Source organism: Lactuca sativa, chromosome 7 (genome assembly GCF_002870075.4).
Source record: "Lactuca sativa cultivar Salinas chromosome 7, Lsat_Salinas_v11, whole genome shotgun sequence".
NCBI classification, from domain to species: Eukaryota; Viridiplantae; Streptophyta; class Magnoliopsida; order Asterales; family Asteraceae; genus Lactuca; species Lactuca sativa.
Genome location: NC_056629.2, coordinates 198,491,252 through 198,563,340, shown reverse-complemented (window position 1 = coordinate 198,563,340; position 72,089 = coordinate 198,491,252). Strand labels below are relative to the sequence as shown.

General features: G+C 35.1%; 5 protein-coding genes across 6 annotated transcripts; 2 read left to right on the top strand and 3 right to left on the bottom strand.

Moving 5' to 3' along the window:
* Positions 1–10,773: 10,773 nt before the first annotated feature.
* On the top strand, positions 10,774–15,403 carry LOC111884961 (succinate-semialdehyde dehydrogenase, mitochondrial). Its single transcript, XM_023881268.3, has 19 exons — positions 10,774–11,146; positions 11,239–11,352; positions 11,450–11,549; positions 11,653–11,701; positions 11,786–11,873; positions 12,171–12,281; positions 12,361–12,534; positions 12,927–12,992; positions 13,074–13,151; positions 13,232–13,309; positions 13,602–13,668; positions 13,792–13,877; positions 14,059–14,091; positions 14,170–14,202; positions 14,336–14,436; positions 14,512–14,597; positions 14,704–14,810; positions 14,919–14,996; positions 15,091–15,403. The coding sequence occupies exons 1-19, from the start codon at positions 11,015–11,017 to the stop codon at positions 15,121–15,123; spliced, it is 1,614 nt and encodes a 537-aa protein (XP_023737036.1). The 5' UTR covers positions 10,774–11,014; the 3' UTR covers positions 15,124–15,403.
* Positions 15,404–15,444: 41 nt separating this feature from the next.
* LOC111884962 (peroxynitrite isomerase Rv2717c) lies at positions 15,445–16,609 on the bottom strand. The gene is made up of 4 exons (XM_023881269.3): positions 16,367–16,609; positions 15,921–16,061; positions 15,767–15,835; positions 15,445–15,664 (listed from the first exon to the last, which is right to left on the bottom strand). The coding sequence occupies exons 1-4, from the start codon at positions 16,526–16,528 to the stop codon at positions 15,545–15,547; spliced, it is 492 nt and encodes a 163-aa protein (XP_023737037.1). The 5' UTR covers positions 16,529–16,609; the 3' UTR covers positions 15,445–15,544.
* Positions 16,610–17,714: 1,105 nt separating this feature from the next.
* On the top strand, positions 17,715–19,584 carry LOC111884968 (uncharacterized). Its single transcript, XM_023881276.3, has 5 exons — positions 17,715–18,095; positions 18,419–18,553; positions 18,649–18,686; positions 18,799–18,865; positions 19,110–19,584. Exons 1-5 carry the CDS (start codon positions 17,910–17,912, stop codon positions 19,416–19,418), a joined length of 735 nt encoding a protein of 244 aa, XP_023737044.1. The 5' UTR covers positions 17,715–17,909; the 3' UTR covers positions 19,419–19,584.
* A 21,811-nt stretch (positions 19,585–41,395) lies between these two features.
* LOC111884945 (ABC transporter D family member 2, chloroplastic) lies at positions 41,396–44,708 on the bottom strand. Its single transcript, XM_023881242.3, has 9 exons — positions 44,242–44,708; positions 43,942–44,137; positions 43,766–43,833; positions 43,200–43,526; positions 42,947–43,111; positions 42,612–42,840; positions 42,020–42,538; positions 41,705–41,946; positions 41,396–41,609 (listed from the first exon to the last, which is right to left on the bottom strand). Exons 1-9 carry the CDS (start codon positions 44,533–44,535, stop codon positions 41,457–41,459), a joined length of 2,193 nt encoding a protein of 730 aa, XP_023737010.1. The 5' UTR covers positions 44,536–44,708; the 3' UTR covers positions 41,396–41,456.
* Positions 44,709–50,314: 5,606 nt separating this feature from the next.
* LOC111884957 (zinc finger CCCH domain-containing protein 37) lies at positions 50,315–62,961 on the bottom strand. Of its 2 annotated transcripts, XM_023881262.3 has the most exons (13): positions 62,806–62,961; positions 62,528–62,721; positions 60,719–60,954; positions 59,788–59,841; positions 53,153–53,230; positions 53,014–53,076; positions 52,704–52,916; positions 52,569–52,606; positions 52,429–52,475; positions 52,232–52,347; positions 51,791–51,844; positions 51,559–51,699; positions 50,315–50,612 (listed from the first exon to the last, which is right to left on the bottom strand). In XM_023881262.3, exons 1-13 carry the CDS (start codon positions 62,895–62,897, stop codon positions 50,472–50,474), a joined length of 1,467 nt encoding a protein of 488 aa, XP_023737030.1. In that variant the 5' UTR covers positions 62,898–62,961; the 3' UTR covers positions 50,315–50,471. The 2 variants fall into 2 exon arrangements, with proteins under 2 accessions (XP_023737030.1, XP_023737029.1); XM_023881261.3 differs by having other exon boundaries at positions 62,528–62,960.
* Positions 62,962–72,089: the final 9,128 nt, after the last annotated feature.

Sequence of the window (72,089 nt, the reverse complement as noted above, 5' to 3'; positions counted from 1 at the left end):
TGTTTTGCTATAATTAAGGTAGAGGAAATTATACTTCATCTCAAATCTATAAGCTTAGATCATGAGGTTTTAATCATTTAGTCAAGGATATATATATGAATTTTATGTTGGAATGGCTCAACATAAGGAAATTCTCTATATGGGTCCATTAATCGTGTCCCATATGCTTCGGATATATGATCGATTACATGTGGTATATTCATCCTTTCAAAAAATTTCCAAATGCCTGGGGCATTAAGAAGGGAAAAGGTCTAAAATTGGATATGACTAAAATGATTAAGCAATTGTCGAGGACAATCTAAGGTTTACCAAAGATTGGTTACTCAAGGACAGCTGGAAATATAGTGTTAATTCTGGAAGGACCATATTGACATAATCTGTAAGGAGGCAACTCCTGTTCAGAAGTGATAGTCAAAATGGAATATGGAAATGTTTCAAAGTTAGAAAGTATTCAATCTGTAAGATTAGGAAACTTAATGCAAGAAGGATGTTTCCAAGGAGTTTATCTCCTTTGGAATACTCTGTAATGATTGTTGCCAAGTCTTTGTGAATTTGTGCATAATCATTACAAGAGGAACAATGCATAGAAGTTTAGAATCTAACAGATTTCAGTAAATGGCATGAAGTTGGAATTCTTGCATTTGCAGTAAGGAATTGGGACTGTGAAATGAGAATCATTGGAGTTATGTTCAATTGATCGAGTTCACAAAGTAAGGATCATAGACAAACATAGAGTGCATACTTGGTGTATGGCAAAGCTATTGTTTAAGAAAAACATAGTGTACATGCTTGGAGCATGGGACAACTAGTGTTTTTAATTCAAGTATAAAGTTGATAAAACCAAAACAATGAATAAAGAGTAATCAGTATGGTGATAAATAAAAGTGTTTATTTATATTCATAGGGTTTGATACCATATTAGATTCAATTATTCTTGTGTTTCATTTTGCATGTTTTGACTTCCAGAATAAACTAGGTTATTCTTCTGAAATGACTAAGTTATTCAAACCATCCACAGTCGGTCATATGTTGGAAGTAGATATGAATTAAGACTGTCATGGGTTGGCTTGTAGAGGTCTAAGATGTTGGACAAAGGGCTACAACACTCATGAGTGCTCATAAGTTCTGAGTATTGGATTCAACCCGCGCTCATTGGAATCACTTCATGGATTTTATCACGAGTGATCATGAGACGATAATATCTTATATTCTTCAAACCTAGAGATATGAGTTGTTACTATGAGTTGGTTGTACATTGATTGCACGAAAACGCATTCGGTAACTCGGTGTTATAAAACGTGCCTTTGTGTATGATTCAACAAGTAGCAGAACAAGCCATATGAGTCGAAGTTTATCCATTCCTTTTACCTTCGGGATAAAAGCGATATCTATGGGCCCCTAGATGATTTAATGATGACACATGTGAGTGCTTGGCCAAGCCAGGACTGATTTGATTTGTTCAATCAGTCAGTCTTCATGAATCGGAAATCGGGAAACAACAAATGGACAGAGAGAATGATTATAATCTATGTCTCAGTCCATATGATATCTAGAATGGAGGAATACATGATCCCTTATCTAATGGACAAGTTCGTTGACAAGATCAGAGTTCGACAGCGGCTTTAAGAGCTACGATTTCCAGTTAGGTTTTGAAGTCATACTCAATAATAGTTTTAGACTTATCCAAGTGGGAGACTGTTGGATTAATGTATAAGTCCATAACTATATTTGGTATGTACTTGACCCGACCCGGCATGGTCCATTTGGGTTGCACTTCACCGACACAATTTATATGGATAGTCTTTTGAGAATTGTATATTTATGATTTATATTAATATATTATAAGTTCTAATATATTAATATGGAATCATATTATTTAATTAGTATTGATCAAGACTTAAACTTAATTTAGAATTAATTAAGTGATCAAAATGAACTAATTAAATATGGACTCTTATATATATGGAATGGGCCAAGTTCATTTAGGTTGGGCTAAGCTTTCATGGATAGTCCATGGAGTGTTTAACCCATGGATCATATGAAATGAAAGGTCATGGGTTTAACCCTAGTCTCCATACTATATAAAGATGTCCTTGGTTGGTGAAATTGGCACTAGTGTGGTACACTAAGAAGGGCTAGCTGATTTCACTAGAGAGAACCAAGTATCCATATTCTCTAAAGTCTTCCAAGGTGTTATGGTGATTTGTGATTCCATTTGATTCTTCCACACTATTGGGGATAAGCTCTTAAAGCTTGAAGATATCAAGCTACATCAAAAGGTATGTCATCTAACTAGTACTTTGTAGTATAAGAACTCATAATATGCTAGTTAGGATTAAAGCCTTGGAAAGTTCTTATTTGCATGTATAATAGAGAAAACATAGATCCAAGGTTTACAGGGTTGCATGTACACCATAGGAGTGTTAGAATGCTCAAAACCCAACATAAACTCCCCAAGAACACCTTCATAGACCGTAAACACCTTTCCAAGGTGTTTAAGTGCCTTTTACACTTTCCTATGCTCTTATAAGTGACTAGAACCTTGCATGCATGAGTTAGAACCACCAAACAACAAAAGGAATGGGCTAACATGAGTTTATGACCGTAAACTCATGTGTTTACGGCCGTAAACTCCTCAAGGAGTGGTCATGAACCGTAAACTCCTCAAGGAGTGGTCATGAACCGTAAACTCCCTAAAATGGTCCATATGAGGCCTTAAGCCCTTCCTATGACCTAGAATTGAACCTAGCCTAGTTCCACAAGTGTTATAAGACCTTAATGCATCAAAGAACACACCACCCATGAGTTTACGGCTGTAAACTCATGGGGATATGGTCTTAAAACCGTAAACTCTATAAAGAGTTTACTCTTGAAGAGTAAACTCCCTAACTAGGTGTTTTCCGCATTTTAGGATGCGTATACGTGTTTAATTAGTATTATAATTACTAATTCTATGTAAACATATGTCATCATATGTTATTAGGTCACTAAGTGTGTTCAAGTCTTTACTTGACACCGAGCACCCAACCGGCACCTCCATTCGATCCACTTACAACAGGTGAGTTCATACCCCTGAATTAACCTTTTAAATGTTTTTACATGCTTTTATAGGGGGAATACAAGTTAAAACATGCCAGTTATCATATCAATCATATGTGATTAATAACCCGCATGCACAAGGATTTATCACATTTTCAACTGTTTTACAAAGTATAATACTATAAATGGTTTTCCAAAACGTCTTTACTTGTTTGAATCTTTTCTCAAATTGTCTCTCGCGCTGTATGTTTTACTTCAAAACCAGTTACAGTAGTATTTTAAACAAAGGTTTTTCTTTACTTATATTGTTTTATCAAAGTTATATTCAAAACTTGTTTATGAAAGATTTTCAAGGATTTCCAAAGGTCTTCAAACTTATTTTACAAAAGGATATCAAGTCACGATTTTCTTAAGTGTAAAGGTTTTCCAAAGTTTTCGTCAAAGTTTTCTTCCATGCTTAAATGCTTCTACTTCGTTAAATGCATGCCTGTACTTGTATAATTATATAAATAATGTTTAAAGGACCTAGGAAGGCTAGTTCTCCCTATTTCCTTTTCCTCGTTTGGATGTGGTCTGGTGGGTATCGGATATCCGTCCGAAGGTCGTTTAAACATTAATTATATATCATGTATACATGTATAGACATAAAGGTTTACATCGCCAGTTCATTTCCCTTGGGTAGCAAGGGCATCCTTCCATTCATCATTCATAGATCAGAGACACTAGTAACTATTATAGGAATAGTTAGGAGCCTCTATTTACTCTTTCTAGTACGAGAATTCCACAAGGGTCAGTTCATATGCGAGTCTATATCATCTCTCCAGCGCCTCTAACAGAATTCAGAATACGAGATGCATCTTCAAGACACGGATCTCCCCGTTGTCGAGTTGGTAACCAGAGTCTACTGTAGGGAGAGCAGGCATTGTGTGTATAGATCTATATGGGACTGACACTCCCGCACCCTGAATGCTAACTACAGTCCACGGCCTACCAAGCCAAGGGGTGACAAATGTCACATTTATTCTGACGCTTGCAGGGCGTCAAGTACTCTAGTGTCAATCACTATGGTTACGAGTATCTCCATGTTTACCTTATAATTCATGGCCTTAAGGTAACGAGAATCTAACATTGTATTCTTGAAACAACTCACTTAGGATTTTCCCTTTGTTTTAGACCTTGCTAGCTATATCTTTCATTTGATATTGTCTGGGGTATGTGTTTCTTTGTTTTAGACCTTGCTAGCCGTATCATACATTTGATACCGTCTGGGGTCTGTGTTTCCTTTTGTTAGACTGAGCCAGGCGTATCATTCATTCGATACTCTCCTGGAGTCTATGATTTCTTTTGCCTTAGTCAACAGTATTTCTGCTGAGGCATATGTTATTTTCCCCTAGTATTCTACTAGTGATATTCTCCTACTCTCTTTAAAGTCAAATACCGTATTTTGGTAATGATAGTGTTTAAGGGAAAATTACTTTTTACAACATAACTCTGTCGATTCTTGGTAGAAGACTGTTTTTATTTAGAAAATATAGGATTTTCTGGAAAGGACGCTAATACACTGTAGATTCTAAACTACTACTTTTCACAAAGTTATTTTAAATAAAATACTTACTTATACAAATGACACTAAATGTTTATGAACTCACCAGCATTTATAAAAATGCTGATACTCGCTTTCAAAATAACTTGTATTCTCAGGTCAGCAGTAGATAGGTACACCTGGGAGCTTTTGTGAAGCCAACCTAGAACCAAGCTGCAACTATATTAGTCTCTGTATTACTTTGATGTCTCCATTAAATGTAACTTACGTAAAACTATTACTATTAATGCAATAGTTGTTGTACTTTGATTACTGTACTGCATATGTTGTGATACTTGACATGACGTCATCCACCCCAGAACATTTCTGCCGTTCCGGTTTTAGGGTGTGATAATTGAGGATTGCAGATGGGAGGCTAATTAAGGCAGAGCCTCCGAAGGCTCAGGGGCGTGCCTTCCAGCTTACGGCTGAGGAGGCCAGGGCAGCACCGGATGTGGTTGCTGGTATGTTTCTATCTTTTATCTCATTTATTATATATGTTATATGCTTATCTGTTGTACCTGTGATTATATATGTTTTTAGTGAACTCCTTGTCTGCATTCGTTTTATTTGACTCGGGGGCGAGTCGGTTGTTTGTATCTCAGACTTTCAGTAGGGAGTTCAGTGTGCCAGTAGGTGAGCTAGAGTGTCCGTTGCGAGTCTCCATCGCCAACGAACACAGGGTTTCTGCTTCTTCGGTCTACCGAGGATGTGAGTTGGAGATTTTCGGAGTATCCTTTCCGATAGACTTGATACCGATTCCCATGGGGGAGATGTTTGTGATTGTAGGGATGGATTGGATTAGTCAGTTCGGTGCCATGATAGATTGTGAGGGTCAATGGGTGGTAGTTCGAACCCCAAGTAGGGGAGAGCTGGTTGTATATGGCGAGGGCCCCAGAGTGGGATCATGTTTTTGTTCAGCTGCCAGGGGTCGGCAGTATATTCAGCACGGGTTTGCAGGTTATCTAGCGTATGTGGTGAATACACATGTCGGAGATCAGACGTCAGTTTTCAGAGGTTCCGGTGGTTAGGGAGTTTGTCGACGTGTTCCCGGAGGAGTTGCCAGGAATACCTCCAGAGAGGCAGGTCGAGCTTCGGATCGACCTGGTGTCGGGTGCGGCTCCTATCGCTAAGGCGCCGTACCGGTTGGCGGCACCTGAGATGCAGGAGTTGTCTTCATAGCAGTAGGAACTGTTGGGCAAGCAGGTCATTCGACCTAGCAGCTCTCCATGGGGAGCACCGATCCTTTTCGTTAGGAAGAAGGACGGTTCGCACCGGATGTGCATTGATTATAGGGAGTTGAACAAGTTGACAGTGAAGAACCGTTATCCACTCCACAGGATAGATGATCTATTCGATCAATTGCAGGGTGCATCTTGGTTCTCCAAGATCGATTTGAGGTCGGGGTATCATCAGGTCCGGGTCAAAGAGGAGGATGTGGTGAAGACCGTGTTTTGAACACGATATCGTCATTATGAGTTCGTGGTGATGTCGTTTGGGATCACCAACGCACCAACAATATTCATGGACATGATGAATCGGGTCTACAGACCGATGCTTGATCGCTCGGTCATAATGTTTATTGATGATATATTGGTGTATTCCAAGACCTGAGAGCAGCATGAGGAGCACTTCAGGGAGTTGTTGGGAGTTCTGAGATGAGAACGGTTGTATGCCAAGTTCTCGAAGTGTGAGTTTTGGTTGCGAGAGGTCCAATTCCTCGAACATCTCGTTAACCAGGAGGGAATTTTGGTCGACCCGACCAAAATCGAGGCAGTCATGCAGTGGGAGGTGCAGAGGTCTCCTTCGGACATCATGAGTTTTCTGGGATTAGCATGGTACTACCAGAGATTCATTCGGGATTTCTCTAAGAATGCAGTACCCCTTACTCGTCTGACGATGAAGGGGGTGGATTTCCAGTGGGGCTCGGAGCAGCAGAGGGCGTTTGGGACTCTCCGTCAGCGTTTGTGCGAGGCTCCAGTATTGACACTCCCGGAGGGAGTAGAGGATTTTGTGGTGTTCTGTGATGCATCCATCACAGGTTTGGGGCACGGTCCTCATGCAGAGAGGACAAGTGATAGCTTACGCGTCGCGGCAGCTGAAGCCGCACGAGACGAGGTATGCTACTCGTGATTTAGAGTTGGGAGTAGTGGTTTTCGCTCTCAAGATATGGAGACATTACCTTTATGGGGTCCATTGTACCATATGCACGGATCACAAGAGCTTGAGACACATCATGGATCAACCAAACCTGAACATAAGGCAGTACAAGTGGCTCGATGTAGTCAAGGACTACGAATGCGAGATCCTTTACCACCCCGGTAAAGTGAATATGGTGGCGGACGCTTTGAGCCGCAAGTCAGCTGGGTCTTCCACCCCAGTGGTATGTATGAGGATAGCGGTGGATCCTCCACTTGTGAGCTTGATTATGGATGCTCGGGTTGAGAGCATGTGACTGGAGAACTGGAAGTTGGAGAGGATCAAGGGTGAGAACACCCGGGTTATGCAGGATATCTGGGGATTATTGACCCGATGCGGTCGGGTATGGGTTCCGATGTCTGGTGGGGTCAGACAGACAGTCATGGAGGAGGCTCATAAGTCTCATTTATCTATTCAACCGAGGGACACCAAGATGTATCGAGACATGAGTTTGAGTTAATGATGGCCATGTATGAAGCGAGAAATCGCTTGGTATGTCGAGAGGTGCTTGACCTGCAGGATGGTCAAGGCCGAGCATCAGAGGCCGCATGGTATGCTGCATCCTTTAGAGGTTCCCATGTGGAAATGGGAACATGTCACGATGAACTTCATTACCAAGTTTTCGAGGACGACGAAAGGATTTGATGCTATATGGGTCATCGCAGATCGATTGACCAAGATTGCCTATTTTTTGGCAATACGGGAGAGTTCGTTGGACGAGAAGATGGCCGACATGTACGTTCGCGAGATCGTTGCTCGCCATGGGGTTCTAGCCTCCACTGTCTCCGATCGGGATTTCAAATTCACCTCCCATTTCTGGAAGAAGTTCCACAAGGAACTAGGCACGCGGTTGCACTTTAGCACAACATTTCATCCGCAGACCGACGGTCAGAGCGAGCGGACCATTCAAACCCTCGAGGATATGTTGAGGGCGTGTGTCATTGACTTCGGTGGGATATGGGATTCCCACCTACCCCTTGCAGAGTTTGCCTACAACAACAACTATCATTCCAACATTGGCGCCCCACATTTCGAGCTGTTGTATGGGCGGAGATGTCGCACCCTAGTTTGTTAGGGGTGAGGTCGGACACAGGGTGATGGGACGAACAGAGGTAGTCTTGCAGACTGCTAAGAAGATTCAACAGATTAGGCAGCGACTGCAGACTGCTCAGGGTCGGCAGAAGAGTTACGCCGACAGACGCCGATCTGAGTTAGAGTTTCAGGTGGGTGATATGGTACTCCTGAAGGTCTCACCCTGGAAGGGTGTGATCGACTTCAGGAAGAGGGGAAAATTGGGTCTCCGTTACATTGGGCCGTTCAGGGTCATTGCCAGTGTTGGCAAGGTTGCATACAGGCTAGAGCTACCGGAGGAGCTTAGTCAGATCCACATCACTTTCCACATTTCGCAATTGCGAAAGTGCATTATGGATCAGGAGGCAGTGGTGTCGTTGGATGATATTCAGGTAGATGAGCGCCTGAATTACGTGGAGAGGCCTGTGGCCATACTGGTGAGGAAGATGAAAGTTCTGCAGAACAAGGAGATACCTTTGGTAAAGGTACAGTGGGAGCATCGGAGGGGATCCGAGTGGACGTAGGAGCTAGAGGCAGAGATGTGGGAGCACTATCCGGAGTTGTTCACCGCAGCAGACTTTGAGGACGAAGTATAGTTCAAGTGGGGGAGAATTGTAACGCCCCGATTCCCAGGTATTGATTTTGATATAAGTTTTTTCTTGATTTCAAGGTCTACTCGACAAGTTGGTTGCCCTACTCGTCGAGTAGCAGCGGGTTGGTCCACGTGTTTAAGTGACCTACTCGCCGAGTCCGAAAAGGGACTCGCCGAGTAGGAGTTGGCGGATGAAACCCTAATTTCCGGGGTTTTGCACCCTATTTAAAGGATCATTGGCCTCTCCAGCCTCCCCTTTACAACCTCTTGTCATTCTAAAACCCTAATTCGTGTGTGTGTATGCTACATTGGTTTGTTAAGCCTTGAATAAGGATTTTAGTGAGAAAAGCTTGGGGAACAAGGGATTAGAAGCAAGGAACTCGTGAGAATCAGAGATCTACTTCAGTGGGCACCCTTTTGAAGGTATTAAGCTGTCATCTTGGCCTCATTTAATCTTAGATCTCATTTGGGTGGATTTTTGGAAGCTTTTCTTATGTTTGAGCTAAGATCTGAAGTTCCAACTTCAGATTTGAGCTCTTTTTGGTCTCTAAGTCCATAAAGTTGTTAGCTTTGTCAAGCATGAACCTTCCCTCAAGTGTGAGACTTCTTTACAAGCTTAGTTTTGTCATTTTTAGACTTTAGAGCTTTGCATGCACGTAAAGTTTGCAACCTTACGTGATAAACATGCCTTGGGAAACTTGATCTACAATTTGGAGCCTTAGCATGGCTTAAAAAGCATATGTATGGATGAAGGACTGAATGGACTCGACGAGTCGCATGGTCGACTCAGCGAGTCCGATGAAGACTGTCGTGGACTCGACGAGTCGGCTAGGGTTTTCCCAACCTTTGGACACGTATGGACTTGGCAAGTTGCAAGGGAACTTGACGAGTTGGCCAAGGAGTTTGCGGCCGCAAATCTTTGGAACTCGACGAGTCACTCCAGTGACTCGACGAGTTGACGATGTATGCAAGGAACTCGACGAGTAACTGAGGGTACTCGACGCGTTGAGGTCAACATGGACTGTTGACCTTGATAGTTGACTTTGACTTTGACCAAGGGTTGACTATTGGACTTCTAGGGTATTTTGGGAATTTATGAGCATGGTGGAGACATTTAGTCAAGAAGTTCATGATGGGTATTAACTTAGCATTTATTGTGTGATAGTTTGGGATTCCCGGTGAGACAACAGTCAGAGATTTGCAGTACTTCAACAGTATTTGCGAGGTGAGTTTTCCTCACTATACTCAAGGTCTAAGGCACCAAGACCGACCCTTTGGATTGTTATCTGGTTATGTGATGCTAGTATGACATGTTAGATCGGTATCCTAGAGGGCAGGATAATATTAGGTAGTATGTGGTATGATCTATTATATCGGTATCCTGATAGATGGGATGATATTATGTGTTATGTGGTATGATCTGTTAGATCAGTTGTTGTCTATAGACTGTTATGTGACTATCTGTTATATATATATATATATATATATATATATATATATATATATATATATATATATATATATATATATATATATGTACACATGTATGTTTGGCGGTTAAGACTTATCTGCTTTGTGCGGAGACCAATAGACTTGGGCATTCCAACCTAATTGTTGTGGGCATGAGGCATTCTATCCCGAGGATGATTGGACCCATAATATGTTGGAATTTGAACCTGTTGGTTGTGGAAGTATGAGTATTTTGGGGGAAACTCAGTAAGCTATTGGGCTTACAGTGTCAGTTTATTGTTTCAGGTACATCCGGGGATCGTGACAAGGCGAAAACATGATCGTACAACTCCTCATGTTTTGTTTATAGTTCTGGGAAAAACTCTGAAATAGAGTATTTTGAAAACAAATCTGTAATAACCGTTGGTTTTAAATGTTTTCAAAAGTTTTAAATTGACTTGAAATTTTTTGGTGTTATAGTTTTTATTTCTTTTCTGTCTTTCATAATACAAGTTCCTTAAATCGAAAGAAGGTGTAATGCCATACTTCATAGCCATTAAAATTTTATAAACGTTGGTTGAAATAGTTTCTGAATTAAAAGCTTTTTGTTTAAATTTAGAACTTTAAGCATATATTTCAAGTAACTTTTTTTTTTTTTTTTTTTTTTTTTTTAAATTCAAGTTTAAAAGTTTAAAAAATTGGCACGAATGACATAAGTTCGCAGAATCATATTAAATATCTCCTTTTTATAAAAGTTTTTATAACTTTTATATATATTCAATATCACATCGTCATCCACAATATATAATAAAAAATAGATTTATTTATGTTTAAATGTTGTTGTATGAATCTCATGTCGACTGATAGTTTAAAATTTAAATAGCCATCGACTAGATCTAAGCTTCATTATCCGTAGAAATTTGATCCTCGAATAGCCTTTTGTGACGAAAGGGATTTCAATCAAACTGGTGTTGAGAGAAACAACAAGTGGTGTGCTGGAAGTTGAATCTTTTGCCATTTGTACAAAGGTGCTAAATACGTGGAGGTAGAAGAGGGGGTTTCGTTTTTAGAAGGCAGACACCATGATAACGACGATGTTTGCACGAACAATTCATCGTAGCTGCAGCGGGATCAAATTTTACCACTCTTCAATCTCACTCTCACACTCATCACTTTGCAACAGCTACTCCCCCACGCATCTTCATCGTCGCCAGGTGCATTACCGATTACTCTTATCGTTATTAATTTTTATTAGGGTTTTGGATAGTTTCATGAATTCACTAAATGGAGTTTTCGGATGGGTCAGATGAGCACGGAAACAGAAAGTATTGTTGATCGGCTCAAGAGTTCTGGATTATGGCGAACCAAAGGTCTAATCGGAGGAAAATGGATTGATGCTTATGATGGGAAGACAATCGAGGTATTGAACTTTTACACATCATGGTTGCCGAAGATCACTCCAATCCATATGAACTTCCTAACAGAAATCACAATTTAATTTTCATTAATTGTGGCAGGTTAACAACCCTGCTAGTGGTGATGTTATAGCTTCTGTTGCATGTATGGGCGAAAGGGAAACCAAAGATGCGATATCTTCAGCCTACGATGCTTTTAGCCGTATGAAATCAAATTCTCACTAAATTATCAAAATAACGATAAGAATTATCGATTTGTTTCATGAGAGTGTTCATAGATTATTAAATGATCATTTGTTGTGTAGATTGGAGCAAACTTACTGCTAATGACAGAAGCAATCGCCTGCGTAACTGGTACTAAATTTCAATATCAAAGTTAAATCATATTCTTCATGATATATAATATTCATATTTTTTTTCTGTATGACATAATTCAAGGTATAACCTGTTGCATGAACATAAAGAAGCGCTAGCACAACTTATAACTTTAGAGCAAGGAAAGCCTCTAAAAGAAGCCATTGGGGAGGTAAGGGGATGTTGTATACTTAAGGTCTGTCTGTTTCTTTTCTAGACCGAATATAAACCAACCGAACCTAAATGACCATTTTGCCCTTTACATTCCAATTCTTTTTCTTCATAATATTCATCAATGAGTTGAGAGGAAAAAAGAAGGTTAGATAGGATCCATTTAGGCATTCTGTTCAGATCAAGTAAAAAGAAACAGCTATCTATAGCTGTCTAGATTAAGTGCTTAACTATTAAGTCCATCAAGTCAAAAAGAAACAACCCCTAAGACACTTTTTTTTTTTTTTTTTTTTTGTAGGTTGGTTATGGAGCTAGTTTCATTGAGTTCTTTGCAGAGGAGGCGAAACGTATTTATGGTGATGTAATTCCAGCAACACTTTCTGATCGCCGTCTGTTTGTTATAAAGCAGGTGATTATATTAAAAGACCAAAATATCCTTGTTATTAATATATGTATAGAAACATGATGATTCCTGTAATAATTTGCAGCCTGTTGGTGTGGTTGCTGCAATTACTCCATGGAATTTCCCTTTGGCAATGATTGCAAGGAAGGTGGGCCCCGCTCTTGCCTGTGGTTGTACTGTGGTCATTAAGCCCTCTGAGCTCACACCATTGACTGCTTTAGCAGCAGCTGAACTTGCCCTTCAATCAGGAATCCCACCCGTATGTTTTTACTTTATAAACTCTTTCTACTTTCTATTTTCTTTTTATCAAGATGTGTTATGAATATCTGACCAATAATAGCATTGGACTTTAAACCTTTTTTTTTTCTTGTTAGCACATTATACTTTAAAAAAGAATCTATCCAACTATAACAGTGAAAATTGGATGACATTGTTATAATTTGGTAGATTTTTCAGAGTCTGTAATGTAGAAATGAAAGTAGGATACTATTATGCAAAAAGTCTATTTATTGCATTTGCCTTTAAAATGTTAATGATGTTGAGTTTCATGATCAGATAGCATGTTGTGTCTTACTTCACTTTTTATTTTTCTATTTTTTTAATCATTTGTCATATAAAATTAAATATATTTCGTTTCTCTAATCATCACAGGGGGTCTTGAATGTAGTTATGGGAGATGCTCCTAAAATTGGAAATACGTTAGTTGCGAGCCCACAGGTTTTTTACATTTTATCAGACAAAACTCCTGATTTGTTTTATTTTCAAAGATATATAATTTTTTTTTTGAAATTAATTTAGGTAAGGAAAATAACATTTACTGGTTCAACAGCTGTTGGAAAGAAATTAATGGCTGGTGCAGCTGAAACTGTCAAAAAGGTAATTGTACTACATTTCATGTTTTTACAAATTATTATTATTTTTTAATACTTTTCTTGAAAAAATTGTGACTTTTGTAGGTATCTCTTGAACTTGGTGGTAATGCACCTTGCATAGTCTTTGATGATGCTGACCTGGAAGTGGCGATTAAAGGGAGCGTAAGTGACTCACATTTTTAAGAGTTTATATTTTATAATTGTTATAACCACATTATAAATATCAATAATAAGTGTAAAGGTAAGGGTAAAATGGTTATTTTACATAGGGAATCAAATGGGATCAACTTGAACTTCATTTTGGGGATGAAAATTGTTAAAAGTTCTTTCTGAGGACAACATTTGTAATTTTTAAAAAAGCATGGAGACAAAAACTGTAATTTAGACGAAAAAATATTATTATTTCTTAAAATTAGTGTTAAATGCTAATTGCTTATTGATTTTGTATTTTCAGTTGGCAACCAAATTCCGTAACAGTGGACAAACATGTGTATGTGCAAATAGAATACTTGTGCAAGAAGGTATAAATATAATAATAAATCATTATCCATGTCACACTTTTTTTTTTTTACTTTGTAATTTGAATTTATGTATAAAATTCTTTTATATGTAATTGGTGTTATGAATATTTATGGTTCTTGTAGGCATATATGAGAAATTCACAAAAGCATTCTCAAATGCTGTTCAAGACCTTAAAGTTGGCAATGGTTTATCAGAAGGTGTTGCCCAGGTAATGAATTATTTAGATAAATGTAAAAATTACCTAATTACCCCTAACTTAGAGCAGCTTGACCGATTCTAATTCTTATTTTAGTTCTTGAAGTTGCAATAACTACCATAACAACACACATCCAAACACCCTCTTTCTTTAATTTAAAGATTTTAATTAGTGTCTGAATATTGTTTTGCAGGGCCCACTAATTAATGAGGCTGCTGTACAAAAGGTTAATTTTTCTTAAACTATTTGATTAATTAATTTAATCACTTGTGATTATGTTTCCTAAATGAATGTTAACTTGCAGGTTGATTCATTCGTGCAAGATGCTGTCTCAAAGGTTTGATCACCATTCACAACACCAACTGTTGTCAATATTATACATTTTTGACTTTATGTATTAAGTCGTTTTTTCTGCATTAAGTCAATCACTAATGTATATGCAAATATTGTTTGATTTGATTTATTTATAGGGAGCTAAAGTTCTACTAGGTGGTAAAAGGCATAGCCTTGGGATGACCTTTTATGAGCCTACAGTTATAGGAGATGTCAAGAACGAGATGCTCATAGCAAGGTAATCTATCTCAAACCTTTTTTTTTTTTTTTGATGTGGGTTTGAGTAGTATTTGAATCTTTTTTATTGTTACAGTCAGGAAGTATTTGGACCTGTTGCACCTGTTTTAAAGTTTAAAACGGAAGAAGAAGCTATACAGATTGCTAATGATACAAATGCAGGTTTTTATCATAAAAAACTCTATATAATGCTACTACTGCTTTAATCATGCAATTTCATCATTTAGTCAATAAGTGAATGTATTTTATATATAAATTTGCATTGCAGGATTAGCTGCTTACATATTCACAAACAGTATCAAGCGATCGTGGCGTGTGTCTGAGGCTCTTGAATATGGTATTGTTGGAGTTAACGAAGGATTGGTGTCTACAGAGGTATGACTGAATGGAATGAATAGATTCATTTGTCTTGAATTGGTAGAGAAAAAGATTGTTATTCAGATGTTTCTTTTTGTGTCTGGATGAATTTCATTTCATTTTCAGGTGGCTCCATTTGGAGGTTTTAAGCAGTCGGGTCTAGGGCGCGAAGGTTCCAAATATGGAATGGACGATTATCTTGAAGTAAGCCTGATTTTTTTTTCTTTTTTAAATCTCCAACAGATCAAACCGATATATTTTTTTTGGAAAGGTAACTAAAAATAATTTTTTTTTGCAGATAAAATACATCTGTATGGGAAACATGGGCTGATTCAGGCTGCCTACATGTCTTGTAAATTAGCGACTTTGATGTCGTTTTGCTTAATGTGTTAACTTATGAAGAAGAGAAAATAGACAAATGAAAAAGAGTAAGTAATGATAGGAGAAACAGTCAAAGTAAGGTCAAATGTCATTTTTTTTTGAATAAATCGTGTGCCATGGTCTGACATGGACAGTTGTATTTAGGTGTTGTTAGAAGTGTAAAATTTATGTTTGTCTTTCCTTCTGTTGATATGATTATCTAATAAAAGAAGGGAGTGGTTTATTTGGTGTGTTGGCTTGTGCATGGTGATTTTAGTGTCACATGGTCGAGTTATTATGACATAATGCAAGTTAAAAAACTGGTTTGATCCGGACATGACTGAATGATTGTGATCTTGTACATATAAATAGAATTGAAGTGGAAAACAAGATTAGATCTTCTTGAGTGATGCTTTGAGATGTGGCTGATGAGTGGTTAAACTGGTGGCCATTCCAACCACATATGATAACTCTTCATCAACCATAGTAAAAACCCGAGATATCTCTTTCACCTGTCCACATTCATATTTTTGTTAAATAATTATATATATAACAAAAAAAAAAAAAAAAAAAAAAACACTAAAAAGTTGCTATATATGCTACTGAGATTATACCTTAGAAGCATTTCCTACAAGCTCACTTTGAAGCTTCACAACTTTCTTTTCTGCATCATATGTTCCTTTCTGCAAAACAAACAATCAAGTTTATATATAATGCATCTAAAGAGAAATAAGGATTGATTATTGACAGATAATATGAAGAAACAACCTGAAGTTCAACGAGACCAGTACTCTGAGCAATAACAACTTCAATGGTTCCATCAGGCTTTGGCCTCCAGTACCCACTCTCAGCATGCATAGGCTCTCCAGAACTCAATTTCCATGTCTTTTGAGAATAAGCTATTACAGGCTTCTCCCACATTATGTCCACAAACTCAACAAAATTAGATAAACAAACTACTAATATAAGATCCAAACTACATACAGTATCTATTGCCAAATTAAGGTTCTGCTTATTTATATACTTCATATCTTCTGAAATTACGTAATGAGGATTATAGCAACAAGCAATCACGATATCGACAGTTTGCTAAAACGTGTAAACGCATCGGAGTATGTTGAAATCGATTATCAATTTGGAACAATGAATGTCTGATTTCAGTAAAAAATAATTTTATTGAGCGATAAGCCTAGAGAACAGATAGAGGTACGTACTTTGTTTCCAGGATGAGTGAAGTTGAGCTCTTCGCCATAAGCGAAGGAGGATATGGTGGGGAAACCGCCTTCTCCTTCACCTCTCCAAGTTCCGAGAAGATACGACAGAGGCTCGATTGCCGGATGCACCACCCTCTCCCTCTTCCCCGCTCCGCCGTCCATCTTCCAAATTTTGACGCGCTCCTCCGTCCAGTCGTCTATCCGTTTGGCCGTCCTTCTCAAGAAATGCCTTCTTTCCTTTTCTTTTCTTCGGGTTAATCAACAAATGTGAAATGATCTTTTAAAAAAAATAATAAAAAATAATCCTAGTAGCTATTTTTTTTTAAACAAAATTACCATGATATAATAGCCATAAAATAGTAAAAATAATCAAAACAGTAATAATTTTTGCAAGTGGGCGAAAAATATAGATTTCGGTAGTTAACTGTAAACTTTATTTATTTATTTATTTATTTATTTTTCACACTTCAAACCTTCGTAGTTCTTTAGTACGAGTTGTATTTGAGATGAGTTTTTTTTTTATTGTGTTCTTTGTTAATTTCATATGAGTTCTATTTGAGGTGGTGTTAATTTCATATGAGTTCTATTTGAGGTGGGTTTTTCCAATTGTGTTTTTTGTAACAATGATTTTGTATAAATATATTACACTTCAAATTTGGATATGAGCTAATCCAATTTTTTTAACTTTAAAATAAGGTAGCCAGTGAAAAATATATAAAAAAACTCAAATTTGATCATTCATAAATATCACATACAAACTTGAAGTGATTTTTTTTTTTTTTTATCATTGTATTCTTTGTAACAATGTATTTCTATTGACATATTACACTCCCAATTTGGACGATATATTTTTAGCTCTAAAGTAGGTTATTCAGTAGAAATTATAAAATGAAATTCCATAACTTTCACGTACAAACTTCATAATAATTATCATACCATTTTGGTTCTCCCAATCACAATGGTGTCCTATAAAAATCTCAAAAACGAAGATTGAAAAAAAAACATTTTTACGTACGAACTTGTTAACAGTATTCATATTATTTGTGTTATCCTAAATTCCTAATCATAATAAGAACAACCGACAAAAATCTGAAAAACAAAATGTCATAGTCAACCTAAATTTTCACACGTGTTGACTTACAAAAATCATAAAAGTAAAATAAAATAAAATTTGAAGTCCACTCAAATTTTCGCACATGGCTTTGCAAAAATTATGGAATTTTTGTAGATGAACATGAAAGCTTTGAGAAAATTATGACTAATTTGGGATATGGGCCCAATAAAAGTAACTAAAAAGAAAAACCAATTGTGGCCCAAGAAAGTAACAATGGACAAATTAGTTAGTTGTTAGCATTTGGAATCGCCACACCAATAATATCCTCTTCTTCCCCAATTCCGCGAACTGTCTACTAATAAATATCAAATGCGCCGGCCGGACTTTCTGGAGCAACGACACTGCTAGAGATCAACATACAGAATTGTTATTAGTTTCACCGAAAACTGGTGAGATAAACGAATTACAGATACATACAGAGAATCGATCATGTTGCTTCACAATTGGAACTTTTCTTCCACTTCTTCCCTATTATTACACTCCATAAGTCAAAGCAACAGAATCGATTGCGAAACTAATTGTATCTACTCGAGAAGGAGAAAACTCAAAGTTTCTTCAACACTTTCGTCTCTCAAAATTGGAACGGATGTAATCGCTGAAATAGCTCACAATAAGGTTTTTATCCGTTTTGATTCTTATCTGAATTTATCACCATACATTTTTATTCCTAATTGATTCATAAATGATTCGGAAGGTAATCAACAATGCAACTGTTATATTTCCAAGCTGTTTAGAGTATGCAAACATAGGTATTGGTAGGAAGGAAATCATATTTGGAAAGATCACAAGTTCAGTTGCGAAATATAAAACCTGATTCAACTGTTATAGGCTTTTCATTCAGACTCATACCATAAGATATCACCATTCCCCATAGTTTATCTCAGGATCGTTTTTTTTTTCATCATTAATTTAGCTTCCTTCTGATTGTGTGTCTATAGGTGCTGATAGCAGCAGCTGCATGTGCTGCAGTTGGACAGTTGACAAAACCTTTCACTGCTTCCATTTTATATCGAAGAGATTTTGACCCAAAAGTTGCACTTCAGGCTGGAGGGTTTCCTTCAACCCATTCTTCTGTAACATCTCTTTCAAAACCATGTTTTTGCTTTATTACATATATATTGCTTATGCTGCTTCATCACTTACTTTTCTAATATTCTATAATGGGCAGGCAGCTGTGGCTTCTGCAATGTCCCTTGGTCTAGAAAGGTTGAAAAAACACCATATAGCATTTTCAATTATGTATAAACAGTGTTAAACTTTAATATGGGAAAACAGTATCTAGAATTTGATACACTGGTATATATTTGTTAAATTTCAGGGGCTTCTCGGATTCAATTTTTGGAATAGCAGTTGTGTATGCTTGTCTTACCATGTATGATGCTCAGGTATGTTTCTACCTATTCCATATGAATGATGCTTCCATGTCCACAAAACAAATCAGCTACTTTAAAGATTGCGTCATGATGTTTTCAAACAAATAGTAAAATGTCATCGAGGCTAAATCCTATTTATAAAAAGTAAAATTGTTCAAAATAATTCCATGATGAAATGAAAAAAAACACCCCAAACACTCTCTAAAGATTGAAGATGAAGAAAGCAATCTTAACATAGAAATTTATGATTTTGTAGGGCGTTAGAAGGGAAGTTGGAGTTCATGCAAGAACATTAAACAAAGTATTAAACAGAAACCAATTTGAACCTTCATCTATAAAACCATTGTCAAATCCAGAATCTAGTAAATCTCCAAAGTTTGAGGAAACAAACAGTTGTAAATCGCCAGAGTGGCATAAAGAGACAACACTTGTTGTAACACCTGATAAAATAGAAAATGGTGCTATTTCTGGTTTACTCAAAGAAGCAATCGGTCACACTGAAATTGAAGTGGCTGCTGGTGCTTTGTTGGGTTTACTTGGGAGCTTAATTGTCTACTCCTTATGAATTAATGAATTATGATACACTTTGCTGAGTATTTGAGGTACACATGAGTTTTTTCTTGGATTATTTCATACGATTTATTGGAACATTTAAAATATACTAAAGTTGTAGTTACCACTTTTAGTGATAGTAATTGAAATTATGAGCTATAATTGGGTTTCGTTTGTTACATGGGTCAAAACTGGACTGGATTGGTATTCATTGTACATCATACATAGTTTACTTTAAGCTTTAACATTAATAAAAAAAACAAATTGATCATGTATTCTTACATAGGTGGAAGTTGAACACTAACAAGAAAACACAACACCAGGATGCAATTGAAAACAAAATTTTAATGTCAATAAATACTAGCATTGACTTTGATTGAGCCCCAAATTAAGACATTCGACTTGAAACAAAAGCTTTAATGGAGATTAAGCTTCCGTGAAGGCACTATATGTATTTGAATGAGTGACACCCAATTGATGTTATTTGTCACAGTGAAAGGAAAATTTCCAATTTGGTGAAAGATTGTTGGAAATTATAAAGGAACTAGCAAGTTGGCTAGTTTCCTTTGTCCCACATTGGGGGTGGGGGTATAAATAGGACCTCTCTTGTCTGATTTATTCCGCATCAAAAATCAAGATTTAATCTTGTCTCCTATCTCTCTTTCTCTTATTTGCGAATTCAACAAGAAGACTATTTCAAATTCTGGTTTTTTAAGTATTCTCTTTGCGTTTATCGATTTTTCTATAATCGTTAGAAATAACAATAATCCACAATAAGCCATGGGTTTTATAAGGAAGCTTACAACTGTTTGATTGACTGACGTAAAAAACTTTACGGACATGAGTTCTCATATGCGTTTTACAAGTCAAGAATATGTGATCTTCATGTTGGTTTCAATTTTTTATGTTCTATCTTTTAATTTTTCTGGAAATAGGACGGTCTCATTCTACCTTTCTTATAATTAGATCTTATCGTGAATGGTCGATCTAATTGGATGAAACTTGGTAATTAAATAATAATAATAATAACATAATTTATTATCAGACGATGAATTGACATTTAATTCTCAATATTATTTGTCTGACTGTTTTCTTTTGATATGTTAATGATTCGATATTAGTTCACAATACTAATCATCAGACTATTTATTCGTCAAGCTTGAAATACAATAGTAGCAACAACAGTAGTCTTTCAAAAAATATATGATAATTCTTAAGGTTTAGAGGGACACTAGAACTTTTAGATCAAATGATACTTCAGTAGAATGAAACCCAAATCTTCTTGCTATTGTGGATTATCTCGTGGGTTGTGTTGTATAACTTGCCTAAAAAGAAGAGAGTAAAATTGATTTCAGTTGTAAACAATTTCAAAAAAATGAAAAGTTGAAGATGAGTGAACTATTTATCAAATTTGAATTTTTTTTTCTTTAGATACAATCTAGACATTTTCAAAATTGCGGGTATAGGTATTTTGGCATACTTTGTTTGTGGATATGGTTACCGTCAAACTTGAAATTATTGTTTTACCTTTTTAATTTATATTATACATTTATTTTAACATTTATAAAATTTAGAGTAAAAATGGGTCCACAAAACAAACCCACGCACCATCCAACCCTGCTCATACCCCTCTTGATTCCTTCGTCTCACCCTCGCCATACTTTCACAACCGCATCCCCACCCCAGGAAACAACATCACCACCTCTCACCACCAACAACACCCTCTTATATGTGGCTACACATCTTCACCGAAACACGGTGAGTAACACACATATACATTAAAAACACACGTACATAGGCAGTTGACAAAACAATCTCAACTTGCAAAAAAATCTCCTAAAGATCTTAATAAGCAATAATCTCGACTTGCAGACAAGAGTACATAATGTTACATGACACATGTTGAGGCACATGCCTTTCATCGATTTTCCTTTTCTACCAAATTAATGTCACTGATTAATTAATAGTTTCAATAGTGACACTAAATAGAAAAGCAACCAAGGATAGTGTTTTGGTCAAAAATCTACTAAGTGGATATCAATCAAGGTGTATGAGAGGCTGCAGTGTTGTGAATAATGTGAGTATTGAATTAAGATAAAAATAACACGAGTGCTTTACAAGGAAAGTCATTGATCCTTGCTAGGATCTCCAACATAAAACCTTGAGAGGTGATAATGATCGCCCCTCTTGTATGATCTTATTGATTTGAATGTAAATTACAAAGATGATGATAGAAATATGATTACAAGTGTTTGCCTAGCTCTAGGTCCGTAAGGTATCAAAAGATTGTTCCTGTTGTGTGTCATTGAGGATCTTGGCCCTAACAATTTCCCCCAAATTATACCTACAAAATATTTGAATTAATTTCAAGTATTTAAAGTGTATAATTTAATTAATTAGAAATAACTGATTTGAAATTCAAACTCTAATTGATAGAATTGTATTCGTTCAAAAGATATGATTATGTTGTCAAATCTCATCTTTATCCTCTACGATCCACATAAATAGGGGTTAATGGTTATTAATATTCTATTACTTCTTTTAGCTCTCTTTCAAGTGTTAATGGTTATTTTGAAAGTAAATTTCTTGTTCCTTTCTTCTCATGTTTCTTGTTTGATGATCATGGGTAAAAAGGCACTCCATTTTTGCTCGAGCATCCTTGCTTTTCCTGACAAGGATTTCCTCGATCAAAAGATCTTGTCTTACGAGGGGACTTGCTCTTTTGATGATAACGACATTGAGTCCTTGAAATCGATCAGATCTCTTCTTACCGACGTCATTTTCAAGCCTTTTGATGCTAAGGCCCAACCTGAATTTGTCTCTCCTACTTGGGTTTTCTTCAATCCAAAATATGCCCGTGATCTGGAGGATCTTGTTTTAGGTTGATCAATTGAATCAATCTAAGGATCTACGCATGGGATTAGTTGATTTGGCCTATGTTTATAATCTCCAAACTTTTGGGTCTTCTCATTTCCTGCTCAAAGTTAAAATAAATAAATCACATCTTATTTTGAAATTGAAACAAAATGATGATTCTTGGAAAGAGAATTATTTCATTGTGAAACGTGAATCCATCCCCTACGGTGATCTCTGCCATGAAATTGGGTTAGAAAGGGTAGGATTTTATTTTATTTCATCGAGGATCTGAAATTCAAACTTCCTTGTTTTATTTGTTTTGATGCATCTTTCAAGTTTGAGGATCCTGTCCCTGCTAAAGATATCGAGGAGAAGATTGGGAGTTTCCTTGCTTTGCCTGAGACTAAAAGATCCTTCAGGTTCGAACAACCTACCTTTCAAGAGAGTACATTTGCTACTTCCCCATGTCGACATGTAAAGATCCTTTGCGTGTCTATTTTTTATTTTTCATTAAGGATCCTAAAATTATTGAGTTCCTTTGTTATGTTTAGAATCCAAGGATACACACTCTAGTGCTTGGTTCACCTTTGTTGATATCGACTCCCCCATGTCCGACGGCCAACTTGTGGTCAAGAAATAGAAGACCTCATCTTCTCTTCCACCGAAGAGAACCTCGATAGATCTGACCGTTAAGACTCCAAAATCCAGAAATAGGAAGTCGGCTGAGACCTTGTATTTGCAGAGCCTTGGGGTGGACGAGGTGCTAAGGAAGATGATCTCTTTTTCGCAAGCTATAAGGATCTTTGTGTTTTTTTCTGTTTGATTTAAATTCACTTATCGAGGTCCTTTATAGGTTGTTGATCATGTGTTCTTGAGTCACTGAATATATGAAGGTTAATCTTGACCGGGCGGAGCATATCTTGAAGGAGCAAGAGGGGATCAACAAGGAGATTCTGAAGAGGGTGGAGAAACTAAGTACAAAGGAAGATGATAAAGAGGAGGAGCATGTGTTGGAGATTGAGGAGGTGATTACGGAGGTTAAGAGCAGTGTTGTTAAGGCAATCTGGGATGCAAAGATCAAGCTGGCGAAGGATGTGGAGAATGCAGAATCCTAGAATGTGGCCGGTTGGCGTGAAACCATGGCTAAGTTGACTGGCAAGCTTGTAAATGATGGCCAGGATCCTGTAGATAAGAAGAGAAGAAAGAGACAGAGTATATCCTAGTCGGGGTGATCAAACCTTGAATAATGTTTGATAAAATTTACAAACAATTTTAATTTTTGTTCTGTAAAACAATATTTTCTTTTTTGTTGGGTTGGAGGGTAACCCCTTTTAATACTGATGCTTTGGTTTATCTCTTATCTTGCATGGTTGATTTAGTTGTAGAAATAAGGTTAAAACAGGTTTTTCTAAGGGTTCTTAAATGATCAGGATCCTAATGAGTTTAGAATTTACAAAAACTTTTTAGGATCCTTAGAGATAAAAAGTTACTTGATCAGGATTTTGAAATAGTCAGGATCCCGAGGTTTTAGAAGAGGTAAGATTTGGTTTGAAAAGTAGGAAAACCTTTAGAAGAAATATATATATATATATATATATATATATATATATATATATATATATATATATATATATATATATATATATATGTTAAAAATTACACAAGTGAAGCTCAACCAAATTGTATGAAAGACTGTGATGTTCAGAATAAATAGGTACAAAATGATGATCAAAGTGACACAAGTGTTTTACAAGGAAAGCCCTTGATCCTTGCTAGGATCTCCGACATAAAACTTTGGGAGGTGATAATGATCACCTGCCTTGATGATTTTATTGATCTAAAATGTTGATTACAGAGATGAATGTGGGAAATGTAAGTACAAGTATCGTAGATGAGCTAATCGTGTCCGTTGTGTGATGAATACAGGTGTTATTTATAGTCTAATACTAATAACAAGAAGTCCGATAATTCCAGGATCCTCTGAGCTTATAGACGTTATTTGACTTGGTATTCCGGGTCTTTTGCATGGTCAAGATGATTATTCGTTGAGAATAAGTCTTTAGCTGACTATTCTGCACATGTGAGAAAAATAAAGAAGTGTATACCTGTTATAAATGTTAGGAAAATAAATGCTAATAATCAAGATCCTGAAGTATGTTTAAGGATCCTGAATGTAATTTCGGGATCCTGGCCCTAAAAATTGCCCCTAAATTATTCCTGCAAAATATTGAGGTTAGTTACCCAATATTTAAAGGTATAATTTTAAAAAATAAAGGAGATAAAGGATTTGAATTTTAAACCCTAACAAATAGAATTTATCCGTTCAATGTCCATCATTAACCGATCAAATCAACCTTTCTCTCTCCTCTGTTACCAACTTAAATAGAGGCAATCGATTAGAGATATTCTTCCCCGCATCTTTTAGCTTTCATCCAAGGGTTTATCGGTCATCTTTGAAGGTATACCTTTCACTTTTCTCCTTAGTTTTCTTTTCTCTGACCATGGGCAAGAAAATAACCCTTTCTCATAAGAACATTCTCGCTCCTTCTAAGGATGACTTTGTTAATCAAAAGATCATGTCTTATGAAGAGATCTGTTTTTTTTTTGATGAGGATGATATCGATCAGCTAGCGCTTTTTCCAATGCTGCTGTTTTCAAACCTTTCAACTCGAAGTATCAACCCGATTTCGTTTCTTCCTCTTGGGTCTGCTTCCCCGAATACCCCTTTTCTTTGGGTTTGAGGTGCCCCTTTTCTAGAATCATCTCTAAGTTCTTTGAGGTTACTAAAATCTCCTACTTCCAAGCCATGCCTATTGTTTGGAAGATCTTGTGTTGGATTGACAGATTGAACCATTCCAAAGACCTAAACATAGGCTTAGCTAAGTTGGCTCATGTGTATGATCTTACTACCTTTGAAAGCTCTCGTTTTCTTCTCAGATTCAAATCCCATAAATCCCCTCTCATTCTGAAAACAAAACACAATGACGGAGCTTGGAAGGAAAAATACTTTTTTGTGAGACGTGATTTTATCCTTGGTGGGGATTCCCTGTTGAAGACCTAGGTTATTTATCCTTGTATCGAGGATCCTAGAATTCACATTTCATTATTTTGTTTGATATTTTGCAGCTTTCAAGTTTGAAGAGCTCATTCCCGTTGCCAAGGATACCGAAGAGAAGAAAGAGAAGTTCCTCGCTCTTTCTATAACTGATAGGTCTTCCAAATTTGATTGCTCTAGTCCCCAACAAGGTTCTTCCACCACTACTTTAATGGCTACCGGTAAGAGTTCTTATTTTGCATGTAAAAATTTTGAATCGACAACGATCCTAAACTAATGAGGATCCTCTGTGATGCGTATGATCCAAGGTTACTCGCTCCAATGCCCGATTCGGTTTGTCTAATCTCGAAGATGATATTGATGGGTTTTACACAAAAGAACTTTCCTATGTGCACATGCAAACCCTAATACTTGGATCTAGGTTTCTCTATTGTACATGCAATTCATCCAAGATTTATAACCCTAGATCTAGCATACATATTACAAAACTAATGTAACAAATGAGAACTAGATGATTACCTCTTCAAGAACTCTTGATCTTTCTTCTTCCTTGAGCTTAGAGTCACAAGTGTAACTCCTCTAATGACTTACAAACACCAACAAGCAAGAGGGTAGTATTTGAGATTGGGAGGAGGCACACAAAATCGGCTCTAGGGTTCTCAGAAAACTAGTGGCCGAAAATTTCATACATAGGGTCCAATTTATACTGTGAGCAGCTAGAGTTTCAGTCAAAACCCTAATGGACAGCTTAAACCCTAAGCAGCCTATGGAACTTTCTGGAATAAAGGCCATGGAAGAAAATATGATGGGCTCCCATCATAATTTCGTTCACCCCTTTGATCCATTGGGTTTCCCAACCCAAAATTCAACTATCACACATTTGACAGTTTAAGTCCCCTTTATTCAATTAATCTCTTTTAGTCACCAAATTAATTCCTAATTAATTTATGACTAATATTAATTAAATAATATGATTTCTCTTTTAATATATTATTCTTATAATATATTAATAAACCATAATATATTCTCTCTCTCCATAAATCACCCTGTCAAGTTGCTATGGTGAAGGCAACCCAAAAGGACCATGCACAACCGGGTCAAATACTTACAAAATATAGTTACGGGCTTAGACACTAATCCAACAGATATGTCCAACGACCTGATTGTAGCCAAGAAGGAAAAAATTACCTTTCCTCTTCCTCTCAAGAGATCTCAAATTGATCTTGCTGTGAAGACCCCATGCTCTCAAAAGAGGAAGACCGCAAAAGCCACAGATTTGATCTCGGAGAATCTCGGAGCTGAGGACAGTGGCGTAGCTAGGATTTTATTTTAGGGTATGCCAAATAATTACAATGTATGAACGAGACATGGGATTTAAAGTTTTGAATAAGGGTTGGCCTAATAATTTACAAAGTATGAACAAGATATATATATATATATATATATATATATATATATATATATATATATATATATGTGTGTGTGTGTGTGTGTGTGTGTGTGTGAATTTTGGTGGGTGGGCCAAGGCCCACCCTTGCCTCTATGTGGCTACGCCACTGGCTGATGAGGCACTTCAAAAGTTGATTTCCTTTTCCCAAGCCGTAAGTATTCGTGTGATTTTAGTTTTTGCATCATATTTTCTTTTATTGGTGCCACGCTTGTTTCAGATTTCTGCTCATGTCTCCCAGTCTTTAGCCGATCTAAGGATCTGGGCTGAGGGGGCTGAGCGAGCCCTAAAGGAACAGGAGAAGGAGTGGAAGGCAACCATTGAGGATCTTCTCAGGAGGTAGAGCTGTTGAGCAAGGAGAAATCTGAGAAAGAAGGAAGAGCACGCCGCGAAGATGGAGGAGTTGATCATCGAGGCAAAGTCCAAGGATTTCCTTAAGGTATCCTTTTGCCTAAGAGCTAGTTGATTTCCTTCCTGAGAGCTATGCAATCAACTATGATATGACCAAAGTCTTCATGATATGCACACCATTTGGATTTGTCTTTCCAAGTGGTGGGATTTTCACCTTTTCTTTGCCATCTTGTTTTGTCTCCAAGATCCTACATAGCAAATATTACACCTGAAATATCCACAGAGAAACAATAGTCAGTAATTTTAGTAAAGCCTTTTTCCTCTCCTTCATCTTCAAGGGCATTAACCCTATGATGGTCAGGTTTGGAATATGGTTTTAACTTATAGGATCTTTGGGCAGAAGAGTCGACCTTCCTATTAGGGCGATCATATGAGCTTGGAGGGTTGCTCCTCTTTTGGATCTCCTTGTTAAGGATGTCAACGGGGGCAAACGGGATGGGGATTGCATCCCCCACCCCCGCCCCCAAAATTTTCCCGTTCCCCCGCCCCCGCCCCCGCCCCCGGAATCTCCATCCTTTCCACCCCCGCCCCCGCCCCCGAATTCACCTTACGCTCCCCGCCCCCGCCCCCAGTTGATTTTGGGCTACCTTATTTGGGCTAAAAGAAACTATTTTTTTGGGTAATAAATAGATATTTATAACATAATTTTACATGTTACAAACAACTTAAAAACATGTTTTTTTATTGAATTTTTGTTTGTAAAAATCATTTTATTATTTATTATATTTATATAATTAATATATGTCAATTTATATAATTTATTAACAGGGCCCCCACGGGGGTTTCGGGACGGGACTACCAACCCCCGCCCCCGAAATTAAAACGGGGATTAACCTTGCCCCCGCCCCCGCCCCCGATTTTTTTCAACAAATACCCCCATACGGGACGAGACCCCCACGGGACTTTTTGACATCCCTACTCCTTGTCTTCTTCAGGCCTTATGAACCTTAATGTTCTGCTTTTAACTTCGTCCATCCTTTTGCATGGAGTCATTACGAGGTCTTCATAGAAAGGAAAATCCTTCTTTAAGCCCATTTTAAAGGCTTCAACTGCGGTCGCTATGTTGATGTTGGGGATACTCAGAGCTTCCCTGCCAAACTTGTTCACAAAAGTCCTAAGGGATTCCTTAGGACCCTAGACCACTTAGTAGAGATCACTAATGATTTTTTCAAATGTTCTGCTACAAGAAAATTGATTGTTAAATAAATTAACTAAGTGAGAAAACTAGGTAATAGAGTAAGGAGGAACGTTAAGAAGCCATTTTAAAGCTGATCCTGTGAGGGTTGAACCAAAACCCTTGCATATGCAAGCTTCTTTCAAGTAAGTGGTGATGGGAATAATCTAATATGAATTTCGATTTTCATAGCCTTCCTTTAGGGTTTCTTAATGTTCATAGATAATTGTTATCAATAGAGAAAACATAAATCCAATCTCGGTTGTATGTGAACTTAAGGGTTAAGTGTTTTTCCGCTCATATTTAATTTTTATATCCTATAAATCCCATCAGTTTTTGGGCTAGCGTTTTTTTAGTCCAGTTTAATTTTATGTTTGGGCCTCGTAACCTGGTCATTGAATTTTGGAGCTTATCTGTTCAGTCTTGGTTTTTCGTTTGAGTCTAGCTTGTTCCGTTCTTAGCTCCTGTTTTCTATTTCTTCTTTTGTTACCGTTAGATGTAATGGCTATAAATTAGTAGCTTGTTATTGAATACGAGATCAGTGCTATTTGTGTTCCATATCATATCACCTTGAGACTCATCAAGTAAGGACATGGTATAGACGTATGCTTGATTTCTTCATGTATTTAAATGATTTTTTTCTTATAAAAGGACGAGCGAAGTATAATTTCATTTGGTTAGACTATGAAGAGTGCAATGGTTGTTTAATATTTGTTGATTGAGTCGATGTCTGACTGAGTAAGGCACATCCCTAAATTTAACCGTAAGAGACGTATCAGATGGGTCAAAAATGAAATGAGTTAAAGGTTTCTATAAGGGGTATCAAACAGTCTGACTGACCGAGCTAGACACAGTCTCTTACTAGATTCAGTAAGAGGCATATCAAACAACTCCTAAATCTTCATGTTCTTTCATTAGTTCAAACTAGTGAATTATTTTGTAAATTACAAGAATAGTTAAATCAATAATGAATCAATAAGTAGCTTTGCCGCATGGTTTGTTCATTTTTCATTGTAGGTTTTTTATTTTTCTTTGGGTCACAAATATATGGTACAGTTTTTGTGACTTTGGTAAAAAATGATATATCATGACATCATTTGATTACAATAATAGAAAAAATACGGATATAATTAACATTTTTAGTAAAAGAAAAATAAAGAGAAATTTGTTTGATATAGGTCGTATAATATCAATATTTATGTATAGTTTGGACGCAAAGATTGGCTAGCTGTAATTATATTTCAAGTGTCCTCTTAAATTAGTGTCTACTCAAATCCCTATATATACATGTTATTTCAAGTCAATAGTAGAACATTAAGAATTGTCTATACTCTATACTCTATATGATATGGCTCCTAAGCTGCTTTTTGTATTTGTATTTTTTGGTTTTTTAATTTGCACGATTGATATTGTTGATGGTAGAAAGTTTGATGGAGATGAGAAGACTTCTCTTGGACGGAGAACTGATCCTCCCGTAATTATTAACAATGTTAACAATGTTATCAACAAAGGCGTCGGTAGCAACAGCAGTGGCAATGATGGAACTAATGGAACCAACGGAGGCGGGTGGCGGCGGTGGTGGCGGAAACGGAGGCGGCGGTGGTGGTGGCGGAAATGGAGGAGGTGGCGGCGGCGGTAACGGCGGCGGCAGAGGCAACGGCGGTGGTGGTGGAGGAGGCGGCAACGGCGGTGGTGGTGGAGGAGGCGGCAACGGCGGTGGTGGTGGAGGAGGCGGCAACGACGATGGTGACAAATGATCTTATAATGTAAAGGCAACTCTATAGAATAAGAGGGGAGCAAACAGGTTGCTAAGTCCCGATCTACTCTTAAGTAAAAATGCATAGTTTGACTTTGTATCAACTATGCATGTTTATATCTTCTTATTTAGTATATATATACCATGAAATCAATAAAGGCATTTGCAATATCTCCATCCATGGTAACATCTATATTTATTTACTCTTTATCAACTCAAACTATAAGCTTGCCACCATTGTTAACAAGTCATAAATATTTTAGATCTCCAACAGCATCGGTACAAACAAACAGATATGGATTATCCATACAAAACTAATAATGAGTTATGGTTCAATGTAAACTAAAGAACATAAAATAGCAAAAGGAAGCAAGACTTATGAACTAACACAAATATTCTTACATATGTTAGGTGTAAGACTCATGTATTACATGAGTTTATTTAAACAAAATTAAATATGAAATTTTAACAATTTAAAAAGTTTGAATTTATAAAAAAAATAAGAAAAATTTTGAATTATTAAAATTAATGAGGATTTAATGTATTGAATACATTATATATATAAACCTAAACCCTTTCTATAAATATCATACATATATATTACCTTTGAATTTTAATTTAATAAAATAAAAAATACAATAAAATGACATGTGGAAAATAGAAAATTCAAAAATTTTAAAAAATGTCATGTGTCCAAACGAAGGAGAAGAAGAAATGTGGCAAAAGGTTTTTTATTTATTAGGGATGATGATGAATAAAGACAACGAAGAAAAACAAGAACAAGATTCATGAACTAAAATGTGGTAACGGTTTTGATTTTGAAAACGTAATGGTTTAGTTTTAGGAAAATCATGGGTTTAATTTTGTCTGTGTGATTGCTTAATAAAACAACAACCCGAAAACCTATGGGTATATAGGAACTCAAAATTTATTTGCAACTACTGATTGCTTAATGATCTTTTTTATTAAGGATGCTATGTAAAAGAATAAGTCAATTGACTATCACCGATGATAGGCAGAGTCGCATGTAGAGCCCTATAAACTTTCGGGTCCGATTCACCTTTTCCTGTTTTAAATGATTATTTTGTTTTGGCTAAACCTGAAAAACAAAACAATATACTCAGGGCCAGATTTGTAATTTACTCATAAAGTTATAAAGGAATATATTAATTTAATCATACATACTTTATTTAGTAAACAGAAGATAAAACAATGATTTTTGTTGAACATTTAACCAACATGTTAGTACTTTGAAAAGTATTTACGAGTTATGATAGATGACATATCAACGAAATTCATATTGTGATGTTTGATATGCGACAATTCATTTATATTTGTTTTCGTGACGTTTATTTCACTATAATATATAAATTAGGTGTGAAATCCGTATATTATATAGGTTAATTTAAAAAAAATTAAACATTAAGATGTAATCAGTAAATATCGTCTCTAATAAATGAATATTTTTTTTTCCACTTGTCAATCTCTCATGAGTTTTGGCACGTATCATTTTATGGTATTTTTGAAATAAATATTATCCATTTGTCGATTTCTGGTTTGTTTCAATTTTTAAAATTAAAATGATATATTTATACATATAAAGTATTAAATATAATATATATGAAATTAAATTGCAATGAATACGTTTCTTCATTTTTTATTTTAAATATAATATATATGAAATTAAAAACATTTATTGCTTAAAATAAGAAATGCAGAAACATATTCATAGCAATTTAATTTCATATATATTATATTTAGTACTTTACATATATAAATATATGATTTTAATTTTAAAAATTGAAACAAACCAAAAATGGACAAATGAGTAATATTTAGTTCAAAAATACTACAAAATGACAAGTGTCAAAACTCATAAGAGATTGACAAGTGACAAAAAAACCATCAATTATTAGAGAGGATGTAAAATACACAAACTTAGTTAATAGTTAGAATAAAAGCGCGTATGAAATGAATTGCTATAATCTTTCATATTCGAGTTATGATTCGCTAACAAATAATTGTAGAAAAACTACAGACAAAAAGATTGTTTTCTTTTCTTAAAAATATAATAGTTTAGAATGTGGTTGTGGAAAACTGTTTTCATCTTACTAAAATACATTTTTAAAAAATCGAATTGAATTTTCATTTTTAGTTTTTAAAGAAAATTTTAGAAAACATGTTTGGTTTAAACTAATGGAGTTTTCAATTTCCATTTTAGAAAATTAGATAACGTTTTTGGTTGTAACATATTTTAGCAAAAAATAAAACAACGTTTTAATATAAGATTATCAACATAAACTTTAATGTATAATTACAAGTAAACATAAAAAAAGCATTTTCAAATTAGACATTTTTTTATTACTCTGATGATATTAAGATTGCAAACACCTTTCATGATTTTGCATTTTCAAATTAGACAATTTTTATTACTATTATGATATTAAGATTACAAACACCTTTCATGATTTTGTGGAGATGGGTGTTTGCAAGGATATAAAGTGATATGGATATGAGGATTAGGGTGGGTATGGCATAGTTTGCAAAAATATTCCAAAGAAAACGAAAATGAGTGTGGGTGTGGCATAGTTTGCAATAAAACACACTAATTTTCGTTTTCTTTAGAATTTTTTATTTGGAAAACTAGAAAATTTTACACAACCAAACTTACCTGTAATAATTTGCAATAAAATACACTAATTACGTGTATACTTCAATTAAAAAAAAAAATTAGGTTTATGATTTTTCAAAAGGTCACAAAAATATGGCATAATTTTTGATGATTTTGGTAGAATTCAATATATCATGGCACTACAATTAAAAAAAAAATGGGTATAAGCGTACATTTAACAATTTTTATTAAAGAAAAATAAAAAGAAATTCTTGGATGTTTTGTTAAATCATATTGGTTAACATAGAATAGGCATAATTAATATTTATGTGTAATTTTGGACGCAATGATTGTTTAATGTAATTACATCTCAATTGTCATGTTAAATTACGGTCTACATGAGTCCCTATATGTACAACACATGATTTGGTTATCTCTTATATCAAGTCACTAGTAGAACATCAAGAAAAGGTTACATGAATGATGGTTACTAAGCTTTTTGTTTTCATATTTTTTGGTTTTTCGATTTGCACAGTTGACTTTGTTGTGGTAGAAAGCTTGTTGAAAAGGAGAAGCCTTGCCTTGAACCACGCATGTGTTTTTCACTTCCACCGGAAACTGATCTTCCACCACTGTGTCTTCCACTCTTTCCACCACCACTAATTCCGCTAGTTATAATTGTGATAGACATGTATATTCTATGTAAAATATATTGTATTTATCATGGTAATCCTTTCCCTAATTTAAATAGGTTACTTACCAAGTTATGAGTATTGAATTTGTTATATATTGAGAGGTGGTCGATGGAATGAAATATTCAATGATTTGGGAGCAAACAGCTTGCTTACCTTATTTGCTTTTAAGTAAAAATGCATGGTTTTTATTAATTCTTATATCTCCTTTATATATATATATATATATATATATATATATATATATATATATATATATATATATATATATATATATATATATATATATATATATATATATATATATATATATATATATATATATATATATATAGGGTAAAGTGAATATACCTAACAACCTTATATAAGCTTAGGTACCTAACCACATTATACTACATTGTTTTGCATTATATTTCCATTGCAATCGTCTAAGGTTCTTAAACTTCAAACCTTAACTTGATTTACTTCCAAAATTTTCAGACATTCACCATAATATTCCTCCTACACCATTTGATTTGTAACGGTAGTATATATAAAGCCCACCAGGGGGTCTCCGACAAAAAGACGTCATTTGAAGGAAGATAATGGTGAAAGTCCAAAGATTTTGGAAGCAATTGAGTTATAAGGTTGAATTTTAAGAACTTTGGGTGATTACAATGCAAATATGATACAAAATTATGTAGTATGATATGGTTAGGTACCTAAGCTTATATAAGGTTGTTAGATATATTCACTTTACCCATATATATATATATATATATATATATATATATATATATATATATATATATATATATATATATATATATATATATAAAAGGTTATTTGGAAAACAAAAAAACCCTAAAAATCATAAAAATGCATAAAAAAAATACCTAGAGATCACAAAACTTTTTTTGACATTTTTTAAGAAAAAATCGCAGCTTTTTAAAGAAAATCGCTGAAAAAAAATTTGAAAAAAAAAACTTTTTTTTTATAAAAAAAAAAAAAAAAAAAAAATTTCAGCGAATTTTTATAAAAATCTGCGATTTTTTATAAAAAAAATTAAAAAAAAAGTTTTGTGATCTCTAGGTATTTTTTTTATGCATTTTTATGATTTTTAGGGTTTTTTGTTTTCCATAGAACCTAAACCTATATATATATATATATATATATATATATATATATATATATATATATATATATATAGGTTCAGGTTAATTTGAGACCATTTTAATTTTGTGAGACCGTGAGACCAAATCTAAAAATAATTTTAAAATGCAAAATAAATGGAAAAATCCAAAAATTCTTTTTTTAAATATTATTTTCGGAACATGAATTAACTAAAAAAATAAAAATAAAAATAAAATCCCGTTTTTTTTTGAAAAATACGTGAAATATTCTAAATAGAATATTACACTGACATATTCTAAAAAATAATTTTAAAATGCAAAATAAATGGAAAAATCTAAAAATTCTTTTTTTAAATATTATTTTCGGAACTTGAATTAACTAAAAAAAATAAAAAAAATTAAAAAAATTCCTATTTTTTTAAAAAAATACGTGAAATATTCTAAATAGAATATTACACTGTACATATTCTAAAAATAATTTTAAAATGCAAAATAAATGGAAAAATCAAAAAATTCTTTTTTTAAATATTATTTTCGGTACTTGAATTAACTAAAAAAAATGCGTCTCACGGTCTCACAAAATTAGGCCGTCTCACATGAACCTATATATATATATATATATATATATATATATATATATATATATATATATATATATATATATATATATATATATATATATATATCTTATACTATATTATAAAATATATTAGTCATGTTTTGAATTTTAAGAGGTATAAGTTACAAAGTCTTTTATACAAATCAGTTATGCATAAATAATTAATTAATATTCGTCAAAAATTTCAAGACTTGAATTAAGGAAAGTAATTAAGAAATTCAATTTGAAGTTTGTTGTTTGTTTGTCATTTCACTCATTGTACGATGACAATTAAAATACTATAATGTTACATTTGGAGCAAAATGAAAATTTTAAAATATTAAATCCATGTATATAAATTAATTTATATTTTTTAAAACTAGACATTCATACTAATTAATTGAGTAAATTACTAAAATCGTCCCTATGGTTTGGTAAAAATTGTATGTTTAGTTCCTAACGTTTTGTTTTTTTTTTTTTTGCACTCAGATCGTCCCCGTGGTTTGATTTTGTTGTGTTTTTCCTCCCTATGGTTTGGTCAAAATTGCACGTTTGGTCCCTAACTTTATGTACGTAAGGGACGAAAAACGCAACAAAATCAAACCATATAGACGATCCGAGTGCAAAAAAAAAAGTTAGGGACCAAACTTACAACTTTGACCAAACTATATGGACGATTTCCGTAATTTAATCTAATTAATTTACATCAATAGTATAAACAAACAATATAAATATAAGATATAAACATAAATATTTTATTTAAAAATAATATTTTCTTTATTACATAATAACTAATAATAAAATCTAATAATTATTTCCTCATAATATATATATATATATATATATATATATATATATATATATATATACATATGTATATATATATATACAAGGTTCTAAATGGCGTGAGGCGTGGCGTGGCGGCAAGGTCAAGCCTCAAGCTTAACGAGCCATGGCGAGCCATGGCGTTTTTCAAGGCGTGATGTAAGGCGGCGATTTTGTATTAATTTAAAATTATATTCCCACATAAATATAAATTTATATTCAATATAACCACTTGTTAGAAGTGTTATATCAATAGCTAGTAACAAAAATATAACGAAAACCACAATACCTGTATCTCGGATTAGAAAAGACATAACAAAGAGCAAAAAATTGTGTCTCAAACGAAAAAACACGCGCCATAACACGCCATAACGCGCCATGGCGCGCCATATCACGCCTTGCCACACGCCACGCCTAACAGCAACGTTATGAGGTTTTTCGTAACGGCGGAGCCACGCCTCACGTCATGGCGCGCCTTTTAGAACACTGCCAACAATAAACTTGAATAATGAGTGAATGAAAACATATAAGAAGAACAAGAAAGGATTCATGAATTGGTAATCTTGGCAATGGTTTTGGTTTTGAAAACAACAGTGTTTAATTTATTTATTTATTTTTTGACACAAAACGCTTTCCTTCTGTTTATCCTTTTTGAGATTAGTCGATTAACCGATCCCATAATTCTTGATTACTCTCAGATTAGAGTCAGAGTCTAGAAACTAAGTGGTCCATTTATGGTTATTTTAATCTTTTGGAGAAAAGTTTACCAAGAAATAACCTATTATCTCTCGTTCCAACTATGAGTCAGAATAACATGCAATGGCTAACATTGTTGTTGAGATAGTCTTGGTCACTCACTTACTTCGTGAACTTCATGTGTAACCCCCGGATCGACCAACCATACTATGTGACAACTGGATTGCTCTATTTCTTAGTCAAACTCATATCTTATAAACGAGCCAAGCATATTGACATTGATTATCACTTGCTCGTGAGTTTGTATCATTAGGAAAGTTATACACTCAATTTATTCCAACAAAACTTCAATTAGCAGACATCTTCACTAAAAGTCATCTTCGAGCAATTTTGTTCTAAATTACAGTTGGATCTCTACCTATTCTGACGCAGGTGGAACAAATGTTGATGCATGGATTGATTGATGATGTCAAAACTAGTAGGAATAAAAATATGATAACATTAACAATAAATATGTCGAAGTGGTCTAATAGTACGGAATTGGACGAAATTTGTACACGACATGTAAAATAGGCCGATTAAGAAAACTTTTCTCTTTGCTATGAAATGCCATGCTTTACGACCATTGGGGATCGTCTAGGGTCTCAAAAATGTGTTTTCTAATTTTTTTCATTTCCAACGACTTTATTTTTTTGAATTTTATGTAGATAACTGATTAAGAATCTTATCCTAATAAATTCTTATCTTCAAGGGTTAAGGAATGAAGCTTATCTTCGCCTTATACGTATTTTGTTTTCCTTTTTGTTAGGGAGTTTTTTCGATTATCAGTAAGAATCTGTTTCAAAGTTATCTTTTTGTTCTTTGTCATTCAACCTGATCGTCTTGATATCATATATCTGCTTGAGGGGAGTTGTTTTGTAACGTCCCAAAATTCAAGACCAAAAAATTCTTTTAATAAAACATTACTTTAAGCAAAGACATTATTCCAAAACATAATCTGAGTATAAGTTTTCAAAACACATGTTCATTATCAGAGTAAACATTCCCAGGCTGACTAATCTATGGTGTGTGCCATGCGATCACCCCGAGCTCCTCCCTCCGCTACCGGAAGTACCTAAAAACAAAACTGAAAACCGTAAGCACGAAGTTTAGTGAGTTCCCCACTTTACCACATACCATGCATAACCACATACTGCACATACTGGGCACGCCCGCTATCCGGGTCCTCGCCCCCTACTTCGGGCCTCACCCGCTACAACGGCCCCGCCGCTCCAGACCCGCCTGGCTTCGAGCCCCGCTCGGATACAGATCTGTTTCACTTAGGCCTCGCCTGTCACAAGGCCCCGCCCACTAATATATAACAGCACATACACATATCACATAACATCACATAAGCTAAACGTATGCTAACAGCTCTTGCTCTAAGGCCTCGCCTATCTCTGGGCCCCGCCCGTGTCCTGCTACTGATGAGTCATGGAACCTCGTCCATACTCTTGCTGATAGTGAGATACGGGCCCAGCCCACTCTCACTCCTTTCCTAACTTGGGCCTCGCCCCTGGGCTGCTGCTACTGAGATGTGGAACACCATCCACACTCTGCTATTGGTGAGATACGGGACCTCGCCCACACTCACCTCCCTACCAGGCACATACAAGTATCATATAGACAACAAGTATAAACTATCACATAAACCATCTCATGGGCACCCGCCCTCTATCATTGGACCTCGCCCGAATATCATACTAGCATACTGTGCCTAGGGCTAACCCCCAGGTCTTCTACTCATAACTACATGGGCCGGCATTGTGGTCGTAGACCCATTCATACAAAGGGAAACTCACCTGCACTGGCTGAACTTGCTGATGATCCCACTAGCTGTTGCCTGACCACTCACTGAACTCCGACTCTACTAGCTTCCCGAGCTATCAATATCAATGCAACACTTAGTATAACTGACCCACGACAGTTAACCAAGTCAACCCTAGTTCAGGTCAAAGTCCTGGTCAAAGTCAACCTTCCAGGTCAACCCTACTCGCCGAGTCCACCTATTGACTCGTCGAGTTCTTATGCTCAAAGTCCTTCTAATCGCGACTTGACTCGCCGAGTCAGCCCCTGACTAGCCGAGTCTACTGACTCTCGAATCCGACCTGATCAACTCATTGAGTCCTGGCTCGACTCGCTGACTCGAGTCTTAACTCGAAGGGTTTGGGACCACGCGACCTGACTCGTCGAGTCCAAGAACAGACTCGCCGAGCACAAGGAAATCTCCAACCAACTCACCGAGTTGTTCATCTAACTCGCCGAGTTCATGCCCATCTTCATCCGACTCGATGAGCTGTTCATCCCACTCGTCGAGTTCCTCCTCATCTTCAAGCTACTCGCCGAGTCTATTCGGTTCCACATACATGCAGAGGACTTTCGAGTCATGCAGGGACTCCAAACCGTAGATCTACCCTTCCCAAGCCTACTCATCACGTAAAGTTGCAAACTTTACGTGTAGAGAAGGAGATCTAGGAAAAATGCACCATAAACTAAGGTTTAAGACCAAGAGGCTCCATAATCCACTCCATGACTGATACTTTACGAGATTCTAAACCAAAACAAGCATGGATATGAGGTAGCAACCTCAGATCTGGACCTCAAGCTCGAGATTGATCTTAAACATGGCTTAAAAGCCCCAAAACTCATAACCAAGGAAAATCTGGAGGAGAGAAACGACTTAATACCTTCAAATGCTCTGAAATGATCCCCAAACTTCGGATCCAATGCCACTCCTTGATGCTTCAAAGATTCCCACTTCTTCTTCCTTTAAATCACTCAAAAATGGCCAAAAGCATGAATGAGCACAATGGAGGCTTAGGGTGCGGCGTTCTGGGTGTGAGAGGCAGTAAAGGAGCACTAGGAAGAAGAATGAGGTGATTAAATAGGCTCCAAGCCCCGGATTTAGGGTTTTCCTCGCACAGACCCTACTCGCCGAGTTGGTCACTTATTCCTCGACTCGGATCCCGCTCGGACTCGTCGAGTTCCTCCTTGGACTCGCCGAGTCCCTCCTAAATTTAGGGTTTCCTTTACTTTCTTGGCTTTCAAAATCTTGGGTGTTACATGTTTGGGGTGAGCATGAGTTAATTTTAACCCCAAACATAATAGTATTGGTTTTCAAAATCTAAAACAAAACCCAAATCGATCGCTTCAGGTCTGAGGCTTTCACTTTTTTTTTTTGTTCACTTTAGGGTTTAACAATTTTAGACCACAAACCTTTAAGCTAACTTCATTAACTTTGATAAATCCATATATAGAGGAGGAGGAAGACAAATATTGTAATATCCGATGTAGGACTCCTCATAGTTGAAAGGTAATGAGCTACTATGTAATGTATGAGATTGGGAGTGGATTCCATTTTATGATCGATGTGGGACTGCTTGAATGTGGCTGGAAAAAATACGATCGAACTTCAGAGCTCAAGTTTGAAGGTCCAAAGTGCTAACCATTTGACAACTTTATCCCTTATTTCTATTACGCAGAGTTCATTTATAAATCATGCATGCATACAAAATATATTTTCTTAAAGACTTCATACAAATTGGTTTTGTTCCGTTCTCATACTAAAAATAGAATTCATAAACGAAATTTTCGGTTTTCAAAAATAGAAAAAATAAATAAATAAATAAATACTTTTGCTTTATGTTTGATTTTTCGATTTGCAGTTTGGTTTTTGTTCAACCTAGAAGATATTAAGGATATATATCAAACCAAATTATAAACTGAGGATATTATTTGATTCGTTGTTATGTACAATCGTTGCATTATAAAAATACCTAATGAGATATCCTTCACAATTGGTGATTTTATGGCCTTCGACTGATGTTTTTAATTTTGTAAATAGTTGGCAAAAACATGGTATAGTTTTGAGAAATATTGAAAGAAGATGGATGGATATAAATAAACAATTTTAGTAAAAGAAAAAGAGCGTAGATGGTTTTGTCAATTTTGAACTATTAATATATACGTATAATTTAGGACGCAAAGATTGGTTGATGAGGTTACATTTCAACTGTCGTATTAAATTGGTGTCTATATATATATATATATATATATATATATATATATATATATATATATATATATATATATATATATATATATATATATATATATATATATATATATATATATACACATGCAAATTTGCAATTGATTAGTAATAAATTAGGTTAAAAGGCTTAGATTATATGATGGTTGCTAAGGTTTTTATTGTTATGTTTTTTGGGTTTTTGATTTGCAGAATTGACATTGTTGGTGGCAGAAAGCTTCTTGGAGAGGAGAAGCCCTCCCTTGAAGCAGGCATGTGTTTTCAACTTCCAATGGTTCATCAACAAATCTGTATGCAATCACCAGTAACTACATCGTTTGTAGTTGCTACAACTATTGCTGTACCACCAGAAGCTGCACCACCGGTAATGCCACCAGTTGCAAACGCTCCACAACAAGTTTGGGGTGTAAAAGGTGGAGCTCTTGAAACAGTAAACGGTGTCTGGAGGTGGACATGGTGAAAAATGATGATCATCAAAGTACACGAATGCCGCAACTTTAACAATAATTTGGGAGCAAACACCTTTGCTAACCCTATTTAATGTCTTTTAAATAAATAAATGCATGGTTTGATTGTATAGCAATGATGCATGTTTTAATTTTTATATCTCTCCTTGTCTTTATCATCATGTATTATTATATTATACAAATATATGACATGAAATCAATAAAGGCATGAATGTTATGTTGTTATTATATTATTAGCTTTATGAAACTGAAAACAACTTGTTACAAGGATTCTACACACCAATTTGGGTGGTTAGAGTGGAGAGGCATGGGGGAGATACGTAACGCCTTTTTATGGAATTTGGTAAGGCTACTCCTGTGGCCAATACTTATATATGTCACACCCGCTTCATTTATTTTTTCATACAAATGAGCCTTCATTTTTAAAAAAAAATAGAATTTAAAAGTAAGTTGCTATAAATATAATAATAAAATAAAATAAAAGTAGGATGGTATTTGATAATAATTACCTCGTTGGGTTCATCAAGGGCACTGGTGGATTCATCCAAGAGAACAAGATCTGGTTTTGAAAGCAACAAACGTGCAAATGCAAGACGTTGTTGCTCACCGAGTGAAAGAACACTCGACCATTCATTGGTTGTATCAAGACCACTAAAACGTGACACCAAGTACCCAAGATGTACATCTTCTAAAGCTCGGATCAATTCATCTGTAGTAGGCTGTGGGGCCCGTTCGCTAACACGCTCCGAATCTGTAAAAATAATTTTTTTTTTTATTATTAGTGTTGGTTTGTAATCACAAGTTTGGATGTCATGACTGCATACCTTTTGACTGAGAGTCGTGTGGTGTGGAATCTGAAACATCGGGCCATGTTGGATAAAGCAACTGTTGTCTGAGGGTTCCTAAAACCATGTATGGTCTTTGGGGAAGGAAAAATACGCCTTTAAAATCCCGGTATTTTGATTTTTTATCATCTTTATTTTCATCTGTTATTATGGTCTGATTAAGATTTGTGTTGTATTTAGCATAAAATGTAATCTTTCCACTTCCAGTTCTCCAAAGACCAGCAATAGCTCTTAATAAAGAGGTTTTGCCACTCCCACTTGGTCCGGTTATCAGTAAATGTTCATTCTCGTGGATTTCAAGTGATAAATCTCTGATAAGAAGCGCTTTATTTGTGGGAGTTTGTACACTTAAATTCTCGAGTTCCAACAAGTTTTGGGTGTCTGAAGCTTTCATGGACTCGGATAAATCCTTCACGTTGCAATATGTTAGTTGAATCTCATCCATGGCTTCCAAAGTACCATTAGAACTTGTTGAGTCCAAAACATCATCGAATTCCCCTGCAAATGATTGATTATGTAAATTTTAGGGCTTGGATCTCGATGTTGGAGGAATTAAATGATATAGATGTACCTAGTCGATCAATGACAGCTGAAAAGGCACTGATGGATTGAAATTGAAACACAATGAGGGAAAAATCTCCAAGAATATGATTGAAGGCGGAAACAGACTGATTTATGACACCAAATTCAATCTTTCCAGAGAAATACATGGGTGCAACAACAGCAGCAGGAAGAATCTGAATCAGGTAGCGATACCCACTCGTGAAAAACTCAAGATTTCTTGAAGATATCAACAGTTGCTGCACAATGACATAAATGAAACATTTTTTTTTAAAAAAAAGAAAAAAAAAACAGATATCTCAATGTAAGCACAAAAGCAGTATAGTAGGGATTTCGTTTTCATACAGTTAGATTCTCAAAAGCACTTCGGAACCTCTGCAAAAGGAGTTTGATTTCATTTTCCTCGCCACCATAAAATGCAATTGATTCGGCATTTTCTCGAACACGTACAAGACCATAACGAAAATCTGCTTCCATTTTCTCTTGCATGAAATTCAAGTTGACAAGACCCTGGTACAGAATTTGATGAATATCATAAGTTAGAACAGAAAAAATGGGAGATGTTTTTTAAAGGTTTTATGAGGATGGAAATCTTTACCTTCCCAAGGAAAATGCTGATGGCTGTTCCACCAAGTGAATATACTATAAGAACAATAAAAAGAGGTGGATATATGCCAAACAGTATGTTGCTGAAAGATATCAGGTCTATTATGGCATTGAAGAGTGTTAAAGAGAATGAAAGTGATGTTCCTGTGAAAGAACTTAGATCATCAACAATTCGTTGATCTGGATTATCAATGATTGATTGGGACTGTATTTGGTAAAAAGTTTGGTTCTTGAGATAGCGCTCCATGTAATAGTTTGTCATCCAGGATCTCCACCTTAAAGCTAGAGTTTCTCTTGCATAATCTCTTAACACAAAAATCTGCAAAAACCACAAGATGTGTATGAGTAAGACGAAAACCTAAACAAAATCATACCAACAGTAATCATATCAAATACAATTCGATGAAATAGAAACGCAGCAATTCCACCAACATATGCACTGAGTTACATCACATACAAAGAGCCAAAAGAAGCGTAACACCCTATGGTAGCAACAGTGGTAATAAAATTCAAGATGACAGATGAGCAATACCTAAAAGAATGCAGCAATGTGCTCACCGGAATTCCACCAGCAAAAGCAGCAAGGTAGTATGTAAGTTGCGTGGTGAACTGTGCTTGATCTTTGTCTAGCACAATTTAGGGATATTATGGATTAGCATACTCAAATATATACTGTGTCATCATTCATCAATAAGAAGTTAAAGAATAATGAAAATGTAGTGCGCAATCCTTACTAGAAAGGGCATTATAGAAGTCGCGACCGAGGAAATTGAAACCAACACTGATGCCGGTGGTTCCTAAAGTCAGGGCAAACACCGACGCCAGTTGTATTCTGGCTTGAACTTTATCATCTGAATACCAATATGGAGCAGCAACTTTGTAGAATCTCCTGAAAAGCGTGGGCAGATCGGGGCCCTTTCTTGGCACATTCTGATAAAAACGAGAGCAACTCTAAGTGTCAGATCCAAACTACTGAACAAACTGTAAATAACTTCCACACATTCACAGAGCAGAAAATCATAATAAAGCGTTACCTCCTCTGTTTTGGTCGATTGTTGTGGAGGAGGTGGAGGAGTAACCGGTGGATCTGCCGGAGACGTTGTTGAAGACGACGAACGAGGTATGGATTTCTTCCTCCGTTTCATCCCGAGAAACTTGGGCGTCCAAACAGATAATGGAGCAATATTGGTAGATTTACGCGATTCAAACGGGATACAACTACGAATTGCGACATTATTGAAGGAAATACGATTATGGTTGAAACCGATAGGGTTAAATGTGACTGCCGTTACGTTGTAGCCATGGGAGAGAGCATTCAAGTCTCCCATTTCTGCTGAAGATTTGCGGTTGTTGAGGGTTTGGTTTCTTAGAGTTTTGAAATCAAATTATCCACAAACTCATCGAAACATACGGTTTGCTTCAACGCCACATCATCTTAAACGTGTAATGAATTTGCAATAGTAAGATATTGTTTGATACTGTTATTGAAGTTGGGAATGAACCCATAATCGGCGTTCATGGATCGGTTAATACGAGGGACTATATACAAAGGGTAATAAAGTATTAAAATATCATTGAATATTTTTTTATATACATATCACCAATCAACTATAGTTTTTTACATATATGACCATTAAACTTCATCTTTATTCAAAAAATATCATTATATTACCGATAATAATAGGTCATTAGCCATGTAGCATGTCATATGGCATGCCATGTGGCTGCTGACGTGGATTTTACTATTTATTATGTACATATTATACCATTAAACTATTTTTTGTACACAATATAACATTAAACTTTTTTTTGTACACATTTTACCATTAAACTTTTTTTTTACATATTTTACCATTAATGTTATATAATTTATTGAAAAAATATCATTTCAAAAAATATATATCATTACATAAAAGTAGGTTTCTCATCACCTGATATGGATTTTACTGATTTTCTAAATTTTAGTAAACTAATCATTATAAGTCATTTTTCCTATCGGTAAACAACGACATAATTTCAATGCACTTTTTTAATCATCTAACCATAATCAAGAAGACGGGGGATTATAATAAGATAACATGTACAAAATATTTCATGAGTTTATAAGTGTGCCTCAAACGTAGTTTCCTAAGAAAATGACTTATAAGAATATGTTTACTAGACATTAGCTAAAATAATGAACAACTGAGTATTTCTTCGCCGTTCCAAATAAAAGTCTCAAGTTCAAACCTTGTGGGTTTCAATTGATGTATAACCAACATAAATTCACAATGTAGTGGTAAAAGAAAGTCCTTAGTATCATTGTAAAAAACAAATCATTTCCCCAAAACCTTACAAAATCAGGGAGTCACAATAGGTGATGAAAAACCCATTTTATGTAAAAATATGTATTTTTTGAAATGATATTTTTTGAATAAATTATATAAGATTAATGGTAAAATATGTACAAAAAGTTTAACGGTAAAATATACACAAAAAAAAAAGTTTAATGGTATAATGTGTACAAAAAATAGTTTAATGGTATAATGTGTACATAATATACAATAAAATCCACGTCAGCAGCCGCATGGCATGCCACGTGGCTGGTGACCTACTATTACCGGTAACATAATGGTATTTTTTGAACAAATGTGAAGTTTAATGGTCATATGTGTACAAAAGCTATAGTTGATTGGTGATGTGTATACAAAAAAAATTCATTGTTATTTTTTGTACAAGTCTAATACTTCGTTACCCTTACAAGTCATTTTTCCTTAATACAATAATCAAGTGAATCATAACTCATTTCGGGTTTTACAAAAGAAAAAAAAAATTATTTAGTTGTTGTTTAAAATTTATAAACAACAACAATAAAAATATATATTATAGTTTAATATTTTATAGATAAAAAAATTTTAAAAAAAATACATATTAAGATTTTTTATTATGTGAAACTTTTTAAATCTATTAGAAAAAATAAATTAATAAATAATTATAGATATTTATTAAAAATAAACAAATAATAAATTGTTATTCCATTTTTTTGGACTCTAACATTCCTATTTTATAAACCAAAAGCAATCTGAAATCCAAAATAATAATTCAGTTGTGTTGATAACCAATCTAAAAATCCGAATATTCGAACCAAATTGTCCAATTAGAGAATCCGGGTTTATTCAAATAATAAACATCCTTAAAACCAATTGTTATCATCAAATAAAAAAGATGGTTATTTAAAACCTTATTTTTTTGTAAGTTAGATCCAATCAAAAAAAATAACCAACTTTTTTTTTGTTGAAATATATATATATATATATATATATATATATATATATATATATATATATATATATATTTGAATATGCATCAAATGTACATATACACACATTTCTTTTTTTTGTGTTTTTTACAATTTAGAGTTGCAATTATTTTAAACATTGATATTAGAGTCTTATTGTTGTATTTGTTTTGAAAATTTATGAAGAAATATAAAATGTGCATACATACACCTATATGTATATTTAGCCTAGATATGGCTTAGAAGCAACATTTGAAGACTAATTGTGGTCTTGGTGTAACATCCGAATTTCGATTATGTTTTTTCACTCTTTAATCGATGATTTTATAGTCCATAAGGAAGTAAAATGATGGGGCGAAGCAGGAAGCCATTTATCGTATTTGCTGAAAAATCTAAGCGGGAAGCGCCTCTTAAGAAGTGCAACGCGCTTCCGACACGTTGATCATTTTATTAGGGTTTTTGGAGTATTTAAGGGTTCGACCAATCTCAGCCTTTATGACCCTTTGGGGGAGTTTCCAAAAACCTAAACTCTCTCTATCTCTATTCCTCTCATTTTTTAGCTTGTGGTTGAATTGGGAGCTTATTCCACTATTTTTTTAGTAAAGAATGAAGATATTGAAGTTCTCATAATGTCATTGATGGGAGAAGAAAGTATAGATCGATCAAAGTTACTTCATTTCTAGAACATTGTGAGTATAAAGTTCCTAATTTGCTTTTTAGATTGCTAGATCTTGTTATTTGTTGTTTTTGGCACATTTTAGTCCATTTTGTTGGAGATCTTGGAGATGAAGAAACTCTAGAACCATTTGAGCTCTTGGAAATGTCCCTTGGATCTTTTAAACTAAGAATGTTGGGATCTTTTTCCTTCCCATTAAGTCATGCAAGTTATGTAGGTTAATTAGGTCATTTTAAGCAAAAAAATTTAGAGTTTGCTTCATTGGAATGTCTTAATAAGTAAAGTTGGAAATTTTATTCATTAAGACATTGATAAGGCTTGGATCTTAAAGTTTAGGGTTTTGACTTAAGATATTAAGTAGTCTCACCTTGTGAAGAAGCCTCGTACGTGGGGCGCTTTTAGAGATTTCTTAGATGTGTTTGTTCTAGCCTGAGATCTCGTCTGTTTTCATTTTATGGGCGCTTGTAGGGATTTCTTATATATATATATGTATACACTCGAATCCTGTCGGTCTCAATCATAAACCTTTCCTTTTCTATTTATCGAGTTTTCATTGTGTATCATTGTCCTCTCACAACTCTCTATTCATTCTAAATATGAACTATTTATTTGGTATAGTGTTTGTTTGTAGAGATTGTAGAATAAATGTGTAAAGGTCTTCTTTTCTTATGAGACCTCCACATCTATGATGTGAGGAGAGAATATTAGCAGAAAGACAATGAGAGAGGGATATTGTTGAGATAGTTGGCTCATATAGTTTAATGGAGTAATGACATAATTATATAAGTAAATGATAAGAAGACATTTAAAAATAACATAAAGGACAAAGTAGTCATTTTAAATGAGTAGAGGACATAAAACGTTATTACAACTTTCAATAAGGACCATAACTACAAAGATATTTTTTATTTGACCGATTAAAAAAACTATTTAAAGTCAAGAACCAAAAATGTAATTTAGTCTTAATCGAATTTCATTTTAATGTATACACAACAAACAAAAATTTACATAACTTGATTTATGGACATAACATAATAAAGGCTAAATGGTGATTTCTCTATGCACCTCCTATGTATATAACAAAACAAGTAAAGGGATTTCAATCAAATTTTACTCTCATAATCTCACTTTCTATCTTTCTTCCCTATCCCTAATACAATTGAAGATTATAAGAAAAACATTGATTTTGTTATCTGAATCCATCTATTGGGCGTGGTGCTTTAAGGAACTACATTCAATCAAGAATAGTCAACAAGAAAATTTATGGCATTATCTTCATCGACAAACCCTCCTACTCCTATCAAACTTGGATTTCAAGTAAGTGTTTCTTTGATTTAATTTGTTATGTGATGTTTGTGATCATCATTTTATGTTTTATGTCTAACTCATCATTCTTCGTATTAGCTACCTTAGCTCAAAAAATCTTTAAATAAAAAAAAAAAACCAATTTAGACTCGGCTTAAAAACATATAAAATATATGATTAACTTGATATTAGTCTCCATTAGTGGGTAGTTTCAGCATTTATTATTTGAACATATGTGTTACTTTGTCGGGATTTTACGGAAATAACATGAATAATGTCGATGTTTCTTTGCCAACATTTATAAAAACAATGATAATAATAAAAGGCGTTAATGTTGTGATTTATTCTCATCGATTGCTATATTTCATAAGAATTAAGATTATGCCGTCGCCCTTCAAAAACAAAAATTTAATGTTAAAATTATTATTTTCCGGGAAAAAATGAAGAAAAAAACATATTTTATTGAGCAAAACAAGTACCCATTTCTCCACACAAAAGAAATGTGGGATGGGAGAAAATGTTTATCATCTTCTCCACCTCATTTTTATCGGCATTTATATTTAAACACCTTGGTTACGTAGCTATATGAGATCTAATTTATGTCAATAATGTCATTTTGTATGTGTTTGTGTGAGTATTTTGGGTTCATATGAAAAACCCTTTGTTATAGTAATAAGCATGAGAAAATTTAGATTTGGAATTATTAGAGAAAATGGAATGATAAGAAAGTGAAATGTACCGGGAGTAATGGAATGCAACATTATCATTTCACGGTCATATTTGATTACTTTGTTGGAATAAAACGAGTCACTAGTTCATATTATATGATAGGTAAGAAATGACAAATGATGGAATTGAATTAGTTGACAATAATAAAAGTACCAAATTGTGCTAAATGCATATAGCTTGCAATTTTAATTACATTGTTAATATGAGTTGTTTTCTGTCACAAAAATGCATGTTCAATAAATAAATAAATAAATAATATCTATCAGATTACATGAATAATTTATATAAAATTTAATGTTGTGAAAATAAAGACACTTCAAAAAATATGTTTCCCAACCACCATCAAGGATGTTTAATGTTGATCATTTAAGAATTAAACTTCCAAAAAAGAGTTTCCCGAGTTTAAATCCAAAACACAACATTTTAAAAACCGGTTTGAATCCTTCGTTTGGATCAGGAACCGAGGAAGTAAACAGCTCAACTAAAATTGGTTTTATATCTATTCCTTGACTAGAACGAACCAGCCGGTTTTTAAAAAATCAGTTGAGCCGATTAAATTAAATAAAAACACACAAAAATGAAACATTTTCCGTAACAAACTTTGATGGTATTTTCACAACTATATAATAGACTTCTCTTAAATTGAATTAAATACTAATGGTAAATGTTATGAAGCTTTTTGAAGTGTAAATATTTTTTTTTGTATTATACATTATTTTTTTTTGATGTATATGATGTAAAGCTTTTGGTTATGTGTTTGTTTAACTATTTGGAGTGAACTGCAATATGTTTTCATGTGTATTTTTAATATTTAAACTTGTGTATGAAAAAAAAACATGAAAATTCTAAAACATTACAACTTTGTAATAGCATGTGGTTCTAAAAGAAAAAAAAAATCCCAATAATTATATCAATCATAATTCTTAGCTTTAGTTGTTAAGTGTGTTGATTAATTCTCTCATCCCGTTTGAAGAACATTATACATGCATGCTTTCAACATTTACATGATAATGTTACCTATATTAATTCTCATCTGGTTTTGACATAATCTAATCATGCATTGATTCTAAGCAAATAAAAATTGAACATCAAAACAACATCAAGCATCGATCAACAAAAGTTTTAGCAGATGGTAACATTTTTCTTGATCATATAAATTAAAATTCAAACCTAAAAGCTTCTCAAAATAAGAAAAAAGAAAAAAGTGATTATCAAATCAAACCATAAACATTTTAAAACATCCAAGATGAAAAGTCAAAAGGGGCAGAGTCAGAATTTCATTCTTCTTTGACATCATCGGATGGTCCTTGTGATGTTGGAGCCGCCATAACCTCGCCAGGTGTCGGATGATCAAACCTGCATGTCACCCCATATTTGCAAGCCCCTGTCTTCATGTAGTATGGGCAGTGTATTGCACCCTGTTCAATGATGTAGACAACAAGGGCATTTATGTCTTTTTCACACGCAAGAAATCCAATGCACAACAACTTACTTCATTTCCAATAATACACTTTTGTCATAATCATCAAATGAAGTAGGTAGTAGTATTGTATTTACTTTTTTTATAAATATGCATTATGAGGAATCTTATTATATACTCCCTCCGTCCCAATATTATTGTCCACAGACAAAAAACACACAAATTAAGAAAAGCATTAATTACCATTAACTTTATTTAATAAAATGACAGTTTTGCCCTTACTTTGCATTTAATGTTCCATTAAATGTTTAGTTTGTTAACTAATAATGAAGGGGTATTTTGGTAAAAATGTTATTTATTTTTAGAAGTTGACTATTAATTTGGGACAAACCAAAAAGAAAAGATGGACTATAATTTTGGGACGGAGGGAGTATATAACTTGATGCATTTTTCCATTAATACCACTTGTGATGGTGTGGTTATTTTTTTCTATAAAAAGTTGAGTGCAATATGAATAATAAAACAAGGAGTAAATTACACGAATGGTCCCTATGGTTTGGAGTAATTTGCACGTTTGGTCCCTAACTAATTTTTTTAACTCGGAAGGTCCCTACTGTTTGTTTTTGTTACGCGCTTGGTCCCTACTATTTATTTTTGTTACACGTTTGATCTCTATCTCACGTAAAAAGACTATTATTTAAATAGGAAAAAATAGTGATGTAGGTACGGTAAGGTGAGGGGGTGGGATTGGAGGTGTGTGCTTATTTAAATAAGTCAAAAAATCAAGGGAAAAATAGCCTTTTTAAGTAAGACAAGGACCAAACGTGTAACAAAAACAAACAATAGGGACCTTCCGAGTTAAAAAAATAAGTTAGGGACTAAACGCGCAAATTACCCTAAACCATAGGGACTATTCGTGTAATTTACTCTAAAACAAGGTATACCTCTCTCCTTGGAAGACCAGCAAGAGTAAGTTTGATGCTGAGTTGGGATTCTTTTGCTGACTGTGCATGTGCTGACCTGTCAATAGGATGATGATATTTGCATCTCTCTCCAAACATGCATATCCCAGTTTTCATATAATACTACAAGAGCAAAATTAAAAAACAAAAATAAGGGAAAAATAAAACAAAAAAATTGAATAGAAGATGAAATTATTTATATATAAATACTCACATCGCACTCCATCTGACCAGGTCTCTGAGGGTAGACTGTTGGACCCAAACCAAGCTGCAACAAAAGTTAAATAAAGAATGAAATTTGAAATACTTCCAACTAAATTTTACTATTATTTTTATTTTCATCCAATAACTTGGTTTATTCTCATTTCTTTTAAAGAGTAAATTAAAATTTTGGTCCTTGTGCTTCTGTTCTTCATTTATATAGGATTTGGTTGAATTTGGTTAGGGCTTCTCTAGGAAAGAGATGGATTGTTGTAGGGGTTTAATTATACTCCTTGACCATGAAAGACAGAAGGGATAAAGTATACAAGGGCAAAATTGTCTTAGTTGATTGAGGGACCAAAAGTGTTATGAAACCACAACATAAGGACCAAAATTGTAAAAGAATTGTGTTTTGGACCTAAACCAGAAAAAAAACAAATGATCTCTGCTTTACCGTTGTTTGAGCAAGTCGTGGGTCCACAGTTTGCATGACAGCAGAAATTGGGTTGACCATACCAAAAGTCAAATGAGCAGCAGGAGTTGACACAATGGCGCCAGCTGGATTGATTGCTGCATAAAACATACAAAACCAATTATCAAGCAAGATACATTTAATTTCCTCAAGAAACCATATTGATATTATATACTTACCATATCTCTCTGGATGATTATAGCGACAGGTGGCACCATATTTGCAACTATATATATAAAAAAAAAATAAAAAAATAAAAAAAAAAAAAATTAGGACGCATTATTCAGAAACTTAAAAGTAACAAACCAAATTTACCAACCTGCCAGTTTTCAGGTAGAAAGGACAATCCGCTTCTCCCTATTTTAGCAATCAAGAAACAAGGGGTAAAGACGTCATATTTATGCTTGTAAGAAATTTTCTGAATCATGATTGAAATGTATGCAAAGGTATTTACCGGTCTAATGGGGAGGCCTTTTGAGTTATGCAACATGGCAGGGGCAAAAGGGGTAATTGAAAGTTCCAAATTCCCATTGCCATTTGTCCCACCACCAACTATAAAAGTTTCACCATTACCATCTTCTACCTCGGTTGCTGTAATTATGATGTCCTTTGGGTGATGAAATTTGCAGGTTGAGCCAAATTTACATTTTCCAGTCTTCATATAGAACTGCTTACAAATAATAAACATGTTAAAAAAAAGAAATAGATGAGTAAAATGGGAAAAAGTCAAAGAGTCTTTACAAGTGCAGAAATTATTATTTTACCACACATGGGGGCTCAGATGGTCTCTCTGGTAATTCAGAAGTATCAATGTTTTCTAAAGCAGCCTGCAAAATGCATCAATCAATATAAATTAATATAATATGAACATGAATGCAAATCAAAATGACACACACAACTTACCAAAGGAGCAGCTTTATCTTTTGGGTGATTGAATTTGCACCTGGGGCCAAACTTGCATTTTTGAGTCTTGAGGAAATACTGCATTGCATTAAATACCAAATGGATTGCACTAAGATGCTTGTTCATATTTCAATACAGGATTGATTATCTATTCACTAAAACAGAATTAAAACTAAAAGATGGTCGAAGAAGAATACATTTTGCACAATGATAATAATCGACTATTTAAAGTAACTTAAGGTCTCATGGCATCAAAATATACTGCATAACATTGTAAATCTATCTTATGGTAACAATAACATACATGACTTTCATCAATTATTAAAGTTGTTTAGATTGCCCAACAATATATGCATATTCATTTAGGGCCAGTGTTGTTGGTTTTTACTCATTTTAATTTATTAGGTAAATCTTGCGATTTCATTGAAATCTTTCAATCACGTGATGATTATCAGTTTATCACAAATTAGGAACTTCTGGCCCTCCCCTGCCAAAGAAAGATAGAAGCATCCTTTTATAAGGATATTTCCTTGCAACTTTGAAATCATTAAATAATATTACCAGTTTCCGCTCACATGTTGAAACACTATATATATTCTTTCTCCAATTAAAAATTCCATACATGCTAACAAATCGTTGTAGGTTTATCCATCTCTAGATTCAATTAATTAGCTTGAACAATTGGATTTAAATTCCTACTTAACATACGATTATCTTCTATTTAAAAATGTAGGTTCACCCATTTGATTTATACATGTACTAGTTTTCTACGAGTAGTGCGAGTGGCGATGTGGAGGATATTAGGTTAAGAATATATACCATGAATGTACGTTGTGTAAAATAGGAAGTTGTTGGATCTAACAAAGGTTTTAAAGAAAAGAGATATAGAAATCACTTGTATTAGGAGACTAAGTTATGGTATTGTGGTCTAGGGTAGGTGATAAAAGGAGTGTGTGTGTTATGTTGTCTCCTAAGCTCAAAGACAACAATGTAAAAGTTAGAAGATACGGTGACCAAGGTAGTGATGGGAAGAGTGGTGAAGGGTTGTGCGTGCTTATGTCCCCCATAGTGCGTTATGTGAGTTTGAAAAGAGGAATTTCTAAGATGCGTTGGATGATATAGTTAGAAGCAGCATCCCGTGGGACCAACGTTTAGTCTTAGAGAGAGAGACTTCAATGGACATATAAGGAGAGAGAGAGAGAGAGAGAGAGAGAGAGAGAGAGATGCAGGGGGAGGAGGGGTAGGCTCATTTCGGGACGATGTACCAAATATTGTGGTACCATTTACACAAATTCAAAACATATTAGATAAATTTAAAACTTGCAATCAAACAAACATCAAAAATGCAAAACAGATCACATGAAATCCAACAAGCATCAAAAGTCAAAACATATTACATAAACTTAAAACTCAAACATGTAAATTAGTCCTCCCTTTGTTTTCTTCCTTGACCATTATCTTCGTCCTCCTTGAGATGTTCCATTCCATATCTTCTAGCCTTGAGCTTGATCCTTCTAAGTTTGTAGATTCGGGATCCATATCCCACTTCTTGTGTGGTCCTTTATATTCTTCAAAAGACCTTAAACTCAAACGAATATTTGAATGAACAAAAACAAGTTTGTCATTTAAAGCTCACTCGATTTCTCTTCACGTTATGAAAATAGAAATAAGTGCTCCAATTTCTTTCGGCTGAAGAGTTGCTTATAGGTTGTGGCAATACTTTTTTTGCCACTTCGGCTAACTCTGATGTTTCCATGCCATAGGTAGACCACCAATACTTTGCTTCCCTGACACCTTGTACAACTTCTTTATCAAGGTTTAATGCTTTTCTACTCGTTCCACCCGGTACTAACGTTGCAAGATAACGTGTAACATAAAATCATGGAGTTAAAGCAAATCCTAAACAACGTAATGGTATGCTCATTTTCTCACACCTTTTCAATACAATTTGTAGTACTTGAGGGAAATAAAATGCATATATACTTTCCTTCATCACATCTTGGATTTTCCCCAACATACTATCCATTTTCTCGTATATTTCTCCCATTTTTGGGCCTTCACCATCGCAAAATTTGATCAACAGATAAATTGGCTTCATGATGCGTAGAATATTTTCAGCTTCAACCTAAAAGTCATCATCTTTGATATGATCAACAATTTGTCCAATTGTTCTAATGTGTTCATCGTCATGTTTCACCTAATCACTCCACTAATTACGAGCAATTGTTGTAGCTCTACAAGCGATTAACCACTTCAACAAAATGTAGTAAGAAGTAAATCGGGTTTTTGCAACCTTCAAAAGCTCCAACTTCGAACTCTCCTTATAAATGGACAAAGCTAGTCCATGATTCAAAAAATATTTGACAATCATTTTCCCCTTTTTATATGTCCTCTAACCAAATAAACTCATTTGCAAAATCTTTAAAAATCAAGTTTAAGAAATATGTTTGTATACCTTTTCGATTTCCTTTCCCGCAGCTTTACAAACTGGCGGCATTATCCATCACAACATAGAGAAAATTAGTTGGGCCGACAGAATCAATCACTAGGCCTAGAAATTCATCAATTGCTTTACCTGTTTTCTCCACTCTAGAAAAGTCAGTTGCATACATGAACATAAAACCTCGACTGTCTACAGCAAGAACATCGAGCAATGGTTTATGTTTTATGTTTGACCACTCTCAGATACGATAGAAATACCGTGCGAATACCATGTATCTTTAAACGGTGTCAAAGTCCTCAACATCTCTCCCACATTCATCTACTCTAACACATTCATCTAGTCTAACAGCTCTTGCTTTCTCACTTAATGGCGCTTTATAACCTTCGGGTGCCTTTCTTAATGCATTTACCATTTCACAAAATTAAGGATTCCGCAAAACATTAAATGGAATCCTATTTGCACATAAAGCCCTCACAACTTTCAAATCAACTGCACTTATTATTGCAAAAGATTGCTTTATCGGTTTTTTAGAGATCAAATTTGGTTTTTTGTCAAAACAAAACTTCTTAGGGATTTAGAGACTCCAAATCTTTCAGCCTCTTTCACCTTCTTTTGCAACTTCCATAAGTGTCTCGGTCTCATTACAATGAGGCCTCTTATTTTCAGCTTTTTTCCGAGTTAAGCACCAAAAAAATGAGTATAATTCGAGTGTACGAGCTAGTGAATGTTCCATGACAATGTTTACAACCCACTTTTTTGAACCCCCTGGATTTTTACTACCACCAGCACTAATGAAAGTAACTCCATCATATAAAAGGCTTAGCATCTACAGTTTGTGTTTTTCGCTTTGGAAACGCCAATTTCAACTTTTGAAATGCGAACCCGAGCGTCTCTGGAACACATTCGTACCGCGTTTTGGTACGAGCGAATTGGTGCGTAGATCTCGCCTAACCCAGCGATTTATGTGACTATAGGCAAATATAATTGCTTGAAGGAGTTTTAAAAGTGTAGTGAAGACGATGAAAGAGATAGGCAAAAGAAAGATACATGAAGGATCAGAGGCCATATGTAAGGGAAAAGAAAGTGACAGTTATAGTTATAGCCATGACATACGAGGAGATGTATAAGATATTAGACAAAAAAAAAGGGATTTGAGTCTTTGAAGCTAGCAAAATTCAGAGAAAGATGACAAATAGACATACAAATCATTAGGTATTTTAAGGACAACATTTGTGTCTTGGAGAACGATGAGGCTATTTGATAGAAAACAAGTCATATATTAACATAGGGCAAAACTGGAGGGACCCGATTGTAATATTTATATTTTCTTATCTAGTAGTATCCTTAGGCTAGTATAAATAAATGTAGTCTTAGGAGTATGGATCAATCAATCTTTTGTATTTCGAGTCTTTTGTATTTTGAGACCCTCTCTGAATTAGGGTAGGAAGGATAATCATTTGATTAACTTCTCCAATTTGCTATTTTGTTATTTCCACTTCAAGTTCATAGTAATCAAGCATTCAATTCCCTGTTCTTCATCATAGTTAAAAGATTCCTATCAATTGGCTTCATTGCCCTTCAAACCTCTTCTTCCTGCGTGAATCATGTTGCAACCAACTAAATCTGAAATGGAAACCTATCTCCAAACCGGAATGGATATTCACGATTAGAAAAATTGAAGTTCTAACTAAACAGATGAAGAATCACACTTGATCTATTCACGCCATTAAGGATCTCATGAACGATCTCCTAAAATCCTAGAGAAGATGATATCGGGGTTCCAGAAAAACGAAGGGAAACAACACATACTTGATTCGACGATGCATCCACAGGGCACCAAAAATACAGGAGTTAACATTCCCGTCGACCCTCTTCGACCTTCAGGAGAAAGAGGCGTACCAAGTACCAGTAAAAACCAATGAGAAATTGGTGAACGGGAAGAATCTCTAATAACTAAACGAGAACATAGTGAAGGTTAACAAAATTATAATTGGGAGCTCTAGTGCATCATCATTGTTGTCAGACAACAAAGGGAAAGAACATGATGCTGACGGGATCACTACACAAGGATCACAAATGGCTTTAGCAAGACAAGTCGTCATTGCCATATCCCTCTCAGGTGGTGGTTCCAGTCATTCCAATTCTAACTCTTAATGGAGGTATAATCCCGCCATACCAACAACTAATCAGAAACGACCCAACTTCCATTTGAATCAGATTCCAATTAAAACGTTTGATACGTACATACCTGATCTCTCGCTAAAGCAATCATCAAGATTACTTTCGGATCGATCGTATGGTCAATTCGTGGGGGTGTTATTGGTATGTCCAATGTCTTAGCGATCTATTGATAGTTCAATATGCTTTAATCTACTTTGATAAACCCAGGTGTAAGATGAAACTATCGTAGTCTACTGAGATCGGCACATGGTATCTATCAGTGAAGTGAAATCAATCTACTTTGCTATATTTTATAAGGTACAATCTACTTTTTCAAGCAATGATGTTACAAAACCACTTGATATAGAAGGGTATTACGGGCATCCTAGAGAACTCTAAACGACTTGCACCTAAAAACATGATTTTCTGACATGTATGGACAGGGTTTTATAGAGAAGGGCTTCTTAAAATTGACATTAAGGGGAGTTGTTTTATCAAAGATGATGGTTATTTACTTCTTTTCAATATTTATGGGCCTCTGAGCTGCATTTGATGATACATAACAGAATAAGTTCAAGCTCTCATCCAACAAAATATTGTAGAAACGATGGGAGAATCTCGTTCTTAAAGAAAGAAGGATAATTGGTGTTGGTGATTCAAACATTGCTTCTTTTTCTATAGATGGGTGTGTGCAGGATCTGATTTTGAAAATAATACGCCCAAAAGTTAGATAAGATATTTACTAGTGGACAATGGAGGCTTTTTCTTTGATGTGATCAAAGCAAAACATCCTGAAAGAAAAGAAGCCTATACATGCTTGTCTACAAGCACGAGTGAATGTGACATATTAACACCATTCAGACAGTGGAAACTAAGAACCACACTAAGCTGCAAATGGGAAGGATGGGGAAAAAGCAAAGTTAGAAGGTTTGGATCATGCCTGTGTGTTTATGATTTTGAAAAAGATCTCCAACATCCAAGTGCATACTATTCCACCTTTATCCGCTAGATACTGTCCTCGAGTGTGGGGATGTCAACAAACTCTTGTGTCAATGATATCACAAAGGCAATCTATTGAGAAAGTTAAAGCCTATGAACAATCAGGTATTTCTTTTAATGGAGAAATCAGAGAGGATGTTAAAAGACCATTTCTTGACGGTAGAGAAATAGATTTAGTGTTGGATAAATATCTTACGGCTTCAAGTTTAACACAAACAAATGGTATTTTGGGGAGAGAAAAGTGCTCCCAGGGTTCACCAAGTGTGGCTGTTGGCAAAGAGATGCTTAACTTTGGTCTTAAATAGGAGAAAATACCGAAAAAGAATCAATCATCACAGCTCTCACTTAAGTCTTTTTTCAAACTACTTTAAAAAGTGATTTTGTTGAGGCTTGTGTAACTGAGATTTTGAAGGATTTTGAGTTTAATAAAAGTGATTTATATGATTTCGTCTGGACTTAGAGAGGCAATCCTTGGGATGAGTGAAAAGAAAAATAAAAATATTGTGTTGCCTATTACACAACACTGAGGGAATCTTGGTGTTTTACACTGGAGTCCTTCATGCATACTCAAAGGACGAATCCTCCGCATACTGGACCTACATCTTCTGTGAATCAAGGCCCATATGTCAATGTTGCAGATGGTTTGCATTGTTTTCCAACCCCTAGGCTTGAGGACAAGCCTGTTTTTATTGATAAAAAACAGGTCATATATCAACATAGGGCAAATTTGGAGGGGCCTAATTGTAATATTTATACTTTCTATTTTCCCCCTATCTAGTATTATCCCTAAGCTAGTATAAATAAGCGTAGTCTAGAAGTTTGGATCATTCAGTCTTTTGCATTTGGAGTCATAGGCATTAGCTTGGGCAGAAGGTCATAATCATTTGATTAACTTCTCTGATTTGTTATTTTGTTATTTCCATTTCAAGCTCATAGTAATCAAGCATTCAATTCCTTGTTATTCATCATAGTTTTAAGATTCCTGATCACTATTAAAAGGAAATGGGGTTAACTTTCAAGAAGTTCAACATACCGGACAATCTGGCGCTTCAGGTCTCTCCGGAAGGGCTTCACTTGTAGTCGGGACCTGCCATTTAGAGCTAAAAATCATGTGAATGTGCAAAAAAAAAAAAAAAAAAAAAAAAAAAACATGATCATATACCACACAAATATTACTTTGAACAAAAGAAAAACATATGATCAACAAAATAGTGTCAAGTACAAGTAAAAAGGTGGGTTTCAACCAACAATGATAAGCAATTAAGAAATAACAATGCAATCAAATTTAACCAAAAAGAACACAGTAAAATAAAACTGACACGTAAACGACTAAAGGGTTATGTTCAGCTTATTATTCAAGCTAAAATTATTACAAGAGTTAATGTAAAAGTTGTACAAGTTAAAGTCAAAAGTATGTGGTTATTTAGGTAGCTAACCATATTAGAAAGAGCACCTAAAAGTCCACCTATACAAGTCTTATAAAAGCTTGACAGCATGAGAATGCATAAATACTAAACAGATACCTATATAAAATATTAGACAATAATAATAATAATAATAATAATAATAATAATAATAATAATAATAACATAGCCAGTTAGTTTAGTTTCTGTAAAGGACATTAGAACCTGACCCAGATAAACCACACTACAGAGTAACCCATTATTTTATAAATAAAATCCAGTATCACTCGTTATAAAAATAACCCATTACTTTATATGTATAAATTTATACAAAGTCCTAGCTTAAATCCCAAGTTTCCCGATAAAAGTAGTAAGTACATTATAAAACTATCAGCAGATAAATATAAGATAGTAGAGTGTAAACATATGTAAGTATAAGAGCAGCATACAGCATTGAATTAAAAATATAAATACGTTGTAAACGCAAAATATAGTTTGTTTATAATTAATGTATGTATAATTAGATAGATAGATATAGTGAAAATAACGATAAAAGGTCACCTCTTTCCAATCAGGTATTCCACCCTCAGGGACCCACATAGGATGGTCAAACTTGCAGCTATCTCCAAACTTACAAGTTCTTGTAAGCATATAATGGGCACAGTCCTTTTCTCCAGGCCTCTGTGGATACACAGGCAGCAGACTGGTTGTAGCCTCGAATCTAGGCCGCTTCACTAAAGGGTTGCTAGAAAACCCAAGCGTATTATGGGCACCAAGAAGCGATTGATGATATAATGCTAGATAGATAAGTAGACATATATAAAGAAAAAAAGTTATTAAGTAAACATATGTCATATAACTTATTATATATCATTAGAAACTAGCATATACTTATATTACCAAAGAATCAAAATGCCAAGTTAATAAAATAATTTGTAATGTATGTATCTTGGTAGTGTATAATAACACAGTCAAGGTTTTGGTTTTATAAAATACAGTTGATTCATTTATAATAAAGTATTGACAGATTTTCTCAAAATTTGTCATGACTCATATGTAAAAATAAATATAAACACATATATGTGTATGTATGCATAAGGATACATGCATACTTTTATATATACATATATGGGTGTGTGTTCGTTATGTTCTGAATTTACTGTTTAATACGACAAAGAAAAATAAAAATAATTAACATTTAGTTAAAAAAAATTCCAAATTTATTTCGAAGGTTACGATAACAGGTGTGTGCGAATATAAAGGCACTGTTTGAAATTAATTTTATATGCATAGAAACAAATACATTATATCATAAATTTGATCTTCACTAGATAGGTGGAAAACGCTAAAAAGAAAATAACATAAGTAGGATATCATGATTTTATATATGTAAGATAAATACCATTAGAACCTGATTATTATCATGATTTTATAAGAGTCCAAACTACTGAAAAAGGAATAATTCATTTTGTCCTCTAGTTTTTTTTTCTTTTAGCTTTTGTTTCTAATTTTGCAAATTATGATATCTTATCCTTTTTTTGGTAAAAAAAATACCATAACTGCCACATGTATATCCCACTTCTCATATCAGACCATCAATTTGTGGTCAAGTTATAGATTAATATGATTAGATCCATTACTTTATAACTGCAAAAGTATTTAAGAATCATATACATTGAATAGATATACCCACAGTTACGCATACATCCATTAAAACTGACGCCAACTTTAAATACTACTTTAGACCAAATTTAAAATACATTATATTCTTACATAGCTCCTTTGTTTTTTTCTAAATAATACTTCTAGAAGTTACACACTTACACTTCAATATCATAAAATGTATGACATTAAGCTAAAAACGTGTCAAGGTTGGGAAAGGGTATAAGATTAGGTAGTAGGGACAGAAGAGAAATGACCATAGGTATGTGGACACGTTTAGATAATCTCGTCACCCATAGGATTCTATTATAGTACTTGACATGACACTTATCATGTTTATCCTTGTTAAACATTCAAACAGTATCTACAAGAATATATCTCATTCATCCTACCATGAAAGGGTGATTAACAATAAGTCAGCTTCTAACAGAAGATGCAACGATAACAAGAAGCTCTTTCATCCCATTTAAATGTACATTAGCAAACCCCCAAAATCAAGATAAGGTGATCAAAGTTACAAAATTGTGGAACACGATTGCAATAGAATTTTGTATTTAATTAAAAACAACAGGTTGGCATCAGTTTATGGAACTGGGGAACAGGACTAATGTTTGGGTCATATGAACTTAAACAGACGGATTTTTTCTTGTGAGCGTGTAAGAATGGTTATCGGAAGCGATGTATATAAACAGTTAAAAAGATCCATACCTTCAGTAGATGAACGCTTATAGCCTGCTAATATAGATTCGATCGAGGTTGAGGAAACCCCTGCATCAACTCCAGGCGGTCCCGGCCACAATGCTTCTCTCGCTGTCATTCTAGCGGCCGCCGAGTAACCAGTGCCGATGGTGTCCTTGTGGTTGTAGAGCATGGAAGGACCTCTGTCGCTGATAGATGAATAGCTGAACAGATTGGAAGACGATGACAGGGGATCTGAACCGAAAAACCTAGACGAACTAAGGTACGAGGGATCAGAAGGCACGTACTGCTCGGCGATGGATTTGGACGTGTAGATGCTGGACGAATTGGATCCTCCCCCATACCCGTAGGAGCTGGAACCGTACAGCTGATTCGCCATTCTAGAGGATTGAATGAACAAACCCTAGAATGCACGCACAATAATCTTGTCACTACCAAGTGCCAACCAAATTAGGACTATGTCTTAAAAAAAATAATAAATAAAATAAAATAAAATAAAATAAATCATTAGTTTTTTAACAAACTATATTAAATAGTGACTATGGTTTGGGTAAAGTAATATGTTTGGTTCGTTTGTTTTTATTTTGTGTCGGGTACTTAGTATAATATCATGTTTTGGGATGTTTTTAATTTCGAAATAACAAACCATATTAAATAGTGACTATGGTTTGGGTAAAGTAATATGTTTGGTTCGTTTGTTTTTATTTTGTGTCGGGTACTTAGTATAATATCATGTTTTGGGATGTTTTTAATTTCGAAATAACAAACCATCATTTGATCGAGTAAGGTCTAGGACTTCAAAGAAATAAAGTTTATACATGTTGATATTTGGAGTCAAATTGTATAATGGGAAAATTTATATTTTTAGACTCTTTGCATGTATTAATAGATTAAGTCCGGTATTCATTAAGTCAAAATTAATTGGATAGGATTGTGAGGCTTGTTAATACTTTTGTGTGCATATAAAAATCACTGAAAGCGAGTCTAATATGAAGAAGTTATGATTGTTTGAAATTTGATTGAAATATGTGAAACTCGTCATCACGGCGTGGTGAGTTGTGCAGCCCAAGCCCATAAATTTAGGGTTTTCACCGTTTTTAAAAGGAATGGTTTCATGTTTTAGGTCATTTTTCAGCCTTCATCACATCAAGAGCTCGTTGGAAGCAAGCATTAGCCTCCCTTTCACCACTTTCAACCTCTTATCCATTTTGTGTGATTTTGGTGATTTTTAGAATGAAGTTTCTTGCAAGATTGAGTATTGAAGCTTTGCATCGGAAGATCTTAACTTTCATCTACCTTTTGGACCTTTGTAAGTTGCAAAGATCCTCGTTTTTTTTATATTTCATCTTTGGATTTATGAGATAATGGTGTTTTAGTCCATGTATTGGTGTTTTGGTCTCTTTAATAGTTTGATCTTGGGATTTTAGATAACTCAATGAACTTATATTTATAATGGACTTCAGTTATGGCCTTTTAGTCGGTTTTATAAAGCATATATGAGCTCTCTTTACTCTATGCTTGAAAAGAAATGAATGTTGGGGCATTTTATGGACTTAAGTTAGGGTTTTAGATCTTGGCTTATTGGGGTGTCCTAATGGATAAAGTTGGAAACTTTATCCATTAAGACCTTTAGAAGAATCAGATATGAGCTTTTGAGCCTTGTTGGTTAAGAGTTAAGGCTTGATCAATTAAGTTTTTTTGGAAACTCGTCATGATGCGGTGGTGGTGTAACACATGTTCCAAGTATCATCTAAATTTTTTAAGTTTTAGGGTTTTATGCCATGACTCGACGAGTTGGGGAGCTCCAACTCGTCGAGTATAGATCATTTATGAGGACGTGGGATTTAGATCCTACTCGACGAGTCGAAAGGCCCCGACTCGACGAGTAGGAGCTATAAGGAAAAACCCTAATTTTTAAGGTTTGCACCCTATATAAAGGACTTAATCCGCCTCTTTTGGCCTCCTTACCGCTTCATTATCCATAGAAGAAACCTTAGTCGTTCTTTGTTGCTTCCTTGTGCTTGTGAGGCTAAGAGAGTGTTTTGGTGCATTTTGTTGAAGGAGTGTGAAGGTTGAGATTTGAGAAGCTTGGAACGGGAAAGAACTTGTAGATCTAGCATCTACATCGTTTGGGCTTCCATTTGAAGGTAACAAGCTGTTACCTTGATCATTCTAGCATTGGATCCCCCTTTTTCTTGGGTTTAAGGCTATTTTTAGTATATTTGTGGAACATTTCGGGTATTGGGCGTGATCTGGAGTTCTAAGTTCAAATCTGGACTCCTCTAAGTCATTAGAGTTATAAAGTTACTGAATTTATCAACCTTTGGCCCTTTCCTTTGGCTTAAACCCCTCCCTTAGCTTGGTTTTGGCATTTAAGAGCTTGCATGCACATAAAGTTTGCAACTTTATGTGGAAACCATGCCATAGGAGGCTAGATCTACAATTTAGAGCTTTGGGTAGCTTAAAAACGTATGAACACAAAAAAGGACTGAAGGGACTCGGTGAGTCCCTTAGCCAACTTGACGAGTCGGGTAGGGTTTGCACGTTTTCAAGGTTTTGAGTGATTTCAGTGAAGGATTAGGGTTTTTGGTCTTCATGAGTTTTCGGTCTTTTGGACGAGTTACTTAGGTAACTTGGCGAGTTGACGGGTTACTTAGGTAACTCGGCGAGTTACTGGATGCATTCGACGAGTTGAGGTCAACATGGACTGTTGACCTTGACTTTAAACAGGGTTGACTAGGAGGTTATTTATGGTATTTCAGGATTGTGACAAGATAATTACATGATGATTATAGGCAGTTAGGTTGGAGCAGTGCGTGGGACTTATATGATCTTATCTTGTCAGTTCAGCATTCACGAGAAGTGAGTCTCCTCACCATACCAATGGGTCGAAGGCACCAAGGCCGACCCATTTTATGATATATGGTGCACTAGCTGAAGTTATATTATGAGACATGATAGTTGGTTATGTGCTAGGAAATATGCTAGTTGTATATGTGGTATGCTTGTATGGAAAACCATGGGAGAGCCCATGACACTTGGATGTAAGACCATGTAGAGAGCCCATGGCTTTCCTACTAAAGACCATGGGAGAGCCCATGACACCCAGATGTAAGACCATGTAGAGAGCCCATGGCTTTCCTATTAAAGACCATGGGAGAGCCAATGGCACTTAGGTGTAAGACCATGTGGGGAGCCCATGGCATCCTGGAGTAAGACACCGGGGACGAGCCCACGGCATCCCTATATGTTGTATACATGGCTTATGTGGTATATGTAGCTTTTATAGTTAAATGATTATGTGTTTATTGGATTGTGTGGGGTATGCTCTGGGAAACTCACTAAGCATTAACTTATAGTTTGTTGATTGTTTCAGGTACTTCTGAGCCTAAGGGCAAGGGCAAGGTCTGATGGCGCAGCATGCACTCTCACAAGCGTTTTTCTTTTGGGACACTCTCATATTTGAAATAAAGTTTGTTTTTGGTGCATTTCTTGAAGAGGTTTGAAGAGCTAGGAGCTTGGAACGAGAAGGACCTTGTAGATCCAACCTCTACGTCATTTTGGCATCCATTTGAAGGTAAAAAGTCATTACCTTAATCATTCTCTTACTAGATCTATTCATCCAAGAGTTTAGGTCCATTCCTAGCTTATCTTTGAAGCATTTCTGACTTTGAGCATGATTTGAAGTTGTAACTTCAGATATAGACTCCTCTAGGCCCTCTTTGACATAAAGCCTCAAGCTTTATGAAGCTTTGGCCATTCTCCTTGCCCTAAACCTCTTCCTAAGGCTAGTTTTGAGTGTTTTGGCTTCTTAAAGCCTTGCATGCACGTAAAGTTAGCAATTTTACGTGATAACTACACCCTAGGAGTTTAGATCTACAATTTGGGACCTTGATTTCGTTTAAAAACGTCTGAATGAGAAAAGGACTGAAGGAACTCGATGAGTTAGGTAAGGGTTTCCCAGTTTCTGGATTTTGCATGGACTCAGTGAGTTAGTGAGATAACCCGATGAGTTGGTTAGGGGTTTTCCCAATATTTTGGATGTTGCATGGACTCGACGAGTTACTTGGTAACTCGGTGAGTTGACTGGGGTTTTCGCGGCTTTCTGAGTTCTGAAGGAACTCGACGAGTATGTAACATGCACTCGACGAGTTGGGTCAACATGAACTGTTATCCTTGACCGTTGACTTTGACTTTGACCAATGGTTGACCAAGTTTGACTTCTGAGGGTATTTTGGTAATTTGTGAATTTATAAGATTGGATCAATGGTGGTTGTAGGTATTGGTGTTTGCAGTCGTGTTTCGGGAGTTTGATCTTTTTAGTTCCATTCGACATCATGAGGTGAATTTTCCTCACCATACTCAAGGGTTGAAGGCACCAAGGTTGGCCCTTTAAATTGTTACCCTACTTTATTGTTAGTGTGATCTGTTGGATCGATATCCTAGTAGATAGGATGGTTTTATGGGTATGATCAATTAGATTGGTATCCTGGTAAATAGGATGTTGCTATGCTTAGTGATCTGTAGATCGAGTTGTCTGTCTATAAACTACTATATGATTATCTGATACATGTGTACATGATTGATTGGTGGTTGAGGCTTATCTGCTTTGTGCGAGAGCCAACAAACCAACACATTCCAACCTGATGGTTGTGGTCCGAGAGTATTCCATCCCGAGGATGATTAGACTCATAATATGTGGGCATTCTAACCCGATGGTTGTGGGCCGAGAGTATCCCATCCCGAGGATGATTGGACTCATAGTACGTGGGCCTTCCAACCCAATGGTTGTGGGCTGAGGGTATACCATCCCGAGGATGATTGGACCCGTAGTATGTTGGCATTTCAACCTGATGGTTGAGGGCCTGGGGCATTCCAACCCGATGGTTGATTGGGCCCATAGTATGCTATTATTATCTGTTTCTTATTTGTTGTGCAGGTATTTTGGGGGAACTCACTAGACTTTGGGCTTATAGTTTTGGATTTTATTTCAGGTACTTCAGATGACCGTGAGAAGGCGAAGGCGTGACCGCACACTTCCTCGTTTTATGATTGTGATTTCTGGGAAAACCTCTTATATTGATTTATTTTGAAAACAGTTTGTGAACATTATCGGTTTTGGATGATTTTGCAAACAATTTATGAACTTGGGTTGATTTTGAAAAGTTTAAAATTTTTGTGAATTTTTATGGATGTTACAAGTGGAATTTAAATTTTATATTACCAAGTTCTGTTATGTGTTTGCATACATTTGATGTTTTGGCAAGGAAAGACAATACTAAAAAGAATGGCGACTACTAACAAAATAATGGTTGTTAACAAAATATCATACCAAAATACTTGTTCATATAACATCATATCACAAATACAAAAGATCATGCCAAAATATTTATTCGCAAGAATCATATTTTTTAAAATCCATTACATTAGGCATAAAAATATAAACAACATAAATACAATTTAAGCATTATTCTTCCCATCCCTTAAAACCTTCATTTTTCTACTTGTTTTTCACCACTAGCACTTTGACCTTTGCAACTTCTTTTATTATGATCAATATTTTTGCATTATGAGCATGTCACATACTTGTATTTCCTTAACACCCTACTACCACTCACCATATCTTCCAGTTCCACAACGACATTCCTTGTTTTCTTCTTTGGTCTTCCAATAAGGACATGATGTTTGGGAGGGAGTAATGTGGTTGGGCAATGTAACTTTTCCCATATTCCTTGTAACATCCCGACTTTCAGGTATTTTCAAATTCATCTATTGGTTTTAATTATGTTATTTTTGGTTATTAGAATTGGAAGGAAGTGGCCATGGGAAGCCCTAGTGGCAAATTTGTAATTTGGATGTGGGAGGAGTATACTAAGCATACATGTGAGTACGATGGGCGTACACATATGTGCGTTGAGCGTACATATATGTACGCTGGGCATACACATGTCCGAGTGAAACCCTAGTTTTTAGGGTTTGTGGGATATTTAAGCACCTTCATAGCTCATTTACCCCACCTTTTTAGCTTCCAAGCCCTTGAGTCGTTTTTGGCAAATCCTAACCCCATAAGAGTGTATTTTGAGCTAAAAGTGTGTCGATCGTGTGCTTAAGGAATAAGGAGTTGCATCAAGGAGCTTAGAAGTTGAAGCAAGCTTGTGGATCTTGGATCATCACCCTATTCGAAAGCTCCATAAGGTAAAAAATCTTCACCTTGATGCTTTGCTTGCTTGGATCTCATTTTTGGTAGCTTTATGTGTTCTTCTTGTCCCATAAGTCCCATTTCTTTGCATGTTTGGTGTTGGACGTTTTGAGCTGTCGTTTTAGACCCTATGAAGGGTTCTAAGCCATAAAAATGAGGTCCCTTTAGCTAGTTTGGCTCCATGATTCTTGTAGAAAGGTATTAATGGATTAAGACATCACATTAAGGACTTTTGGGAAGTGAAAAGTCATAAAATTGGGAACTTTATGACCCTAGTATGCCTCTGGACCTTAGATCTGAAGCATGAGCTCAAATGTCGAAGCCATTAAGCACTTAATAAAGAAAAAGGAGTTGCGAGGGTACGCACCGCTTAGGAGGGAGTACACCCCATGTACTCGGTCAACTCTCCCGTAATTAGTCAATGCGAGGCCTGCGTACGTTGAGCGTACCTCTAGAGTACTCCCCGCGTACTCGCATAAATCAGCTAGTTTTAAGTTAACTCGGTTGGGTTGACCCGGATGGGTTAACTCAGTGGATTTATGAAGTTTGACCATATTTGACCAAGTTTGACCATGTTTGACTAAGTTTAACTTTTAAGGGTATTTTGGGTATTGTTGGGATTTTGATGGAATTGGTCACTTGGTGGTTGTAGGCGCTTGAGTTAAGAGTTGAGATTCAGAGTCGGGCCTTATCAGTTATGTGCAACTTGTGAGGTGAGTTTTCCTCACTGTTCTTGTGGGTTAAAGGCACCAATGTCGACCCATTGGATTGATACCCTGTTATGCATGCTATTTGTGCTGTTATGATCTGTTATGTCAGTATTTTGGTAGATAAGATGTTGTTATGCTTAGTGATCTGTAGATCTGTTTGACTGACTGTAAACTGTTATATGATTATCTATTATATGTACACATGTTTGGTCGGTGGCTGAGTTCACTGCTTTATACGTAAGCCAACAGGCCGGGGCATTCCAAACCGATGGTCGAGGGTCCATGGTATTCCATCCCGATGATGATTGGACCCATAGTATGTTGGCATTCCAACCTGATAGTTGAGGGGCCTGGGGTATTCTAACTCGATGGTTGATTGGACCCATAGTATGTTGGCATTCCAACCCGATGGTTGAGGGGCCTGGGGCATTCCAACTCGATGGTTGATTGGACCCATAGTATGCTGTTATTTGTTGTGTTGGTACTTTGGAGGAACTCGCTAAGCTTTAGGCTTACAGTTTTGGGTTATGTTTCAGGCACCTCAGATGATTGTGGGAAGGCAAAGGCTTGATCGTGCACCTCCTCATGTTGTGTTTTGTGATTTTGGGAAAACTCTGATGTTAAACATATTTTGAAAACTACAATGTAAACAATTATGATTTTTGGTTGGTTTGAATTTTTTTAATGTTTATGAAATTTTATGGATGTTACATTCCTCTTCCATTGATAGGTTTAATATTGAAATACTACATCTCCTTCCATGTTTTTAACCTGTAAGTACCCATGATTAAGGCATGTCAACATCTTTTTTTTTCTTATGTCCCAAATTGCAATAAGTGAATATTTGACACACAAAACCAACTAGCTTTAATCCTACTTTTTAAATATAAATTTGACACAAAAAGGCAGTGAACCTATCAATTGTGGTGTAGCTAAATAAGTAGGGTATCGAACTCAGGAACGACAAATTAAATTAATTACTAGAATTATCTAAAAAGCAAATAATAAAGGAAGGATTTTCTCTAGTTTTACAAGACTAGAAACTTAAATAAACTAACTAACATGCAATTTAACTAACTAACAACTAAAACAAGTAAATACCACCAAATTCAATAGTTAAAAGGACTTCTGTTTAGGTTCGAATCATTTGTTCTCATGGATGATTTTATGGTAAATGTATCAGATTAATTCTTCATTGGTTTCCGACTAAAGTGATTAGATTCACATTCGCTATAGTTAATCCTTAGAAAACATATCAATTCAAGCAATGACCAGTTGTCTAAATTAATGAATTTCCTAGGTTGTTGATTCGGGTTAAGTAAGACTTGTAATTAGCTAATCAAATTGGTGATTCAATTAGCCTCTTGTTGATGGTGTATCACACAAACTCACACATTAACTTACCTATCTTCTAGTTAATTCTAGTTTCACATTCGTTATTCCTAAACATATAACTATGTGGTCACATAAATCATATGAAATTAATAACTAAGAGATGTTCATACAACTTAATTACTGATTTATTAACAGAGAATAGTTGTTATTAACATATGAGGTTCTTTAACAAGCCTAACAAAACAATATCACCAATTAAAATTAACCCTAACCATAAAATCAAACCATGTTTACAAATTCATTTACCCTAAACAGAAGTTATGAGTTTTTAGCTCATGATTACAGTACAAGTAGATGCAAAAACGAATTTAAATAGTTCCAACATGATTCAAGCAAAAGATTTAATAAGAATAAACTAAATTTGCCTTAATTCTCTTCGAAATTGAACTTAAGGTTGATTCCTTGGCTTCTCCCGGTCTAGCAGCACCTTTAATCGCAAGTTCAGCCTCATAGGGTTCCATAGAAGTCCCCATCTCGATCCCAAAGTCCTTATTTATAATTTTCTAGAAACAGAGGTGACTCGTCGAGTCAAGGTCCCAACTCGTCAAGTCCCTCATTAAAAATCCATGTACGACAAGGACTTCTAGAGCTTCGCGAATCTTCAACCTGACTCGTCAAGTCAGCGGTTGACTCGCTGAGTCCTTCTTGTTTTTTGGCATTGTTTCTTATTTGTTTCAACTCCCAAACTTCCAACTGCTTCCTTTTGCTTCCGAGCTTCTCTTTTGGACTGAAAATACAATTCAAACAATATTAAGTATCCTTTGTTCATAATATGTAAATAATTAGCTAACAAATAATAAAAATCTATAATAAATATATAGCTCAATATGCACATATCAAAATACCCCACACTTGACTTTTGCTTGCCCCCAAGCAAAACTGAATCTTAGCATACTAATATCATATAAGATAATTCCAATCGAACCCAGCCATTATGCCAAGACCGCAATGCATGCATTTGTGTTTAAAAATTTTCCTAAGGACCCCCCTAATTCTAAATACTCATAATCCTCATAAACACTCACCCACTTCTTTCAAACAATGCTCATTTTATGCATCCCTCCGAATCCATCCGCAGAAGACCTTCTAACCTCAAGGTATTTTTGGTTGAGCAACCCAAGCATACATAATCTAGAAAATTATAACTTTTCGATACCACTATGGAGCTATTGGAATTCTTCACTTCTTTGATATTTGATTACTTTGAATTCACCACCTTTTTGATTTCTGGTATCTTCAACTTTTTTGAATTTCTTCAGAACTTTGA

Bases quoted from the DNA above. Each gene is read 5' to 3' on its own strand.
- LOC111884957 (XM_023881261.3), bottom strand. From the start codon at position 62,897: ATGGCGAATCAGCTGTACGGTTCCAGCTCCTACGGGTATGGGGGAGGA. The intron at 52,917-53,013 runs GTAAAATAATAA...ATTTGTAAGCAG, and splicing joins CATCTGAGCCCCCATGTGTG to TTCTATATGAAGACTGGAAA. The intron at 50,613-51,558 runs GTATACCTTGTT...ATCATTGAACAG, and splicing joins CTGGTCTTCCAAGGAGAGAG to GGTGCAATACACTGCCCATA.
- LOC111884968 (XM_023881276.3), top strand. From the start codon at position 17,910: ATGTTGCTTCACAATTGGAACTTTTCTTCCACTTCTTCCCTATTATTA. The intron at 18,554-18,648 runs GTAACATCTCTT...TATAATGGGCAG, and splicing joins TTCCTTCAACCCATTCTTCT to GCAGCTGTGGCTTCTGCAAT. The intron at 18,866-19,109 runs GTATGTTTCTAC...ATGATTTTGTAG, and splicing joins TTACCATGTATGATGCTCAG to GGCGTTAGAAGGGAAGTTGG.
- LOC111884962 (XM_023881269.3), bottom strand. From the start codon at position 16,528: ATGGACGGCGGAGCGGGGAAGAGGGAGAGGGTGGTGCATCCGGCAATC. The intron at 15,836-15,920 runs GTTGTTTCTTCA...TTTGTTTTGCAG, and splicing joins CTGGTCTCGTTGAACTTCAG to AAAGGAACATATGATGCAGA. The intron at 15,665-15,766 runs GTATAATCTCAG...GAATGTGGACAG, and splicing joins TTGTAGGAAATGCTTCTAAG to GTGAAAGAGATATCTCGGGT.
- LOC111884961 (XM_023881268.3), top strand. From the start codon at position 11,015: ATGATAACGACGATGTTTGCACGAACAATTCATCGTAGCTGCAGCGGG. The intron at 11,353-11,449 runs GTATTGAACTTT...TAATTGTGGCAG, and splicing joins ATGATGGGAAGACAATCGAG to GTTAACAACCCTGCTAGTGG. The intron at 14,203-14,335 runs GTTTGATCACCA...ATTTATTTATAG, and splicing joins TGCAAGATGCTGTCTCAAAG to GGAGCTAAAGTTCTACTAGG.
- LOC111884945 (XM_023881242.3), bottom strand. From the start codon at position 44,535: ATGGGAGACTTGAATGCTCTCTCCCATGGCTACAACGTAACGGCAGTC. The intron at 42,841-42,946 runs GTATGAAAACGA...GTCATTGTGCAG, and splicing joins GTGCTTTTGAGAATCTAACT to CAACTGTTGATATCTTCAAG. The intron at 41,947-42,019 runs GTATGCAGTCAT...TTATTTTTACAG, and splicing joins ACACGACTCTCAGTCAAAAG to ATTCGGAGCGTGTTAGCGAA.